The sequence below is a fragment of the Gymnoscopelus braueri genome (assembly GCF_963280865.1).
Source record: "Gymnoscopelus braueri genome assembly, chromosome: 2".
NCBI lineage: Eukaryota > Metazoa > Chordata > Actinopteri > Myctophiformes > Myctophidae > Gymnoscopelus > Gymnoscopelus braueri.
The window spans coordinates 17301447-17373535 of record NC_137604.1 but is presented as its reverse complement, the minus strand read 5'-3'; the positions used below and the strand labels follow the sequence as shown (position 1 = coordinate 17373535).

Genomic DNA, 72089 nt, shown 5'->3' with positions numbered 1-72089 from the left:
ACCCTTTCTTCCAACTGTGCTCAGTGAAAAATTACAATCAAAACATTGAAAGGAGAAACTTCTCAAATATCAACTTATACAATGTGGAATTAAATATAAAAATACCTGCAAGTATAGCTGCAACTCCCTCCTCAGCTCATACAACGGGTCTCTGGAGTTGTCTCTGCATCTGAGTACATAATTTGAGAAAAAAAAACATCTGAACCACTGTTTAACCTGTTTAGACCGGGAACCCCTACACGTAACTATACCTTTCAATCCGGCAAACCCTTTTAGGGTTGTTGTTGCTATGTACAGTATAGCAACATAAACATTTTGAATAAATATTTGAAGTTTTTAAAAAAACTTCAAATTTTAGAAGGTGTTTTTAGAATCGGCCTCAGGTCTAAATGGGTTAAAATAATTGAAAATATGGTTTAATATTTCTCAATAAAAATAAAAATAGAAAATTGTGAGGCGCTCGGGTGGGGGCAATGGTAAAAGTGCCTGCCCACCACCGCAGAGGTTGTGGATTTGAATCCACCATGGTGCATCTGGCTTTGTAGAGCGTCTATACAAACACAATTGGCCCATGTTTGGAGGAGGGAAGCCGGGCGGGGAGGAGGGTGATATCAGTGCACATACTATACGGGCTGGGGCAGCGCCTGTCAGCAGGGAGTGTTGGGCGGGAGGAGTAGGACGAAGGCAATGTCCCCCCGGTGGGGGCTCCTCACTGGCAAGTGAGTCAGTCAGTGAGAACAGTGATAACACAAATGTGTGTGGGGAGGAATCAATTGGCATGGGGAGGAAAAGAGTTTAAAAAAAATAAAAAAAATAAAATGATTGAACATTTAAATAATGAACAGAGACAAAGAGAGAGTATTTTTAACACTACACCTGTGAATCATGTATGCCATCGGAGCCCCAATGGCAACCAGAGCCACAATAATGGCAACGATGATGTTGATGATGGCAATCACATGATTTGGGATCATCGGAATGGCTGGAACGGCTGAGGACAAACAAGCGAAGTTGTACTGTAAAATCACTTGAAAGAACAATGTGTATGTAGTATTTGAAAAGAAGATAAGTGCCGTGTCGTACGTACGTGTCACAGTCACATCAGCGAATGCAGTCAGAGTCTTGGTGAGATGATGTGCTGTGCAGCTGTAGCGTCCAGAATGTTCAGGTGTCACCTTCAGGATGACCAGAGAGGCCGTCTGAGTTCCAGTCACCAGTGGGGAGTCTGATCCATCTTCATTCCATATGACAGTAGACGAAGGGGAGCTCTGGGCGTCACAGGTGATGTTCAGGGTACCACCTTGTGGCACTGTGGTCTTCCCGCTGATTTTGGGCTGTCTCAAACCTGGTGGCACAGCAAACAAATTCATACAACAATGTGATTGCTTTTTGATTTCTCTAAACCTCAAAGTGGGGGGATCTCCAGGGGTCCATGGTGGGGTTCCAGGGGTCCCCAGCAAAATGAGGAACAATCTAAACACTCAAGTCCTATATTGTTTTTCAGCTATTCGAAAATAGCCAGAAAAACAAGCTCAACACGTTGCAATGTGAAGAGTTATGAGCTTGTAGATCTCCTCATTTTGAAATATTTTGATAAATCTTCTCTTATAGGGATCCTTTGCACAAAATCTTTTCAAATGGGGGTCCATGGCCAGATACATAACATTTTGGGCAGTCCTACTTTACCAAATATGTATACATAAAGTCACTGCAGTATGTACTATTTTTAAGGTTAGAGAGTTAAAGGGACTATGCAGAGACCAAATGGACTGATTTGGTTACATTTGCACACTCTTCTGTGTTAAATTAAACTATACTAGCCCATACCCGGTCGACCACCCACCACCCAAGACAGACAGAGGTTACTCCAATTATATAGTAGGATAATTACTAATGCATCATACCTGTAACTTTCAAGGCCTTTTTACGTGGAGCGAGTATTCTGTAAGGCATTCCACCCATTTCACCCTCAACTATAGGATGATAGGATCCAGAATCGGACACGCCAAGGTCCCAGATCATGATGCTGCAGTTCTTCTTGCTTAGATCTCGCTCCAACAGGGAAATTCTGCCCCTGAACTGCTCCTGACCTGCATTGACGTCCTCGGAGTTGAATATGAAGTCCTCATCATCCTTACATTGAGGTTTGGAGTCACACCTCAACCATGCTACAGCTCTGGGTTTGAATTCAGGAGGATGGATGAATGTACAGCCTAGTACAGAAGTCATTCCCGGCTCAGCTGTGAACTCTCCATCGTTGTCATAGGTGACATCCCACTTAACACCTGTTTAAGCAAAGACATAGGCAAATATCTCAGTAAAATATGCCATCATTTTCTTTTCTTATTTTCGAGCGTTTGTATATCAGAACAACTACATGTTGCCTAATTATAGTGGATGAATGCAGTCTTTATGGCATGTGGCATGCTTGTACAATACATACACAAGAAGATATAGCAATAAGCCACGAAATGTGCCTTGTTCGGCCAGACACAGGATGAAAAGGAACGCTCCTTTTACCTTGACACAGGAAAAGTAAAATTGTGAACGGCAATAGAACGTTAAGATGTGTAATGGGCCTCTATCTCTCTCCTCTTTCTATCTCTTCTCTATCTCCTTATTTCTCCTATTAACCTTGGTGTCTAATTGGATCTAATTGTTCCACTGCTGATGCCTGTCTGCCTTTCCAGCAGTGTCCAGTTCGAGGCCTGTCAGGGTGATGGTTGCCATCTGAGGAGGGAGTGGCTTTCTGGTCACCTCCTTTAGTTAAGCAGCTGCAGAGAGTGACAAAGCCAATTTTTCCTTTTTCCCAAATTTAAGCTGTTAATTAGCATTGAGACTATGGGATCTGTAGTCATGGTTGCAGTCCCATAGCCCGGATGGACTGTGGGTGGAGATGGCAGGTATGGACTAGTAAGCATAATTTTCCATTTTTACGTATGGACTCTCTCCTTTGTTACAAGCCTTATTGAGCCAGACTTTTACAGGTGAATATTGTAAACAAGAAATTGGTGGAATGGTAGGCCTACTGATGCATATGGCCCTAGGTATATGGTTATAGAGTAACTATAGTTATTACAACAGGACACAGTCAATCAGAATTGAGCAATCCATTTTAGAAAAGATTACCTCTAGTGTCACTCATAGAGAAGATTAGTGACAGGAAGACAGCCAGGATCTTCATTCTTCAGTGCAGTCAGTCAGTCTCCACAGCACACCGTGTTCCTTTAAAAATCAGACAAATATATAAGTTTAGTTGTGCAATAAAATTAATGTACAGAAATGTATACTGGTCATTGTTTGTGATTACATTTTTATTTTCTCATGATACAAAGCATAACAAAACAATATAAACGTATACTTCATAGCTCAAATAGGCCCAACATGTTGTGAGCTTGTAGGTCATGACATGCCCAGGGTGCACGCTTTAGGTTAGGAACATTTTTGTTAAAGTCAGGAAATTTGGACACAGGTAGACTGACCACAGAGTGAGGGCTTGTGTGTGTGTGTGTGTGTGTGTGTGTGTGTGTGTGTGTGTGTGTGTGTGTGTGTGTGTGTGTGTGTGTGTGTGTGTGTGTGTGTGTGTGTGTGTGTGTGTGTGTGTGTGTGTGTGTGTGTGTGTGTGTGTGTGTGTGTGTGTGTGTGTGTGTGCGTGCGTGCGTGTCCTTGGCTGACGGGCCCACAGACATCAGCCCACTGGTTTGTCTCTCATGCAACAACAAAAGTAAACATTTGATTTATTGTTGCTTTAGTGAAATGAAGTCATTTATTAAAAGTGCACCACGTCACGTCTTGTGGTGTTTCACCACACCAAATACCCATCAGATTCTGTGACCTAGCCCAGTGGTTCTCAAACTGTGGGTCGGGCATAAGTGGTGGGGTGGGGGGGGGGTCCCCAGTTCAAATATGATTATTAGAAACGTTTGAGAACCACTGACCTAGTCTACCATCATGGTGTGAGTTTAGGTCATAGAATCTGATGTGTAACCAAAAGCGGTGCAACACCGCACGTCCACACAGCATCGTGGGTTTGGCTTTCGGCAACTTTTTGACTACTTGTATGATAGCCAAACTGTGACAGCTGTGTGAGAGAGCTTATATGTGCACAATTGGGCCTATTGTTAACCTTGTTTAATGCATGAATTGATGATGAATTGGCATGAAATGACCCTTGTAATGCCTGGTCACGGAATGAAAACATTAGGTGAGACACCCCACAACATCACAAGTGAACATGAACAACAGGTGGTGGGACATTTATTTCCAGCTCGCCATCAGATTTTCACTCCCCCAGGAAAAATAAGCTTTCCTTGTTGTTCTCAGTTCCGCCAGAAGATGGCGCCAGATAATCTGTTCTGAAAATATATTTGAACCTCAGAATGCCACCCATAAGACTACATTACTGAGAACCACTGTATAGTCATTGTACAATGTACAATTGGGGTTCCCTGCTAAATAATTGATAAATAATCTTCACCATTATTACATGTAAGTCAACTACGAAACGTGCAAGAATGGCTATTTTGATCAGAGTTTCACTGTTATCTCTAGAGAAGTGATTATCAAACATTTTCATGTCCTTTTCAACAACCTCCAATTTGATGGGCTATGTATTTGGCCACGGACCCCCCTGGAACCCCCTTAAGGACCCCTGGGGGTCCCTGGACTCCACTTTGAGTCTATACATTATAGAGTCTAGACAGTAAATTAATTCTGGACCAAATGACAGACCATTTCAGACCAAATCATTATATTTCACCCAGCAACACAGCCTCTACAAATGTCTTAAGATAGTTTCACTCTTAATAAGAATTGCTATTAACTCAATAACTCATATACAATACAATATAAGCTGGTTGAAGTCACTGTTGATTACTATTCCTTCTGTGATACAGAAGACATGACTTACTGTATATCCACTGAATGAAGATATTAGCTACTAAACAGAAAAACGATTGCAATTTCTGATTAAGATGCAAGAACCCCCAAATTGATATTTGGCCAAATGTACTATTTGAATCTCTCATGGATGATAAGCTCCTCAAACAACCAAATACCTCATTAACACCTCATGCGTATTACAACTTCATGAAAACAAACAAGTTGTTTGTTTCCCATTATATGTTTAGGATGTCTATCAATTATGAATGATGAATCCATCTAAGTGAGTCAAGGATGTCTTTGTATGACAGTCCAATATGAAATTGCATTAATAATTTCCATTTTTACTTGGGCAGTTTACAGTATGTGTCCAAATGAAGGACTTCAAGCTCTAAGCCTGAATTCTAGGCCTCTCATCGTCACAACACTCATTCTCACATGTTTGTGTGGGAGGTTGTGGGAACATTAGCAACATACAATATAAGAGTTCCCATTCATTTGACATAAATTACTTTAGTCTTTATACAATTAAAATGTAGATATTTAAAACTTACAATTTGTTCTTCCTGTCCTTCTTGTCGTGTTGCTCTTCAATGGTCGTCGAAGTTGTATGTGAGCATCTGTGTGTGTGTGTGTGTGTGTGTGTGTGTGTGTGTGTGTGTGTGTGTGTGTGTGTGTGTGTGTGTGTGTGTGTGTGTGTGTGTGTGTGTGTGTGTGTGTGTGTGTGTGTGTGTGTGTGTGTGTGTGTGTCCATTAAACATTACAAAGTGGCAGTCAAAATGGTGAGTAACAGAAAGGTTAGAGAGACAGACAATGGGTCTACTACATTACAAGCTAGAAGGAGATAAGGTGTGTGCGTGCGTGCGTGCGTGCATGGACTGCAAGACATTTGTTACTGTCTTTTAATTCTAGCCCCAAACATGACTATTTTGAGCATGTAGTTATAGGAAGCAACTGGAATTCTGGATTTTACCATCCCCTTCCAGTCACATCTTGGCAATCTGTCAGATAATTTCAAGACCTCTGCCCGCAACCTATAGGTGTGATGTTTGACTCCGACTTGTCCTTTAATGTGCAAGTAAATAAAGTTGTACAATCATGTTTCTTTCAACTACGAAACATTGCTAAAATTAAGTCATTTTTATTCTTCTTCTTTTTATTTGCACACTGTGAAAAAGTAATTCATGTTTTTATCTCATCACACCTAGACTATTACAACTCGTTATACTCTGGGCTCAGCAAAAAGGTTATGTCCCGTCTTCAACTGGTGCAAAATTCTGCAGCTAGATTACTGATAGTGTTTAGGAGACATGATCATATCACACCGATCCTAGCTGCCCTTCACTGGCTGCCGGTAAGTTTCAGAGTTGATTTTAAGATTTTACTGATGACTTTTAAAGCCCTGCAAGGCCTGGCTCCCAGCTATATTTCTGATGATCTCTGATATGCTGTTTTATCTGTGAGTTACTAATTGTCTCCGCCAGGCCGAAAGGCTTGGCGGAGACAATTAGTGTCCATCTAGTTTTAAATTTTTACCATTTACTCCTACAGATTTTATCCAAACGTCATGCAAATTGGTACACAGTATCTCTATAGTCATGTGATCAACACGGATCTGTCCGATTTTCCATATTCCATCCTCATTGACTAAGGTTGGCTTCCAAAGTTTGCAGGATTGGTCAGTTTTGAACAAAATGCCTCAAATCATGAACGCAGCTTGCGATTTCCGTCAAATTTCACACGCACATTCCCACTAGGCCGAGGAAGACATGGCACCCTTTTCACATTGACCTGTTATAGCGCCATCAGCAGGTCTAATTTAGCAAAACACATTTTTGGAACAAAATGCCTCAAATCATGAATGCAGTGTCCGATTGCTGTGAAAGGCCTAAGAAGAAATGACACCCTTTTCACATTGGCCTATTATAGCGCCACCAGGAGGCCACAATAACGTACCTGACCTGGCGGAGACCTGTGCTCCGAGGAGCACTTTTTCTAGTTTGCATTTGAGTTGACTGAGTATTCTTGAGTTATCAGTTCTGTGGGAAGCTACTGGAGAATGGAGATGATTGGCTAGCCAAAGAATGGGGAACCAGCTGCTCCATATCTGCAGCTCAGAGTGTAGAAGAGAGAGTAACGTCACGCTTTGATCTCGCCGCAAAGCGGGCTGCTATGGGCTATAGCTCCAAACATTGGAACTATCTCATTGAGATAGACAGAGCACTTCCGCATTCCATTCTTACAGTGGGAGTTAACGCTAGTGTCATAACTCCCTTATACGGATCTGCTGCAGCTGATGGGGACACTTGGACTGCATCACAGTCTCTCTGCACCATGGGGAGGGGCAAGGGTTATTTTAATGTTGTCTTATGCTTTTGCTTTTCTTTTTTTGCTTTATTGTTAAATTATTTGTACTTTTTCTGTAAAGCACTTTGAGCTGCATGTCATGTCATGAAAGGTGCTATACAAATAAAGTTTATTATCATTATTATTATTATTATTATTATTATTTGAGTGTGTTTAAGTTGTTGTCAGTGGTCTGACAGGCCCCTATATACTGTAGCCCACATTTTTGTTATTCGATAAAACATTTATTTGAAACAAAGAAAAAACAAAAAAGCAATTACATTATTTTAAACCAACACTAAGTCTCCCTGTGTCTCTCTACACCCTAGTACCCTTGTCAATGTGTGTGACTAAAATAATTGGGACTCCTTTCAGGCTCTACTTGCTTAAGTAAAATGTGCTTCTAACATTAATGTTTAAAGGCAAAATATGTAACTTTGCCCTGTGTTTACATAACAAAACAATGAATATATTTTCATCAGCCACTGGAGTAGTGTTTGGTTGGTGTTTGCCTGCAACACACTGCCATCTCACTGTATTCTGGTATTTTCACTGTGGTGAAACAAACAGTGACTTGTTTTGTTCCAACGGGGTATTTGTACAAATTAAACAAATAATGATGTCAATTTTGACACTCAATACAAAGTATTGTGGCCTGAACAAAGAATACAACTTAGATAACAGACTACAGAAGTTTCAGCTGTTAGGAAATATTTGCTGCTGTTGTCCTCAGAATGCTTATAGTATGTATACATTTATCAAAGCAATGTTGATTTAGGGATAAAGCCTGCTATACCTTCCAGATATATGTTTCACAAGGCGTAACAATCAGTCAGTGGTATTTAAATTAGCGAGTCAAAGTCATAATTATAATTTCATTTATTGCAGGCAATTTAGCATAGCAGGTGATTTTCCATTGAGTACATAGTGAGAGTCCATCAAAATGAGTGCATTATCAACCACTTAAGCCCTATTTCAAACATAGTGAGAATAGCAAATCTACAAGCTCACCAAGCATCTTAACTTTTTGGTCGGGGCACGAAACAACCGTTTAAATCGCTTATTTAGTCAGCCTGTGGCCATGTTTCCCATTCAACCCGGAAAACCCCCCTACGTCCGCTGCCAGTACTGCTTCAATGGGAAACAAAAAAGACTAAATAGACTAAATAAGTGATTTAAGCGGTTGTTTCGTGCCCTGACCAAAAAGTTAGGGTGCCGGACCATACCTCAAACATCAAACATCAAAAAAACGTTTTATTTTGACCCAAGAATATCACTTACCCTTAACTACTTGAATGAATCATAGAATACTGATCAAAATATAATGAAATACATAAAAAAGGTTAACATTACACCAAGTAGCATGTTCATGTGATGATCTATCATTAGCTGTTTTAACTCATCTTCAACTCATCTATGAATGAACATTACATCATCTTCAACAATTGTCACAGCCACACTCGTTCAACCTGCCGTCCTCCATTTCTACACTGCTTTCTCTGAAACTGTCCTGTATTCCCACAGAAATGTGTGGTTAATTCTTGGCACAACGACTACATTGGGAGAAAAAATTGTACTCTAAAGTATTATTACAAAAAAAGGTTGATTGTGTCCAAATGATGAGAGGAATCAATCAAAACTGCTTGAATGTCCATATTGGGGTTATTGTTTAGCAGTCTTGATCAAAGCAGTGTCAGTTAATCTGTTAATAAAACATCCAACACTGACGACAAAAGAGATTTGATGGTAGTCAACTGGGAAGCTGTAACATCCTCCTCAGACGTCAGTGTGTGGTCACGTGGTTCCATGAACCCTCTCGACTGTCCTCACTTCCTCCTTCCAGACTAGAGTCTATAGCTGGGTGGTCTCCTCGTGTCCATCTAGTCTGACTGCTCCTTGATGTTCAGTACTGAAAATCATGTTTTCGGTGTTCAAAACATAGTCAGCAGAATTCAGAAACTTCTCAAACATCAAATATACAAAGTGGAATTAGATATAAAAATACCTGCAGGTCTGGAAAAACCATCCTCCAACTGGTATGAACCGTCTGGTCTCCACGGTTCTCTCTGCATCTGAGCAGATATTTTGAGAAAGAAAAACATCTGAACCATTGTTTCAAAAGGATAAAAAATATGGTTACATTTCTCTCATTAAAAATAAATCATGAACAGAGACAAACGGAGACGATTTTAACACCACACCTGTGAATCATGTATGCCATCGGAGCCCCAATGGCAAGCAGAGCCACAATGGTGACAAGGATGATGGTGATGATGGCAGTCACATGATTTGGGATCATCGGAACGGCTGGAACGGCTGAGAGCAAACAAGCAACATTGCACTATAAAATCACATGAAGGAAGTGTATGTGATATTTGAAATGAAGATCAGTGCAGTCAGTGTACTTACGAATCACAGTCACATCAGCAAACGCAGTCAGAGTCTTGGTGAGATGATGTGCTGTGCAGCTGTAGCGTCCAGAATGTTCAGTTGTCACCTTCAGGATGACCAGAGAGGCCGTCTGAGTTCCAGTCACCAGTGGGGAGTCTGATCCATCTTCATTCCATATGACAGTAGACGGAGGGGAACTCTGGGCGTCACAGGTGATGTTCAGGGTACCACCTTCTGGCACTCTGGTCTTCCCACTGATTCTGGGCTGTCTCAAACCTGGTGGCACAGCAAACAAATTCATACAACAATGTGGTTGCTTTTTGATTTCTCTAAACCACTGGTTCTCAATGTGGGGTCTGGGGATTCACAGGGGTCCTTGATGGGGTTCCAGGGCTCCTGAGTGTTCATTTAACTCTGTGTGTATGAATGTAAACCAGTCAATTTTGTTACATTTGTGCACTCTTCAAACTGCTCTTCAGACCACTACTCTTAAACTAGACTACATACCTGTAACTTTGATGGGCTTTCTAAGTGGAGCGTCCATTATGTAGGTCAATCCATCCATTTGACCCTCAACTCTAGCTGCATAGGATCCAGAATCGGACACGCCAAGGTCCCAGATCATGACGCTGCAGTTCTTCTTGCCAAGGTCTGGCTCCAACAGGGACATTCGACCCCTCAGGTGACCCTTAGTTGCATTGACGTCCCCGGAGTGGAATATTACGTCCTCGTCCCCATCCTCACATCGCTTAGATTCGCTACATTTCAGCCATGCTACAGCCGTGGGATGGTATTCAGGAGGATGGATGAATGTACAGCCTAGTACAGCAGTCACTCGCGGCTCAGCTGTGAACTCTCCATTGTTGTCATAGGTGATACCCCACTCACCACCTGTTTAAGCAAAGACATAGGCAAATATCTCAGTAAAATATGCCATCATTTTCTTTTCTCATTTTCGAGCGTTTGTATATCAGAACAACTACATGTTGCCTAATTATAGTGGATGAATGCAGTCTTTATGGCATGTGGCATGCTTGTACAATACATACACAAGAAGATATAGCAATAAGCCACAAAATGTGCCTTGTTCGGCCAGACACAGGATGAAAAGGAACGCTCCTTTTACCTTGCCACAGGAAAAGTAAAATTGTGAACGGCAATAGAACGTTAAGATGTGTAATGGGCCTCTATCTCTCTCCTCTTTCTGTCTCTTCTCTATCTCCTTATTTCTCCTATTAACCTTGGTGTCTAATTGGATCTAATTGTTCCACTGCTGATGCCTGTCTGCCTTTCCAGCAGTGTCCAGTTCGAGGCCTGTCAGGGTGATGGTTGCCATCTGAGGAGGGAGTGGCTTTCTGGTCACCTCCTTTAGTTAAGCAGCTGCAGAGAGTGACGAAGCCAATTTTTCCTTTTTCCCAAATTTAAGCTGTTAATTAGCATTGAGACTATGGGATCTGTAGTCATGGTTGCAGTCCCATAGCCCGGATGGACTGTGGGTGGAGATGGCAGGTATGGACTAGTAAGCATAATTTTCCATTTTTACGTATGGACTCTCTCCTTTGTTACAAGCCTTATTGAGCTAGACTTTTACAGGTGAATATTGTAAACAAGAAATTGGTGGAATGGTAGGCCTACTGATGCATATGGCCCTAGGTATATGGTTATAGAGTAACTATAGTTATTACAACAGGACACAGTCAGAATTGAGCAATCCATTTTAGAAAAGATTACCTCTAGTGTCACTCATAGAGAAGATTAGTGACAGGAAGACAGCCAGGATCTTCATTCTTCAGTGCAGTCAGTCAGTCTCCACAGCACACCGTGTTCCTTTAAAAATCAGACAAATATATAAGTTTAGTTGTGCAATAAAATTAATGTACAGAAATGTATACTGGTCATTGTTTGTGATTACATTTTTATTTTCTCATGATACAAAGCATAACAAAACAATATAAACGTATACTTCATAGCTCAAATAGGCCCAACATGTTGTGAGCTTGTAGGTCATGACATGCCCAGGGTGCACGCTTTAGGTTAGGAACATTTTTGTTAAAGTCAGGAAATTTGGACACAGGTAGACTGACCACAGAGTGAGGGCTTGTGTGTGTGTGTGTGTGTGTGTGTGTGTGTGTGTGTGTGTGTGTGTGTGTGCGTGCGTGCGTGCGTGCGTGCGTGCGTGCGTGCGTGTCCTTGGCTGACGGGCCCACAGACATCAGCCCACTGGTTTGTCTCTCATGCAACAACAAAAGTAAACATTTGATTTATTGTTGCTTTAGTGAAATGAAGTCATTTATTAAAAGTGCACCACGTCACGTCTTGTGGTGTTTCACCACACCAAATACCCATCAGATTCTGTGACCTAGCCCAGTGGTTCTCAAACTGTGGGTCGGGCATAAGTGGTGGGGTGGGGGGGGAGGGTCCCCAGTTCAAATATGATTATTAGAAACGTTTGAGAACCACTGACCTAGTCTACCATCATGGTGTGAGTTTAGGTCATAGAATCTGATGTGTAACCAAAAGCGGTGCAACACCGCACGTCCACACAGCATCGTGGGTTTGGCTTTCGGCAACTTTTTGACTACTTGTATGATAGCCAAACTGTGACAGCTGTGTGAGAGAGCTTATATGTGCACAATTGGGCCTATTGTTAACCTTGTTTAATGCATGAATTGATGATGAATTGGCATTAAATGACCCTTGTAATGCCTGGTCACGGAATGAAAACATTAGGTGAGACACCCCACAACATCACAAGTGAACATGAACAACAGGTGGTGGGACATTTATTTCCAGCTCGCCATCAGATTTTCACTCCCCCAGGAAAAATAAGCTTTCCTTGTTGTTCTCAGTTCCGCCAGAAGATGGCGCCAGATAATCTGTTCTGAAAATATATTTGAACCTCAGAATGCCACCCATAAGACTACATTACTGAGAACCACTGTATAGTCATTGTACAATGTACAATTGGGGTTCCCTGCTAAATAATTGATAAATAATCTTCACCATTATTACATGTAAGTCAACTAGGAAACGTGCAAGAATGGCTATTTTGATCAGAGTTTCACTGTTATCTCTAGAGCAGTGATTATCAAACATTTTCATGTCCTTTTCAACAACCTCCAATTTGATGGGCTATGTATTTGGCCACGGACCCCCCTGGAACCCCCTTAAGGACCCCTGGGGGTCCCTGGACTCCACTTTGAGTCTATACAGTATAGAGTCTAGACAGTAAATTAATTCTGGACCAAATGACAGACCATTTCAGACCAAATCATTATATTTCACCCAGCAACACAGCCTCTACAAATGTCTTAAGATAGTTTCACTCTTAATAAGAATTGCTATTAACTCAATAACTCATATACAATACAATATAAGCTGGTTGAAGTCACTGTTGATTACTATTCCTTCTGTGATACAGAAGACATGACTTACTGTATATCCACTGAATGAAGATATTAGCTACTAAACAGAAAAACGATTGCAATTTCTGATTAAGATGCAAGAACCCCCAAATTGATATTTGGCCAAATGTACTATTTGAATCTCTCATGGATAATAAGCTCCTCAAACAACCAAATACCTCATTAACACCTCATGCGTATTACAACTTCATGAAAACAAACAAGTTGTTTGTTTCCCATTATATGTTTAGGATGTCTATCAATTATGAATGATGAATCCATCTAAGTGAGTCAAGGATGTCTTTGTATGACAGTCCAATATGAAATTGCATTAATAATTTCCATTTTTACTTGGGCAGTTTACAGTATGTGTCCAAATGAAGGACTTCAAGCTCTAAGCCTGAATTCATAGGCCTCTCATCGTCACAACACTCATTCTCACATGTTTGTGTGGGAGGTTGTGGGAACAACATACAATATAAGAGTTCCCATTCATTTGACATAAATTACTTTAGTCTTTATACAATTAAAATGTAGATATTTAAAACTTACAATTTGTTCTTCCTGTCCTTCTTGTCGTGTTGCTCTTCAATGGTCGTCGAAGTTGTATGTGAGCATCTGTGTGTGTGTGTGTGTGTGTGTGTGTGTGTGTGTGTGTGTGTGTGTGTGTGTGTGTGTGTGTGTGTGTGTGTGTGTGTGTGTGTGTGTGTGTGTGTGTGTGTGTGTGTGTGTGTGTGTGTGTGTGTGTGTGTGTGTGTGTGTGTGTGTGTGTGTCCATTAAACATTACAAAGTGGCAGTCAAAATGGTGAGTAACAGAGAGGTTAGAAAGACAGACAATGGGTCTAATACATTACAAGCTAGAAGGAGATAAGGTGTGTGCGTGCGTGCGTGCATGGACTGCAAGACATTTGTTACTGTCTTTTAATTCTAGCCCCAAACATGACTATTTTGAGCATGTAGTTATAGGAAGCAACTGGAATTCTGGATTTTACCATCCCCTTCCAGTCACATCTTGGCAATCTGTCAGATAATTTCAAGACCTCTGCCCGCAACCTATAGGTGTGATGTATGACTCCGACTTGTCCTTTAATGTGCAAGTAAATAAAGTTGTACAATCATGTTTCTTTCAACTACGAAACATTGCTAAAATTAAGTCATTTTTATTCTTCTTCTTTTTATTTGCAGACTGTGAAAAAGTAATTCATGTTTTTATCTCATCACACCTAGACTATTACAACTCGTTATACTCTGGGCTCAGCAAAAAGGTTATGTCCCGTGACTATATACAGTAGACTGTCTATCTTATTCCCTATTGGCTGTTTGATTGAAATTTTATAATGTCAACTAAGTATAGGGTTTCTGTGTGTTCCTCTCTGTGTGTGTGTGTGTGTGTGTGTGTGTGTGTGTGTGTGTGTGTGTGTGTGTGTGTGTGTGTGTGTGTGTGTGTGTGTGTGTGTGTGTGTGTGTGTGTGTGTGTGTGTGTGTGTGTGTGTGTGTGTGTGTGTGTGTGTGTGTGTCTTTCAGGAAGCAACAGGCGGAGGTGGATTTTTTCAGATGTGGTCTGCCTGTCTATTCAAGACTCTATGGTCTATGGCACACTTGTCAATGTGTTGGTCTAAATTATTAACACCTCCTTTCAGGCTCTACTTGTCTCAAATGCTTACTGTAAATTGCTCTGGACTAAGAGCGTCTGCTAAATGCCTAAACTGTAAGGCTTAGGAACAGGTAAGGACTCAAAATGCAGGAACACACAGGAAAGTATTGAAATTGAACCAAACTTTACTTATAAAAGAAACAAAAGTACACCTTCACAGGGTGATCAAAACTGTAACTATAGTACCCCACACTAACAAGAACAAACTCCTGGGAAACATCGACAAAGGAACAGACAACTCAAACAAACACGCTCAGACCCATTAAAAACCCAAAGTCTCAATTAACCCAAACAGTCACCGCTGGGAACCTCAGGTGTAACCAGTCTCTCAATGTCCACAAAGGAGAGAGGAGGGAGTGAGGAGGTCAAGGGAGAGGACACACTGGGCAAGGGCAGTCACAATAGGGCAAAACATGGGCTGGAAAGGGCACACAGGGCAGGGGCCAAGATCATGACACCCCCCCTCCAAGGGACAGCTTCCAGGGGCCCGTTTCACGAAACCTGGATAAGGGATAAACCGCGTTTAATCGGCTATCCTGGCTTAAATTATCCAGGAATCGGTTTCACGAAAGCTGAGTTAGCTCGGCAGATTAACTTAGCCAGTAAACCTGGATATGTTTATCCATGATCCGGTTTCACGAAAGAAAATTGAAGCAATCCTGCCTTAGTTACCATGGCAATTTAGCTGTGAAGTTAGCCTGGTCCGGACCAGGCTAACAGTCAAGCTTTATTAATCTAGTGCCTTGTTCTTCAAGTTTTGTGAAATAGCTGTTAGTCCAATAACTCCAATCGTAAACCAATGAGCTTTTCCACACTTATTCAATTCTTATGCGAAAATCGATCTACAAGATCTACAAGCCAGACCCCCGGACCCCCATGGAACCCCCGTTGACCCCCGGCCCCCCGTGTACCCCCGGACCCCCATGGACCCCCGTGGACCCCCGTGGACCCCCGGACCCCTGTTCGTTGACCCCCGGCCCCCGTGTACCCCCGTGTACCCCCGTGGACCGGGGACCCCCGGCCGCCAAAAGGCAAACTTTTCACTTGTAGATCTTTGATATTAGAAATGTATGTTTTTACAATTATAATTCCAACATTCACTTAAACTCCTCATGTTTAAGCCTAACTGAATTATATATTTATGGACGTATATCATTTTTTTGCATATTTTTGGACAACTTTTGCATTTAATTTGTCGGCAATACTTTGCCATGCTTTCTCCCTGGATCTATTTATTGCGGCCGTGTTTCCTCTCTTGCTTATTATACATTTTACTTCCTTGTATGATTCCATGAGCTGCTGCGGTGCTGCTGTTCAGCCACAGAGAAGAACGCCGCTCTGGTTTTGGGCTCCATGATTGGTCAAGTTCAAGGATTCTGCTATCGACTTTCATGGTCTTTTATAGGAATAGGTAAATGCACATTCAGCCTGGTTTAACGATCCTGGCTCGACAAAGCCGCTCCTTCTCAGCCCGGCTTGGCGTTCGTGGAACTGAATAAACCAGGCTGAACAGCGCAGGCTTGTCAAACCTGGATTTGCCTTTTAAACCAGGATAATTTAATTCCGCTTTTGTGAAATAGACCCCAGGTTGGCTGACTGTTGATGTCTCATCGTCTGGACACCTGGAGAATTCTGACACCGACTCTGAGACACGTGATGTGAACGTGATGACAGACGACACTGGCACACACAGGACCACAAAACGGTTGACAGGAACAACAACGTGATAAATTGGAACCTGGTGAATCATAACTTAAAGCAGCACCACACCAGAAACATAAAATATTCTTGGGGAATATTCACTGACACTCCAGAGGGTGTCAGTGAATTTAGGAATTCCATAGGCACAGAGTTCTTGTGGTTGTCTTGAGTCAGCTGAAAAGTACACTCTGTCTTCTCCAGGGAACTCAGCCATGCACCTGTTGTTGATTTCTTGGTGAGGTTTATCAACTGAATATTCCACTATGATCAAACCATTCTCTGATCCAAACTGGCCCTCTATGTTTGCTGATGCATATGAACACAACTCCACAAGCATGAGGAGCATCAGCCAAAGAGAAGGAAGGAGCCTGACCCCAGAGGTCAAATGCCCTTTTTACACACACCGCTGCACACTACGTGCACACACACACACATTGGCCAATTCACTGGATTCCAGGACACAGTGTGTGGGATTGAGAATGTTTCATGACATCCGGACAAAAATTTGGACCAGGTGCAAACTGAATATAATGCCATAATTTGCAGGCTGTGACAGTTAGCTGTCACAGGGAGAGCTCCTCTCCCCTTGTGACTGTTGTTAACAGTGAAGATTTGCTGGCACTTAAGGAGTGTCGAAGAAAGTTGTTCTACTCGGCAGGCGACGAAGACCAACAGCCCCAGAACTCTACTTGAGAGGTGACCCCTGTCAATAAACGGTCTGTTCCCATCATCTGATGTACAACGGCAATAGGATTGTAGGTGTAGTATTAGGCCTGTTTTCATCAACTTCTTGACAGGGCTCTTTAAACTACTGTCTCTATTTCTTTTCAGCCCTCACCTATCTTCCCCTCTCTCTATCTCTTTCTGTCTAGGCAATTAGTATACCATATTAAGCACATAAAGTTCTAATCAGGGACCACCGCAGAAATGACATCTTGTATGGCTGTATTGGAACATTAAGATTGCCCATGGCATATGCATTTTAGTTAATAAACTTCCTTGATTAGAAATAAAAGTCGTTTGTCTTTTGTATATTCCTGATGATCTATGACCCTGCCTCAGGCAATAATTTAAAATTAAAAAAAGTTTACGAGACTGATCTGTATTAACTGGTGATATATAGTATTTCAATAATTATTAATTTAATGAGTATATCCGTCATCAGTATATACCCATATATGGGCACATCCACACCCTGTGTCGGGTAGGTGCTGAGTGAAAACTAACAGAGAAAATGAAATGCTCGCACACTGATGGCTCCGTTTAAATATCACACCCAGTGTGAAATGAGCGGTGTTATCATCACAGTGATGGAAGCTCACTTCTGCGTGGTGCTATTTATAGGTTATGAATGTCGTCATGCGTCTCGCTAGCCAATCACAGTGCTGAATAGAGTCAGCCAATCACAGTACAGCTAGGGGTGTACTAATGTAGAGGGGTGTACTATTATGAGCCAATCACATTACAACGAAGGGTGTACTAATGAGGTGTCCCAACCCCACTTATAGGAGCGGCTACACCGCTCAAAAATAATTTGTTGTACCTGTCTGTCTGTCTGTCTATCTGTGTCCCTTTTATGCCCATATATGGAGATCTTTGTATCTGTCTGTCTGTCTGTCTGTCTGTCTGTCTGTCTGTCTGTCTGTCTTTTCATGCCCATATATGGAGATCTTTGTATCTGTCCGTCTGTATGTCTGCCTGTGTTCCTTTTATGGCAACATATGGAGATCCCTGATGTCATCAGTCCCCATATGCACATATGCCCATATGTATGGACATGTACAGTATGGGAGGGAGTACGGCGTAGGGGAGTAGGGTGCCATATATGGGCATACATATATGGGCATACTGGTTGGATCGGCGGTTCTGGACAACTGGATGTCATACTGTATGCCTATAAATGGGCAAATCAGTCAGATTGGTGATTCTGGACATCCGCCTCACCGACCAACTCGACGCTAGGCACCCTACTCCCTCCAGTCCTCGCCGATGTGTGCGCTGAAGTCGGTCGGTCCCATATTTGCGGGAACAATGCAAGTTGTGAATGCATGCCCCACTCGGTTTTGTAATAACCGGTATACGCATCTGTCTGTCTGTCTGTCTGTCTGTCTGTCTGTTTGTCTTTTCCTTTTATGCCCATATATGGAGAACCCTATACCTGTCAGTATATCATATACTGACAGGTGGTCAGGGTTCTCCCGACACAAGGTGTTGATCTGCACGTCTTTCTATTCTTTCCATATAAGGCATATACTCCATATATGGAAAGAATAGAAAGACGTGCAGATCAACACCTTGTGTCGGGCAGGTGCTGAGCGAAATAACAGAAAACTAAGAAAATGAAATGCTTGCACACTGATGGGCTCCGTTTAAAGGGAAAAAAAAATTGTACCTGCCTGCCTGCCGCCTGTCTGTCTGTCTGTCTGTCTGTCTGTCTGTCTGTCTGTCTGTCTGTCTGTCTGTCTGTCTGTCTGTCTGTCTGTCTGTCTGTCTGTCTGTCCAGTATATTCTCACCTAAGAAGTCAAACGGGTGACTTTTTGGGACGGACACACACACACACACACACACACACACACACACACACACACACACACACACACACACACACACACACACACACACACACACACACACACACACACACACACACACACACTGGTTTAACCCTATACTTAGTTGACATTATAAAATTTCAATCAAACAGCCAATAGGGAATACATAAGATAGACAGTCTACTGTATATAGTGGCTGTCAATAATGTACAGTCTACAATATGGGTGACTTTCTGAGGTTCAAATGTTTCATTGGCAGCCCTTTGAAAACTGATTATCTGGCCTATAGGTGGTGCATTTATTTTGTGTGACGCCCATACTACACCAGGCTTTTCGCGCATATGCCTGGAATTTACTGTGAGTCTTTTGCCTCTTGTCACTATCCAAATTTGGGCCTAATTGAGACACAATTAAGAACACCCAATACCTCAGTATGCAAGTTGACTGCAGATATCAGACATTTTTTACCTCCACTCCGTTATCACCTCAAGGTCATTGTTTGTAAGTTTTGTGTATTCCTTTCTTTGTACCTCACAAATTATAATTTATTGGTATTTTGCTGACTTAGGCTACAACTGTTTTGTGTATGGCTAAACAATGTATTCATCTTGGCTATTGACAGCTCTCTGTTCATGGGGGTTGTATTGTATCTGCTTTTCTGTTAATTATTTTCTGTATTGTTTTAAACTCATGTCACTTATAATTTGACAGCTCTGTTTGATGTGCACAGTATAGAAATACATTGCCAATCGGCAATCAATTTTTATTCTTTTCTTTTTTGTTTTACTGTGTGTCCTGTGTACACACTGTAATGAAGTGGAGAAGAACAAATCCATCACTCTGCGAGAAACAGTAAACAGGACTCTGCTGTCTGTCTAGTTGGAAAAGGGAGAACCTTTTGAGGGCAGAATATCCGGGTAAATTACAGAAATAATGTCAATTTTGACACTCAGTACAGAGTATAATTATTCACAGATAAAGACCTGCATGTCATATCTGCCCCTTAATTGTAGCCTAAACAAACAATACAAGTTTAGATTCACATCAGATTACAGAAGCTTCAGTTCTTAGGAAGCTTCAGTTCTTGTCCTCAGAATGCTTATAATACTTGTAACCCAGGTCCAGAAATGGGTTAAAATAGACAGAATCACCCTTTACAATAAATAGATAAATAGCAAAGTAAAACGGGTTAAATCATCCTTCAATATGAATAAATAAATAGCTGTTAAAAAGTCATCAAGTGACAATTCATTCAGTAATATTCCCTCACTACCATAAAAGATGTACTGAAAACCCCTCAGATCAGTTCATTATATCAGCTTGATTGACATTAAGCTGTGGTCCAAATAGATGAGACAACGCCCTGTCTGAACAAGGGCCTGTTGCCTGTGTGTGCAGGGAGAGCAGGTGGAACGAATTCCAGCTAATCAGAGTGAGATCAGAGAGGAGTCACTTCATCAAACATTTGCTTGGGAACAGTCTCCTTGTCTCTTGCACCAGAAAAGGATTAAGTTTAAGAAAATATAGAATAATCTCAGTTGTGTACACCAGAACACAACATTAATGACTTTAGCTTGTTGTGAGAAGCAACATTGAGTCATCTAGACAGCCCTGATGTGCTGGTGCTGATTTCATTTGCAAACCTTGGTGAGTGACAAACAGTGTTTGGATGCATTAGCTGCTAGGTGGCTAACATGTGTTAAGAGTGTGTAGTCACAATGTGTAGTCCCAGCACTGCTGGTGACTAGGCTGTTTGTTTAATGAACAGTCAATTTAAAGTTTATTTTGTGTTCAGCTAAAAAACGTTTTGCACCAAGTGTATTATAATTTCATTCAATCAAAAGAATGTGTTCTCAATGTCACTCATTTTTGATTTATAGTGTGTCACTCACATGGTATTTTGCTGGACCCTGCTGTTACTAATTTGAGTGTAAGGAATACACCACCATCGGTGAGAGGAAGATTTATTTTTGTTTTGTTTGACCTATTGTTGAATTGTAATTGTTATATGAATGTGAATTTGAAAGGTTTAATGTATTTATTTTCAATAAGTATTTTGAAGTGAAACCTTATGCAGTATTGTGTTTATGGTACATTAACACAGAGATGCCTCTGGCCTTGCTTTATGCAGGTCAGGTTTTTTGTTTGGATACATTTGTTCTGATTCAGCCCGACTCTGGTCCACCAAGGATGGCGAGCTAAATAATTAAAAATCCTTCAGAGTTTATGAGACTGATCTGTATTAACTGGTGATATATATCATTTCAATAATATTAATTTAATGATAATTAATCACCTATTTGCACTACATGCCCATATATGGAGAACCCGATGTCATCAGTATATGCCCATATATGGGCACATCCACACCCTGTGTTGGGCAGGTGCTGAGCGAAAAATAACAGAGAAAATTAAATGTTTGCACACTGATGGCTCCGTTTAAATAAAAAAAAATTGTTGTACCTGTCTGTCTTTCTGTGTCCCTTTTATGCCCATAATGGAGATATTTATATCTGTCTATCTGTATGTCTGCCTGTGTTCCTTTTATGGCCATATATGGAGATCCCTGATGTCATCAGTCCCCTTATGCACATATGCCCATATGTATGGACATGTCCATATATGGGCATACTGGTTGGATCGGCAGTTCTGGACAACTGGATGTCATATGCCTATATATGGGCATATCAGTCAGATTGGCGGTTCTGGACAGCCACCTAACCGAACGACGACGCTGGGCACCGCACTCCCTCGAGTCCTCGCCGATGTGCATGCCGAGTTTGAAGTCAGTCGGCCCCATATATGCGGGAACAATGCAAGTTGTGAATGCATGCCCCCACTCGGTTTTGTAGTAATCGTTATACGCATCTGTCTGTCTGTCTGTTTGTCTGTCTGTGTTCCTTTTATGCCCATATATGGAGAACCCTGACCACCTGTCAGTATATGCCCATATATAGGCATACCCATATGTGGAAAGAATAGAAAGACGTGCAGATCCACACCTTGTGTCGGGCAGGTGCTGAGCGAAAAATAACAGTAAACTGTAAAATGAAATGCTCACACACTGATGGGCTCCGTTTAAAGAAACCTAATTTGTTGTGTCTGTCTGTCTGTCTGTCTGTCTGTCTCACTGCACTGGACAGACAGTCTGTCTGTCTGTCTGTCTGTCTGTCTGTCTGTCTGTCTGTCTGTCCAGTGCATTCTCACCTAAGAAGTCAAACGGGTGACTTCCTGGGAGGGACATCCCAAGAAGTCAACATTTGACTGAAAGGGGGGGGCAAATACGGCACACGTTGACTTAGGGGGATATATGAGTTACGATTCTGTCCCTATCAGGACATTAACTCAAACAGCGCTGAGTTGGCTCAAGTGACTTCGCAACACTTGGCACGGCGACTTGCTTGGCGGTGCCTCTCGTGGCTCAAGTCCGCTTTAGACAGCGCGCCAACGTCGTTTTAAAAGTTTTTTGCCGGACCTGTCACCCTTTTATGTCTTGGGTTTGAGAACTATACATTCCTGAGTGCGGAAGTGCCCGTGAAGGCACTGTTTGAATGGAAGGGTACCGCCTTCCACAAACGTTTTGTCACATTTGTCCCAAGAAGTCACAATATACATTTTGGGGAATGAGTGTGTTGGTCTGTCTGTGTCCCTTTTATGCCCATATATGGAGATCTTTGTGTCTGTCTGTCTGTCTGTCCGTCCGTGTTCCCTTTATGCCCACATATGGAGATCTTTGTATCTGTCTGTCTGCCTGTGTTCCTTGGATGCCCATATGGATGCCCTGATGTCATCAGTATATGCCCATGTATATGCACATACAGTATATGATATGGTCATGACTGGTGGTTGGATTGGCGATTCTGAATAACCGGATCTCCATATATGCCTATATATGGGCGTAAGGGTCAGATCAGCAGTTCTGGACAACCGCCTATCTGACCGACTCGACGCCGTGCACTCAACTCCCTTGGGTCTTTGGCGATGCCCACGCCGAGTTTGAAGTCGGTCGGACGGACGGTTCTCAAGATACAGTACGTGAACAACAGACGGACGGACATACGTATGTACAGAGATTTCATGCATTTTTATTTTATTTATTTTTTGAACAAAGACGTTTATTTGCTTTCTGCAGAGAATATTCACAGCTTACAAATATTTTTAAGCAAATAATGCATTTTTATTTTAACTAGAGTTTGGGCCGCTATGTGGCCCGGCCCCTTACACCTACGCCGTACCACCGATCTGACTGATATGCCCATATATGGAGATCCCTGATGTCATCGGTATATGCCCATATATGGGCATACTGATATGCCCATATATGGAGATCTCTGTAGTCTGTATCTGTCTGTCATTGTCTCTTTTATGCCCATATATGGAGATATCTGTGTCAGTCCTTGTCCATTTTATGCCCATATATGGAGATTCCTGATGTCATCAGTATATGCCCATATATGGGCATGCCCCGTTTTGTGCCAATATATGGATCCGACTGAATTTTAATATAGGATAAGATATCCATGGACGAACTGTCAGGGTGACTGTGCAAATCGATAGCATAGGATAAGATATCCATGGACGAACTGTCAGGTGCCTGTGCAAATCGACATTGTTAGGTATCCATGGCAACGTTTTATGTTGTGAGTGACATCAAACAAGAGGTGAGTGACATCATCCCAGAGGTACGTGACATCAGCCAGAGGTTAGTATAAAACAAAGTGAGGATGTGTTTAGGCTGTCACTTTATCTGAGAGCATCACGCGGGACAGAAGAGAAGACGGATTCCAGTGAGAGAAAAGAGAAGAAAAACGAAGAAAATATTAAAGAAGCCAGTATAATTCAACAAGTGAACACAGATCACTGTCCACTGTATCTACTGCAGAAGTACATCCCCAGAGACCCAAACGCACCTTGACCGCATCATGACCCCCATGGGGCTCTTCCTGTACTTGGTCGTACTGAGCAGCTTTGGCCTTGCAGTCAATGGTCAGGCTCAAAACTGTTCCCGACCTACTGCTGGACTGAACATGATTTTGAGTGACGACATCAGAGACAACACGACATTCCCACACGGAACTACAGTTACCTTTGTCTGTGAGACTGGCTATGAGATGAAGGGAGGCAATGCTTCCAGCACCTGCACTGATGGAACCTGGAGCTTTGTGACAATGACCTGCGAGAGAAGAGATTGTGGGTCTCTTGGAGATCTGCTGAATGGAGCAATTGATTATCCTACTGGGACTCAGTTTGGTGACAAGGCTCTGGCATCCTGCAACATTGGTTACAATCTGGTTGGTGAAAAGGAAATCACTTGTGGAGCTGATGGGTGGATGAATGAGCGGCCAGTATGTGAAGTGATTAAATGTGATCCACCAGCAGATGTTGCAAATGCCACCCACAGCCCAGTGAAAGAATTCTACGACCATGGAGATCTTGTGACATACACGTGTGAAACTAATTTCACACTCAACGGATCAAGTTCATCAACATGTGAAACTGATGGAAAGTTCCATCCGGCTCCTCCAGCATGTGTACTGGTGTGTCCAAATCCTGATTTTCATCGTCTCAATCTGAAAAAGACAGTTTATGGTGGCCCCCCACCATATATATGTAAGGATTTGCTGAAAGTCATGTGTAACCCTGCTGGATTTGTCATGGTCGGCTCTGACACTGTGACATGTGAAATGAATGGTGAGTGGTCACCTCCACTTCCAGAATGCAAAGACCCTACTAACTTGACCTGTGATCCACCAGCAGATGTTGCAAACGCCACTCAGCCCAGTCCAGTGAAAGAAGTGTACGACTATGGAGATGTTGTGACATACACATGTCAAACTAATCTCACACTCAGTGGATCAAGTTCATTAACATGTCAAGCTGATGGAAACTTCCATCCGGATCCGCCAACATGTGGTATACCAGATGTACTTCCTGACCTCCTCCTAGCAACTGCATGGTGGCAGACATGGTGGTTTATTTCATTGCTGGCCTCATTCTCCTTGTTTGCTGCAGCCCTCATTGTTGGGTTTGCCTATACGTACAAGTACAAAACAGGCTTGTTTGAAATTACCTCTGTGGAAGTCGTGAAAGATACATACAGTAACGTCTAGCACTCTGGCTCAAAGCAGTAATTTCTGACGGACCATTATAACATTTCTAAACCAAGGTTCTGTGGATGTTGGGGATGGCGTCATATAATTAAAAAAAAATAAAAAAAAAAAAGTTCTGTGGCCTACAAGAAGCATCAAAGTTTGGTGCTGATTGGTCTGGCAATTTTCAGGATTAGCTCTGGACACACACACACACACACACACACACACACACACCTTGTCATAGATGGCAAGCCTCTGATGCATACTGTAAAAAACTAACAGAAACTAAGAAAAAATACAAAACTATAACAACCTTGCTCCCTGCACATGTAATGAAGTTCCGAATCATGATGGAAGGATATCGCTGGAGCAGCCCTTGAATGTATGCACTTCCCTGAGTCCCTGCACATGCTTGTGGAAGATCCTGCTGTGGACAGGGCTGGGTGAACACACAGGCTCACAGAGCTGGATTAACACACAGGCTCACAGGGCTCCGGGGGGAACACACACCCTCACAGCGGCACCAGTCAACTACGCTTTCTTCCTGAGTGTGAGTGCAGAGCGGAGCGTTGCACAAACCAAGGTGAGCAACGGAGCGACTTCGCGGAACATGAATCCTCATGAGCACGGAGTACTGATTTAAAAAATAATACGTTTTGCAATGTTGAAAAGTTTCTACCAAGAAATGTCTAAAAGTTTTCAAGAGAATTAAAAACTAAAACTAAAATCTAAAAGAAATTTAATTAAAAAAAAGGGGGGGAAAAAAGGTCTCAACCTCTTGACCTGCTGGCTATTTTCATTAGCTTGGGTCCCGGTGGTCGGGTCCCTGTATTCTATTTTGATACATGTCATCGTTGAGCCACTAAGGTGTATTTATTTTGTGCCTCTTGTCACTGTAGCCAAAATTGAGCCCTAATTGAGACAAAACTAGACAAAATGCTCCTCGGAGCACAGGTCTCCGCCAGGTCAGGTAGGTTATTGTGGCCTCCTGGTGGCGCTATAATAGGCCAATGTTTAAAGGGTGCCATTTGTTCTTAGGCCTTGCACAGCAATCGGACACTGCATTCATGGTTTGAGGCATTTTTTGCAAAAAAAATGTTTTGCTAAATTAGACCTGCTGATTGATTGATTGAAATTTTTTATTAGGCAAAAGAATGTAAAACAACACAGTTACATTTATAATGCTTTTGTCTAAAAGGTCCGGCCAAAAAAGTCCTTGCGGACTTGTTTCCGTTGGGGTCCTTGAATTAATTTCATAGACATACATAGTAGCAACCAAACAGTTCAAAAATCAACATGAAAATACAGATAATACAGAAAAAATACCACTATGTACAAAAAAAAAGCATGAAAAAATTAAAAATAATATGTACAAAAAAAGGGGGGGGGGGGGAGCATGGAAAAATAAAAACTATATACAAAAAAGCATGAGGAAATACAAAATATGTACAAAAAAGATATAGCTGGTGGCGCTATAACAGGCCAATGTTAAAAGGGTGGCATTTGTTCCTCAACATAGTGTGAATGTGCGTGCAAAGTTTGACCGCAATCGGACGGTGCGTTCATGATTTGTGGAATTTTGTTCAAAACAAGCCACTACTGCAAACTTTAGATGTCAATCTTAGCCAATGTGGATGGAATATGAAAAATCAAACACATCCGTCTTGATCACATGACTATGGAGATCATGTGTAATGATTTGCGTGAAATTTCGATAACATCGGAAGGAGTAATATAATTTTTTTTTTTTTACATAAGTGGGCCTCCTGGTGGCGCTATAAAAGGCAAATGTAAAAAATGCAGGGCAAAGGTTTTTCCTTGACCTCTAGGGAGTGCACATACAAAGTTTTACACAGATCGGTGCAGTGATAGGTAAAAATATGAATCGGCCTGTTATAGCGCCACCATGAGGCTGATTTGAACATTTTCAAGTGGCGTTTCTTCCTCGGCATAGTGGAAATATGTGTGCAAAATTTCACGGAAATTGCATGCTGTGTTCATGATTTGAGGCATTTTGTTTAAAACAAAGCACTCCTGCAAACTTTGGAAGCAATTTTTAGCCAATCAGGATGGAATATGAAAAATCTGAAAGACCTGTTTCGTTTAATGACTATAGAGATACTGTGTACCGATTTACAAGATTTTTGAACAAAATTTGTACTGTCAAAAAATATGTTTTGCACAAATCGGCCTCCTGGTGGCGCTATAAAAGGCCCATGTAAAAAATTTGGGGCATAGGTTCGGAATTGGCATCCAGGGAGTGCGTGTGCACAGTTTCGCTGCGATCAAGCCAACGGTGCCAGAGATTAGCTGGTCACGGACGGACGGACGGACGGACGGACGGACGGACAGACAAATGGACAGAGGGTAAAACATACTCTCTCGCCATGCCTTTCGGCCTGGCGGAGACAATTAAGAACACCTGAATACCTCAGTATGCTCAGAACACCTCACTATGCAAGTTGTGACTGCAGATATCAGCCATTTTGACCTCCACTCTGTTATCACCTCAAGGTCATTGTTTGTAAGTTTTGTGTATTCCTTTGTAGGCCTACCTCAGAAATGATCATTTGTTGGCGTTTGCCGACTTTAATTGTAGCTTAGCCTATTTTCACCTGTTTGCCTATGGTTAACGATGTAGTTATCTTGGCTATTGACAGCTTGTATCTGCTTGTCTGTTCATTATTTTCTGTATTGTTGTTTTAAACTCATGTCACAATTTGACAGCTGTTTGATGTGCACAGTACAGAAATACATTGCCAATCATTGTTTATTCTTTTTTTTTTTACTGTGTCCTGTGTGCACACTGTAATGAAGTGGAGACTGGAGAGGAATTAAAGTTGGAAAAGGGGGAACTTTTTGATTAGGGCAGAATATCCGGGGAGACAAAATTGTAATTACAGAAATAATGTCAATTTTGACACTCAGTACAGAGTATAATTATTTACACATCAGAACCTGCATGTCATCTGCCCCTTAATTGTAGCCTAAACAAACAATACAATTTAGATTCACATCAGATTACAGAAGCTTCAGTTCTCAGGAAATATTTGCTGCTGTTGTGACCAGAATGCTTATATAGTATCCAAACATTTATCAAAGGAATGTTGATTTACAGATAAAGCCACCTTCCAGAAACTTAAAGACCTGGTGAAATGAAAAATGTCCATTACCGTAAATTTCGGACTATAAGCCGCGACTTTTTTCCCATTTTTCGACCCTGCGGCTTATATAACGGTGCGGCTTATCTATGGATTTTTACAGCTAACGGCCACTAGGGGACCTCCTAAATCTATGGATTTTACACCTGGGGCTTATAGTCCAGTGCGGCTTATATATGTACAAATCATTCAATTTAGCTGCTGCGGCTTATACTCAGGTGCGGCTTATAGTGCGAAAATTACGGTATATCCCTTTTATGTGTATTTTTATTTCAAAAGTCCCTAAAAAGTTAATAAGTTATTGGATGCATGTTTTATAATAATTATTGTTATTGTTATATTTGTGTCACATCACAAGAAAAGGACAATACATGTAAAATACAATAAATAAATAATATAGTATATAATATAATATAATATACTGTATACAGAAGCCTATATAATTTCCCTGAATTGGTGATTATGTCTATTAAGTGTATCCTTGTGTAGAGGGAAATCATTGGGGAATGTATCATAGGCATTGGGAAAGTGATCCCATTTCCAGCCAGGCCAGTCTATCTCATAGACAATTTTTATTGCTTCCTGTAAATGCAAACATACTACTGTAGGCTACGTGATGATAGACTCTGACGAATATAAAGTAATCTTGATTTCATTCACCTGTTTGATTCCCATAGCTCACGTTCCTCCAAACACACCTGAGTGATTTAATTAGTTAATTAATTACAGAGCTACTCCGTTTTGAATCTCATTCAAGATGACATTCAGACAGTGCATTACTCATTTTAAACTTAATCAACACACTAAAATATGTATCTGAAAACATTATAGGTTAGAAATAAGCAAGGTAGTAGTAACAAAAATGCTTCACATGCTGGCCGGCTCTCTCTCCCTTGGACAGTGTGAGCTGGCAGGCTACAAACGCTGTCCCTCTGCGAAGCCACAGCTGCAGTTAGTGAGATTCCACCGTGACCGTTACATAGCCTGAAGGGATGGGACTTTGATTGCTTGCGAGCTGTTTCAGACTGAAACTTCAAAATAACATGACCGAAAAACCCATTTAACTAGGACTTAAAGCATGCACAACCTAGTATTATTTGGTTCACAAGGTGTCAGTGGCATTGAAATTAGCAGTCAAAATCAGAATTATAATTGTATTGATTCTTTTATTTCAGGCAATTTAGCATAGCAGGTGATTTTCCGCTGAATACATGAGAGTCAAAATTAGTCAGTGGTGGACAGTAACAAAGTATATTTAAGTAGCCTACTGTACTTTTTGACTGTACTACATTTCTAGGACGGTTAAAAAGTGCATTATGAATTGCCTAACCAACTAAGCCCTATTTCAAAATACAGTGAAAATAGCAGATCTACAAGCTCACAACATGCCTCATGGCGTTTTGAGCTAACAGATGTGCTATTTTCACTATTGATATTTTGAACATTTCTGGAAAATCTTTTTCGATAGTTTCAATATAGCAACGCATTAGTATTAAAACGAAAATGTACTTTTGAATACTTGAATATTTTTAAAAGCAAGTACATTTGACAGAGCAACTTTTACTTGTAGTAGTTTAGTTTAGTAATTAAAAATGGTACACAACACAAGTCTTTAGTGTCTCTATAGTGGTGGTTCTCAAGGAGGGGTCTGGGGACCCCAGGGGTCCTTGAGGGTGTTCCTGGAGGTCCACAGCAAAATGTATTGATATAGCATTAAAAAAGGTTTAACCACTGTAATATATATACATCTGCTATTTGAAAATAGCTTTTCAAAAGAATCTTGATTTTTTTTAAGAAAATAGGAATATATTTGAATCATTTTAAGAACACAAATCTTGTATGGGGGTCCCTGGCACAAAATATTCTCTGATGGGGGTCTGGCGGTCCGCGGCAAAATACATTTACTTTTTTAATTTGGGGTCCTTGACATGAAAAAGTTTCAGAACTACTGCTATGGAAGTTCTATAATAGAAGACACCACCTATAAGAGATAAGGGTCCAGATTGTCTGTAGCTATAACTTTGAGTCACCAGACTTTCCACATGGTGGAAAGCCTAGTTTTTGTTCCGAACTGACTAGTGTGATCCGGTCTAAGCCGGATACAGATATTAGTTATTGTTATCCCACATGAACGCCAAATCATAGGAGTCAGAAGAGGAAAACACTAGGAGTCTAGTGTCGCCAGTAACTATCAGAATAAAACATGGACATACCAAACAGTATCCGAGGGGCAGGCTATAGTATAGGCTAACCGTATCTGCTGATTCTCACTAGACTGTATCATAAAACTAAACAAATCCCAGTCTGTAGCTATAACATGTACATCTTATGAGTTCTTGTTTTACTAGCTGTAAACAATGCATCCAGTTGTCATTTATACATGGTTAAGTCAGGCATTAATTCCTTGTTAACTATTAGGTTAACAGGGACTAATATAATAAAATACATGAAAAGGTTAATGTGGTATATCTGAACCACTGACTTCACTATAAATATACAACATTAACATTACACCAAGTAGCAAGTTCACGTGTTTATTTATCATTAGCTGTTTTAACTCCAGTATTCTATTCATTATGCTCAAATGGCATGCAAGGTCAAATTCATCCCCTTTGAACACACATTCATAATCAGAGGTGTGCATTTTCGTTACTTCATCTTTGTCAAGGCCGCACTTGTTTCGCCTCCCAACCTCTGTTTCTACTCTGCTTTCTCTAAAACTGTCTTAATGGGGTCTGTATCTTGGCCGTGTTTGGTGGAGGGAAGCTGGAGGGTGATCTTAACTCCCACAGGCTGAGGTGGTTCCTGACAGTGGGGGGTGCTGAAAGTGATGAGGACAGAGGCGCTACATCCTCCTAGTAGGGGCTCATCACTGGAAAATGAGCCAGAAGGATACAATAACGGTGTTAACCCCTCAATGAGCCAGAGGCACATCTGACAAACATGTCAACCAGTGTCTGTAGCAGTTGTTGTGATTGATGTAAAGATTAATCTATATCTATGTAAAGAGAGGAATCTATCAAAACAGCTTGAATGTACATTTTGGGTTATTATTGAGTGATACTTTGTGATTGATTAAAGCAATGTCAGTTAATCTGTTAATTAAACATCCAACACTGATTTGATGGTAGTCAACTGGGAAGCTGTAACATCCTCCTCAGACGGCAGTGTGTGGTCCTCCTGTGATTCTAGGAACCCTCTCGAATGTCCTCACTTCCTCCTTCCAGAGCCTGTTAGCTGGCTGGTCTCCTCCAACTGCTCCTTGATGTTCAGTACTGAAAATCAATGTGTTTTCAGTTTTGAAAGCGTAGTCAGGAGAATTCAGAAACTTCTCAAACATAAAAGTTATACAAAGTGGAATTAGATATAAAAATACCTGCAAGTCTGGATACACCGTCATCCCCAAGAAAGTAACCTCATCTCCGCGGTTCTCTCTGTACCTGAGTAGACATTTTGAGAAGGAAAAACATCTGAACCATTGCTTAAAATTATTAAATATATGGTTTAATATTTCTTAATAAAAAGAAATTGAAACATGGGCAAAATCTACAATTCTTAAATCATGAACAGAGACAAACGATTTTAACACCACACCTGTGAATCATGTATGCCATTGGAGCCCCAATGGCAACCAGAGCCACAATGATGACGAGGATGATGGTGATGATGGCATGATGATGATTTTGGATCATTGGAACGGCTGGAACGACTGGAACGGCTGAGGGGCAAACAATCAAAGTTATCCTATATTAAAATTGGCTTAAGGGAGCAGCGGGCGGACCTCTGGCGTCACGTTCATGTCACCATGATACAGCCATAACTATATAAGAAATGCCGCTACGCCATATGGTCATAAAAGGGACAAGGACTGACAGATACAGAGATCTCCATATACTGTGAGCAATTTGGGCATATCAGTCGGATTGGTGGTGCGCCGTATGCGGCCCGAACCTCTATTATAAAATCACGTGAAAGAAAAATGTGTATGATGTATTTAAAAAGATCAGTGCAGTGTACTTACGTATCACAGTCACATCAGCGAATGCAGTCAGAGTCTTGTTGAGATGATGTGCTGTGCAGCTGTAGCGTCCAGAATGTTCAGGTGTCACCTTCAGGATGACCAGAGAGGCCGTCTGAGTTCCAGTCACCAGTGGGGAGTCTGATCCAACTTTATTCCATATGACAGTAGACGAAGGGGAGCTCTGGGCGTCACAGGTGAGGTTCAGGGCACCACCTTCTGGCACTCTGGTCTTCCCGCTGATTCTGGGCTGTCTCAAACCTGGTGACACAGCAAACAAATTCATACAAAAATGTGATTTCTGTTTTGATTTCTCTAAACCACTGGCTCTAAATGTGGGGTCTGGGGACCCACAGGGGTCCTTGATAGGGTTCCAGGGCTCCCCAGCAAAATGAGGAACAGTTTAAATGCCCTATTTAGTTTTCAGCTATTCGAAAATAGCCGAAGTATGAGCTTGTTGAACAATCTTCCCTTATGGGGGTCCCTGGGACAACATTTTTCCAAATGGGGGTCCACGGCCAAACGGCCAAATACATGAAAATATTTGAGAACCAGTTGATTTTGACCAGTGGCCTAGAACACCAACGGTCATGTCCTGGTTGGTTCTGGAAAGAATATGTGTTATGACTCCACTTTAAGATTGCCATTAAATGGGGGGTCTGAAAGACCAACACACTATGTGCATAATGATTACAACCAAATATGTACATAATAGTCAAGATAGATGGTACACACAGTAAAGTCCTGAGTGTTCATTTAACTCTGAGTGTATGAATGTAAACCGGTCAATTTGGTTACATTTGTGCCCTCTTCAGACTTAAATTAGACTACATACCTGTAACTTTGATGGGCTTTCTAAGTTCAGCGTCCATTGTGTAAGTCCTTCCATTCATTTGACCCTCAACTCTAGCTGCATAGGATCCAGAATCGGACACACCAAGGTCCCAGATCATGACGCTGCAGTTCTTCTTGCCGAGGTCTGGCTCCAACAGGGACATTCGACCCCTCAGGTGACCCTCAGTTGCATTGACGTCCCCGGAGTGGAATATTACGTCCCCAGACTCCCCATCCTCACATCCCTTAGATCCACATTCCAGCCATGCTACAGCCGTGGGTTTGAATTCAGGAGGATGGATGAATGTACAGCCTAGCACAGCAGTCACTCCCGGCTCAGCTGTGAACTCTCCATTGTTGTCATAGGTGATACCCCACTCAGAACCTGTTTAAAGCAAAGACATAGGCAAATATCTCAGTAAAATGAAATTGATGATGTGCGATCGAGACAGTCCTAGTTTCTAATCAAACCAAGACTTTCTAAAAGTTTGTATATCAGAACATCTAAATCCAATTGTAGTGGATGGGTGTAGTCTTTATGCGTGCTTGTACAATACATACACAATTCAATTCAAATGTATTAAAGTTGTCACAAGAAGATATAGCAATAAGCCACAAAATGCGCCTTGTTTGGCAGACACAGCATGAAAAGGAGCGCTCCTTTTACCTTGCCACAGGAAAAGCAAAATTGCAAACGGAAATAGAACGTTATGGTGTGTGATGGGCCTCTATCTCTCTCCTCTCTCTGTCTCTTCTCTATCTCTTTATTTCTCCTATTCACCAATTGTCTAACTTCTGTTGCCTGTCTGCTTTTCCAGCAGTGTTTGAGGCCCATCATTGTGATCGTTGCCATAATCTGAGGAGGGAGTGGCTTTCTGGCAGCTGCTCAGAGATAGTTCTCTCTCTCTTCCACCAGCCGCTATTTTTCCCCAGGGGGTTCTGTATGAATTTGTTTTGTTTGTCTCGTTTCATTTTTGCATCCAACACTTAACACATACATATATTATACACACTGCACTACACTACAGATTACTGACACTGAAATCTTATATTTCTGTAATTTTTTGATTATTTAGTTAAACTTAATAAAGTGAGTGGTAGGGGCCTATATGCGGCCCTAGGTATATGTTTATTGAGTAACTACTGTATATTACAATGGGAAATAGTCAATCAGAGTTGAGCAATCCATTTTAGAAAAGATTACCTCTAGTGTCACTCATACAGACGAGCAGTGACAGGAAGACAGCCAGGAACTTCATTCTTCAGTGCAGTCAGTCAGTCTCCACAGCACACCGTGTTCCTTTAAAATAAGACAAATATTCTGTTTAGTTGTGCAATAAATGTACAGAAATGTTTACTGCATGGTTACCTGGTCAACTTAATTTTACAACTTATATGTCTTTTTTTTAATGTTTTGTTTATTTTCTCATGAAACATAAAGAAGAACAAAACAAAACAGAAATTCTCCTTTTTTTCAACCATACAGTATAACCCTATAGGCTACTGTACTTCAGTGTGTGTGTGCGTGCATGCGTGCATGCGTACAAACACACACATGTGTGCGTGCGTGCGTGCATGTGTGTATGTCCTTGGCTGACGGGCCCACAGAGATCAGCCCACTGGTTTGTCTCTCATATGCAACAACAAAAGTAAACATTTGATTTAATGTTACTTTAGTGAAATGAAGTCATTTATTAAAAGTGCACCACTTGTTACCCATCATATTCTGTGACCTAGCCCAGTGGTTCTCAAACTGTGGGTCGGGACCCCAAATGATTTTGGGGGCTGGTGTGCTCCCCAGATCATATGCAACATTCTCACTCAGCAGTAAACAAACCAGAATAATAAAACCATTACTGCATCAAAGTAATCATTCAACAAACTATACTAACAGTGACCAAATTGTCAAATGTAATGTCTCAACTCTTACAATTCCAAGTGCATCACTATTTCAAAAGATCTTGTGCCATTGACCCCCATAAGACAAGATGTTTGTTGTTGAGCTCCTCAAACAACCAAATACCACAATAACACCTCATGCAAACACTGTAATGTCAGCTCTCTCTCTCTCTCTCTCACACACACACACACACACACACACACACACACACACACACACACACACACACACACACACACACACACACACACACACACACACACACACACACACACGTACAAGTATTACAACTTCATAAAAACAAACAAGTTGTTTGTTTTTCATAATATTTTTTTCCATAATATGTCTGGATGTAAGATATCTAAGAACTAATCTTTGTATGACAGTCCAACATGAAATTGCATCAATCATTTGAGGCAGCTTACAGTACATACTTACAGATCTCATTCTCACATTATCAAGTTGTGGGAACAACATACACGATGCTCCCACAAGTTCCCATTCATTTGACATTAGCCTAAATTACATTATTCTTTACAAAATTCAGACTTAGATATGTAAATGTTAAACTTACAATTTGTTCTTCCCGTCTTTCCCGTCGTGTCGCTCTTCAATGGACCTCAAAGTTGTGTCTGTCTGTGTGGGTGTGTGTGTGTGAGGGGGTTTGATATCAGCAGTGTGTGTTTGTGTGTTTGTGTCTGTGTCCTCATTGGATATTAAAAAGTGGCGGTCATGATGGGAGTAACAGGGAGGTTAGAGGGACAGAACAATGGGTCTAATACATTACAAGCTCTATGAGGAGTAGAAGGAGATAAGGTGTGTGTGCGTGTGTGTGTGTGTGTGTGCGTGCGTGTGCATGTGCGTGCGTGCACTGATAGTCTCGCATGGGGCCCTATTCTATACTGCTTTGATGGGGGACAGGTGTAGTATAGAAATGTTGATTGGTCCAACTGTAGTCTTGAATGATTGATTGAATTTATTTGGTGAGAACAGGAAAGAGCACATCAGCACTTCCACACATACAGCAGACACAATATCACAGAGGTTAAGTACACAATAAAGCCCTAAGGCTTATTTCCATTGTGGTCCATTATGGTGAAGCTGCAATGTCACTGGCATTGCTGAGGGCCAAAAACATAAATGACACTCGATCTCTGTCCCTTTGACAGTGCATTTATTAGCTGATCATTTACATCAATGGATATAGAACACATACACACCACAGGCTACAGTGTAGGACACATGGCTTTGGGCTTCATGGGATTTACAGACCAAGAAATGCAGTCAAGGTCGCCATCCACAGTAGTGCTGCTTCAGTGTCGAGCCTCACTCATCACATACTGGGAGAGTTTAATTTGCCACCCCGGCGAAGTAGTTTTTACTGTACATCAGAATTTTAAATTTGCAGTTGTTAGGAAGGCAAACGGGCTGTTCCCTCATACGCATGGGGGAAAAAAATGTGCCAAAGGATACTGACCACCTTCATTCCCCTCAACCATCCACAACTGCTGTTCTCCGTAAGCGAAGTCTTCGGCCTCGCGTACCGGAAACAGCCGAGCTCATGGATCGGACATTTAAAAATAAATCCGGCAATAGGTTGTACCATGATTCAACAACAGAACATAAGATCCATCACTTATTTCAGATATGCCCACAGTGGTTTTGTTTTGAAAACATTTGTCTTTCAGTGGCAGACCTGACGTGAGAGACAACACCACTGCCAGTCATCAAAATGGTAAATAAGTAGAATTTAAACATCCTAAAATGCCAGAAGACACTCTTAAAACGATGGTTGGTTATCTGAAAAAGTGGCGTGTGGTCTACACACAACTTCATCAGAATGGTGCAGAATGTGGCTGGTGGCCAGTATTTGCACCCTGCACATGGCCAAGTTGAAAAGACAGAAGCAGTTTGAGAATAATAGCACTGATAATGTAAAGTTACACAGCTACCTCATACGTCGTAGTGACTACAATTATACAGTACGCTTGTTAAGTTCAATGTCCAAATGGACCGGGACTAACCCCTTTGACAAGTGTGCACTGTGCAGTGAATTGAAGCGTTCAGAATTATGGCCACATTAGCTGTAATGTCAATGTTACACACATCACCTGAAAGTCCACAACCTGTACGTATATAATAATGTCTTTGACTCCCAACACATAAAAGAAAACCTTCAAATGTATTTCACATTGTGTGGTCCCTCATCAAACAGATTCAATTGGTCTCAAGATCAAACTTATTCCACCACACAAACAAGATGACTCAGACCCTTTAAAAAAAAACTTTTACAGTACACTGAAACATAAAACACTTCATGGCTTTAAAAAATAAAACATTGCACACCAAAAATAAAACCGTAGCCTTTGTTGTAAACATGGATATACTTATTCACATTTTGTTCAAGTTTGTTCCTCTAAATAGATGATCAATACATTAAGTCTGGTGGTGATTCCATTTCTTGATCGGTCTAAAAGGCAGCAATTCACATTCCTATGCAACTTCTGTGACTTGGGTCCTTATTGGCAACCTTTTAAAGCCCAAACATTTTCTAATTTGTCTTTGGCTACAAGGTTGGAGCAACAATATCGCTGCCAACTGTTAAAGTAGAATGATTCTGTTTCTGACAATAGAAAAGCAATGAATACAAATAATTGCATTGTAAAAAAAAAAGGAAATCTAGGTCTTAGCCATCAAAAATGTAATTACCTTTTTGTTTTAGAGCTTTGACTTAGGATGTGTCCAGAAGTAGTTGCAAGGGAAGAGATGATTTAAAACTTGACTGCCAGCAAAAGGTTATCTTGATCTAACACTAGCAAAGGGCTGGAACCTAATAGCGCTAGTCAAACACCATCATTAAACTCTCAGCATCACATCATTTCTATTAAAAACAATTTACACTCTCGGTTGTGTGTTAATTTCAGGGGCCGATCACACCGGACAATGTTTCAGCCTCTGCTCCGTGGGCATCATTTTGCAGTCGTTATCAACGTGAATAAAGCGTTTTGTCTAGAGACAATTTCTGTATGATCACGGCGATTGCATTCATGAACATAGAGTGCATAAATCCAGTACTGTTGCTACAACAGCTGCGTGTCTCAGAAAAGGATTTTGCGGACATGATTTTGACACTGGACTGTAGTATCGAGGAACGACTGACTAGTGCTTTAAACTAATATGCATCTAAAAATGAAGTAAAAAACAAAAAAAACAGGCCTGTGTTGATGGCGCACATACCTGATATGGCGTACGTGTCTGAGCTTTGAGAGCCTGCTTATCATATGTAATAAAATTAAACCTAGTGTCCACATTCTGGGGCAAACAATCGGAGAACATAGCGGCCCTTGTGTCACTGCCCACTACATTTGAATGCTTAAATAGAAAACTATCATCCTTTAACCATCCCTAGAGTCCCTTTTCTGGGCATGTCATAATAGGCAAACATTTGGCAAAAATAGCCGATCTAGAAGCTCACATTGCCATCACATCACTGTGATCTTGTAGATCGGCGATTTTCAGCATAGAGATTTAGTGTAGAGGGAAAAAAGGAGGGAGTATAGAGCCCTGGGGACTCCGGTCAACGAAGTATATACAGTTGGGTTTAAGTGGTTAAGATGCAGTCCAATGGGTGCTGTACACATGGTTTAAAGCAAAAATAAATGCTCATAACTGAAAACCTTTGTTAGGCCAAGTACCAATCTGTGATTTCCTAAACAAATAGCATAATATGTAGAATTATTATGCTTTGTTCTAAGTTCTACATTCCAGTTGAAGAAATCGCAGATTGAGGCTTTTAACCTTTGCTTTTATAAAATATCCGAGACCATTAGAGTTTTTGGAAGACGCATTCTATAGCTAGTTTACCAATTCAAACACTCTTTTCAATCTACAGTACAAGCAATCTCCAATCTACAAGCTCATAGCATGGCACCAAGTGCCGCACGACGAGCTTGTAGATCTGCTATTTTTGAAAAATCTTGAACATTTGTGCAAATCTTTGAATACATATATTTTTTGAAACAAACATTTTTACTCAAATCTTTGATTCTGGGGGTCCCTGGAACAGCATATTTTGATGGGGATCGGTGGCAAAACATATGACTTTGGCTGGTCCTTGATATGAAAAAGTTTGAGCACCAGTGATATGGCAACAATAGTTTTTCAGAAAAATGAAGACATCGTGTTGAGACATTTGACAGTTACAAATGTTCGCCTTAAAATATATATATATTCAAAGATTTGCACAGATTTTCAAGATTTTTCAAAAATAGCAGATCTACAAGCTCATATGAGCTTGTAGATCTGCTATTTTTGAATAGCCCAAAGCCCTGAAATGACACAGGTGCGTTCCCGGTCTTAATGGGTTAATCCATGTATACATAAAACCCCTAAAAGTACATTTGCTCTTGTACGCTAAACTCCTTTCTCTCTCCAACCATCACTCTTCAGCAAGACAATACAGTACATTACAGTCACTGTCGAGCAGAAACCTTGTCATATGTCAAATTGTTATGTTTTTTTCCCCAGTAAATTAATGGCCTACTTCATCACACTACAGTGCCACACAAAAGTAGCAAAAATAGCCCACGCTCACAATGCGTCACTGACTCACTATGCGACACGTTGTGAGCTTGTAGACTATGGCTATTGTATGGCTATTTCTTTGCTACTTTTGGGTGCTTGCATCTGCTATAAAAATTTAAAGAAATCAGCATTTTAAGTGAAGGTGGTTAAATGTGCCTTGTGGGTTTTATACATTTTGAACCAAAGAAAAGTATTAACAAGAGCGTGTGACTAAATCATAACTACACTGGATCCATTGGAACACAGGTTCTTTTTTTCCCATTTCATGAAAAGCTTCCACCCGACGGCATCGATAGCCAAGTTCCTTGCTCATATACAATAACGTTAGTGTGAACAGGCCAGGACTGAGCAATGAAGTTAGAATGATACTAAAACCGACTACCATTCCATTCTTATCAACAGTCATTCCTTTTAAACAGTAAACTCAGCAGCCAGGATTAGTCCCTTAAGAGTCGGCCATACCAGCCTTGACAAAAAAGGATAGTAATTTTGTGTTTAAAAACAAAAAAAGCCAGATACCCTCATTTTGATACTTCCAAGTTAAAGTAGCACTTCACCCATTTTCAACCGTATCTTCATATAATTGATTTGGTCCTCACTAATGTTCATCATAAGATGACACGATTTCCATCTACTCACTCTGCGTCTCATTGCGGCGCTGTGGATGATGTCACTGGCTAACAGTGACATCATCGATGGGCATTCCAAGCCAACAGAAACTACAGCCTTTCGCTTCCTGGAAAGTTAGCATGCTGAAATAAAAGCCATTGTTCTTGGATTAATAAAAAATATAAAACAAGTGTGTTTGACCAAACCTGCGTACCAATGATGTCACTGGTAGGCAGGTTCTGTACTGTCCACAGCCCCCCTCTGAGACGCTGAGTGAATAGACAGAAATGCTGTCACCTTATAATGAGCATTAGTGAGGACCAATTATATGAAGATAAGGTTGAAAATGGGTGAAGTGCTCCTTTACATACATTTGAACACTTTTTGAATAGGAGTAGGTGAGTTGCGTCCTCCACCCTCTCCCTGGGTTTCCAACCAGACATAATGTGTTTGATTTCCATTCAGGCAACAGTGAGGGCAGCCTCGTCCGAGTCCGGGTCCTTGCCATAGTCCCCACCGCTAGACGAACGGCTGCAGAGGTCGGCCACGCCCGACTCGTGGTCACTGCAGGTCGAGAGGTCATCGGGGTCGCGACCCTTGATTGGGGCAGACGACCCCAAAGGCAGGGTCAGAACCGGGTCCTTGGTCAGAGTCTTCCGATTGGTTGATCCAGAAGTGAAGGTGTTGCAATAGTTCTGTGCCGGGCTGGTGATTGGATATATATAGGAAGTGGGCGGGTCCGGCCCGCAGTATCTTAGATGCAATTGGCTAGTCTTCCTCCTCGGAACCTCGACCTTCTGCCACGTGATTGGTTTCCTGGTCAGGGCTGCTATCCTCTGCAGTTAAGGAAGAAAGGAAGGAAGGAAGGAAGGATGGATGTTAGAACAAAATTACTTCCTAGGAAACAAATATTTAACTGTGTTGTTTATCAGTAATGTGAAAAGTGTGCATTATATATATATATATATATATATATATATATATATATGTTGCTGTAGGGGTGAACCTTGTATCTCTCAGTTAGCCTTTTAGCACATAAACGAACGCAAAGAAAGCTTAACCCATTAAATCCGGGAAAGCATCTATGTCCTTTTAGATTTTAGCTATATTTTAACCACTTTAACCATTATTATATACTTTGGCTATTCAAAAATAGCAGCTCATAGCGCACCACGAGCTTGTAGATCTGCTATTTTAGAAAAATCTTGAAAATGTGTGCAAATCTTTGAATATATATATTACATTTGTAACTCAAATCTTTGCTTCTGGGGGTCCCTGGAACAAAATGTTTTGGGATGGGGTCCGCTTAATTTTGGGGGTCCTTCACATAGTTTGAGCACCACTGATATAGCAACATACGTTTTTCACAAAACTGTTTTAGATTTAGACGACATTTTTTGAATCGGCATCAGGTCTTAATGGGTTGATCTGCCAACAGATAACACCACAAAACCCAAAACGGTGAGTGTTTTCAAGACAAATATCAACTTCATGTTGATTTTACTATTTGAAGATCTGGATTGGGATCCTTCTTTCTTCCACAGAAAATGTCTAAATCAACATGAGGTTGATATTTGTGTTTAAAACACCTCGTACTGGATTTTGTGATGTTGCATATTGGCAGAATCAGCTGTGTGACTTTGAGAGAGATTTTTCAATACAATGGAAGTCGATGGGGCGATTCTTTTTTTGGAATCTTACCGGTAATTTATAATCAACTGTGCAACGTAGCGATACATTCATGTAACTACAGGTATAACATAAACCTCTACCAAAGTGTCCTATTGCTTTAACTGTTGCACCCTTACATCCTATTCATATTTATATTCATTATTCATATCTGAGGATGACATCAGGGATCCTATTGAAGCATGTCATGTTGATGTGGGTGTGTGGGGTTCAGAGTGTAGATGGGGCGTTGAGGGGTGAGTGGGGAGTCATGTCTTTGTGTGTTGTATGCCTTGTCTGGAGGCCGGGGGGTGGTGGTGGGCGGTTCCTCCTGGCGGTACCTCCTGGTGATTGGTCAGCTCCTCCTCCAGCTGCTGCGACTCCTCCCTCACGGCGGACAGGCAGTCGGCGGGCGACTGCGACTGGCGAGGCGGAGGGGGGCGAGGAGGGGGTTTCTGTTTCTCCATGTGGTTATAAAGACCCTTCCACATCCTGAGAGGAGAGGAGAGGAGAGGAGAGGAGAGGAGAGGAGAGGAGAGGAGAGGAGAGGAGAGGAGAGGAGAGGAGAGAGAAGGGGAATAGGAAGGGAACAAGTACATTTCTCACATACTGTTTTGGCATACTAAATAATAGTAAGCCAAATAGTAAAGTGTGGCATTTCTGACGCAGTGTTAAGAGTTGTGTCAGTGTAAACATGGTATCAGTGTGTTCCCCAATGTATTCAATGCATTGACTCACTTAAAGCAGAAGGGAGAGGTGTTGGGTCTCAGCACGCCCTGTGTCTGGCTCTGCTCAGCCTTGTACAGGGGGTTGGTGTACTGTCCCCTGTCCTTCCACAGCTGACTCCACACCGAGTGACTCCGCTCATGAAGCCTGAGCACCACAGACGCACGCACACACACACACACACACACACACACACACACACACACACACACACACACACACACACACACACACACACACACACACACACACACACACACACACACACACACACACACACACACTTCTGGTTAACCACTTTTAACTCTATATCCTTAGTTGACCGGGGTCCACCAGGGGTCTATATACTAGGTACACTAGTATTTCCCTCTACACCAAATCTCTTCACCCAAAATAGCCAATATACAAGTTCACAACCACACAAATCTAGACAGGCAGACAGACTATTTTGAGCATGTCATTATAGGTGAAGACTTCTACAAACACACAACATGGTCCATTGTGAGCTGTTTTCATTACTTTAGCGTGACACTGTCATACGACAAAGTATAAAATATTCTGGGGGGTCCCTGGCACAAACTCTTTTCATATGGGGGTCCCCGGCCAAATACCTCCAATTTGGAGGGCCTTGGCATGAAAATGTTGGAGAACCACTGAAATAGGGTCTTCAATTATGCAAAAACAAAAAAACATTAAAAAAATGTAATATGGAGAAGATATAAGGTTCCTGCCAAACATCGACAATGTAGAAAATGAAGGTACATACTGTACATGTCTTCCCTTACCTCATGTCGAGCCGCTCCTTCTGACTGTTGCCCAGGAAGGTGCCATACTGGCAGGAGTAGACATGTGTGTGTATGGCGATGAGGAAGCGCTCGTTAAACTCAAAGGCACAGGGGAACTGCTCCGACAGCTGCCACACACACTCCAGGAACTGGTCCATGACCGGAGACACCTCCTTGGGATCGCCGTCCAGGTGGGCATACCTACAAGGAGAAGGGAAACACGTTGGCATACGGCTCACCGGGTTTGCTCACTAAATGATTATCTGTGGCATATCGTTGTTGTGTTTCTTCGTAAATTAATGCCCTGCTTGATCATACTACAGCATCACACAAACACGATAGCATCAAAAGTAGCAGATCCGCAAGCTCGAAACGCGGCGCGAAACGATGCGTTTTGAGCTTGTAGATCTGCTACTTTTGAATTTGAATCCTCAAAAGTAACAGTTTTGGACATGGACAGGACAGGTTTCCGCCCGACAGAGACGATATGTTACAGTATATGCACAGCACGCATGTGCGTTGTAAATGGCATTATCATACTAGACATACATATGAATATATGTACAAGTTAAAATAGAGTGCACATATAAATAAATAAAATATATTATTAGCATACTGGTTTTAGTATGCTCTCTAGACAGACAGACAGGCAATATGATTCTGTGAAGGTTGGGGCGCAATTGTGAAACCATTGCAACAAGGCTGTCTGTCTGTCTGCATAAATAATTATGTCACAACTATGTGAGAACTCCAGGTTGCCTTGTTCTTCTTTATGAAATGTGCTCTACAAATAAAGATTGATTGAGTGACTGATTGATGGATTGATGCTGTTTGACATTGACATTGTAACAAGTGGAGATCTTGTGGTTACATCCAGTACATGGCAGATGGTGTGCTAGAGATGCACTCGAGATCTTTCTCAATAGCACCCTCATTAACACTGGAAACTATGTCATTTGATTCACTCCAAGGCAATAGCAATCCACAACACCCACGAACGTTACTACAGCCCACGAGTAATGCACAGTTTCAGGTCTTTAAATACTGAAACCTACAGCTCTACCTGTCAAACCAAACCAGCCATCTTGATTCATTCACTGATGCAGTGCTTGCTTCAAACGTCATGATTCACGTGATTATTCAATATACAATTATCTAGTGTGTTTGGTGCATGCCTCAAAGATACATCATTGAACATAACTAGTGACTAGTCATGCAGTATTGTGGTTTCATAAAAACGTCTGCAATGTTTTAAATATTGATCTCTGCTGAGTCTGACCAAATGCCACTGTATAATTTGATGTAAGTAACTCAAATTAAATTAAATTAAATTAAATTAAATCAAATCAAATCACAAGAGCTGTTTGGTAGACATTTATTTAAATAAAAAAATATTCTTCCAGGTATACATTTCTTTACGGATCTATATGTTCATTAGACCATTACAATTGTTACAGCCCAGTAATAACACAACACGCTCTGCAATAAGACTGTCAATCACACATTCAGTCATGTTATCATGAAAATCCATCACCTCACAATGAAAACAACTATGACTTACTGACTTCAAATCTTTTTCTAAAGTCAGACATCATTTGGAATGCAATCCCATTACACATCAGAAACAGTATCCCAGTCTCCCAGCTCATTTCAGCGACTATATAAAAAATAACAATGTTTTGGAGTTATTTCATTGTATGTATAATAGATGAAAAAAAAATGAGGAAAAAAAAAGAGAAAAAGAAAAAAAATAGTTTGTGAAGTACCCTGAGTCCTTAACATTATTGTATTGTGATAATTACATTTATACTAACCGAAACTAAACATAATTAATTATTATTATTATAATCATGACATTATTTTTTGCATTACTATTATTGATCATAGACAATTGATAATAGAATAGAAAAAACAATAGATAAGATTCACAATGACAAGACATATCTGGTCGCCAAACAAGGAATGGAGACGACCTGGACGCTCTAGCATGCCGAACTGAGAGATACAAGAAATCACCAATACCATACATATGCAGACTGGATTTTCGATTTGTGTTTTAGGTTATTAGAGTTTTAGATAGGCAATTGCATTTTTTTAGATTTTAAGTTTTATATTGTAATCAGCAAAATAATTCAGTGTTTTTAATGGCACCTGTCTTTTTAAACATCTGTGATCATGCTGAAAGCTGAATAAAATAAATAAATAAAAAATAAAATAAATATGAATCATCATCACCATATGGATATGTTGATGACATCACAGATCAAAGTGTGGCTTTAGGTCTTATTCCTGTTGATCGTCCTAAACGTATGTCAATTTGGGGGTTCATGATATGGAGAAGTTTGAGAACCACTGTCCTAGACCAGCAATTCTCAACATGTGGGTTGGGATCCCCAACGGGGTCACCCCATGATTTTTGGGGGGTCCTCAGAGGACAGTGAAGTGACAATTTAAGGACTTTTTTAATACAAAAGATTACTGCATCAAAAGTAATCAACAAACTATACTATAACAAAATTACAAATATTGGCTAAAATGTCAAATTATATAAGAAAGAAGCAAAAACATAGCTTGTCGATCTGCTATTTTCACAATATTTATCTGTGGAACCGAGTCAAACAAACTTGAATGCCTCAACTCCTACAACTTTAAGTGCTAGTCAGGGTGGGGGGTGCCCAGTTCAAATGATGATTATTTCAGGGGGTCACAGCCTGAAAAGGTTGAGAACCACTATCCTAGACCACAATGCAATCATATAGATTCTAAAATTCAATGTCTTATCATCATCATCACGTCTAACTATGTTGTTCCAGAGTTACACTGACCTTCCTTGGTAAAATCATCAGAGGAATAGGGTCACTATAAATGAATGGAAACAGTGTGTCAGTGAAAGTGTGCGTGAAGGTGTGTATGCATTGGTCAGTATCAGGGTCAGAGAATGACAGCTTTCCTCCGTTCCAGTCCAGCTGAACTCGTACCCTCCTGGGTTTCTGCTGCACTGAGAGATCAGTCGCTGGCTCTGATGAGGATTTTGCTGTGTATTTACCTTTATCTAACCTTATTCTCCAGAACGGACCCATTCTGGTTCCCTTCCTCTCAAAAGGACTCTGCCCACACACCCAGTGTCCAGTTCGTATCGTCTCCGACCTCAACATCCCAGCTGTGAGTCCCTGAGCTCAAGCCACTCAGATCCCAGGACACAGCCATAGTGCACAAACCTCTCTGCGTTGTCAGGAAGCTGTTGTCTTCCTCCACCTCTCACACTGGTCAGATCATCAGACAGGAGGAGCTCTGGATGGGGCGGTGTTGGGGTCCAGAATGACAGGAGTGTGGGAGACAACGTGCTTCATCTTGTCCCAGACTCTGAAGGTCAGGTTGTCCAGGCGTTTGGCCACGTCTATCAGTGCTCCTCTCCTGAGACCTGAGGCTGTGGGTCCTGCAGTGTGAGCTGGACTCTTTCCACTGTGGCCTTGACGTTGCGCAATGACACGACGTGTCCAGCTCTCGGCTCCGCCTCTATGGCTCTGACCGTGTTTGAAAGAGTTGATATGTCTCTGTTCAGACCCGTACTCTTCTCCTTCATCGTCTGGTCTCTTCTGCTGGTCTTCCTCCATCAGTGCAGCAATCTCGGCCTTCTCTTCCTTTTTTAGGAGCTTCTTAAACTGTTTCTTAATCTGCTTCTATGTGTTCTGGGTCTGAACCTTAATGTGCTCTGCTGTTTGGTCACAGTTTGTTTTAACTTTATTAAAGAAAATCAGTTTCTCCCGTAAGATCTTCAGTGGTTTCTGGTCTTCCTCCTTGTTGTGATCCAGTGCAGCGTGTTCTCTCCGATGTCTCTCCTGTATGACGGCCTCGCACAGGTTCTTCAGAACCAGGTTACAGGGTGGATCACCCACTGAATGTATTTTCTTACAAACTGGACACTCCTTTATTTTCTTCTCTCTCCACCATCTCTGCAGACAGGCTTTACAGAAGCTGTGGCTACATGCCAGGAGAATAGGATCTTTAAAGATGTCACAGCACACAGAAAGAGACAACTTGGAAGCCATTTTGTCTCTGAATGAAGCTACAGACGCTCAAGACAGGATATCAGCCGTGGTAACACTCCTCCGAAAGGTTTTCTGAATGACTTTCACTTCCTGGTTCTTGTTAAGGCCCCATTAAGCTGACACAGTCAGCAGCAGGTTCAAGTCGTCTGGGTCAGTATTTCCTCCTGTAGCCGTGGAAAGACAGTCCCTTCTCCCTCCCTGTGTGTATGGTCTGAAGGGGTGTGTGTGTGTGTGTGTGTGTGTGTGTGTGTGTGTGTGTGTGTGTGTGTGTGTGTGTGTGTGTGTGTGTGTGTGTGTGTGTGTGTGTGTGTGTGTGTGTGTGTGTGTGTGTGTGTGTGTGTGTGTGTGTGTGTGTGTGTGTGTGTGTGTGTGTGCTCTTGAGTGACTGACCTGTGGGAGAACTTGTGTCCAAAGGAGACCCAGTCTCTCTCTATCAACACCTAGAGAACAGGGGAGGGTGACAAGGAGGAAGAACCAGACAAGAAAAGGAGAGGAAGAGGAAGGCAGAAAGAGTCATGGTTAAGTAAGCAGCGCAGGTGGTGAGGGATAAAATCAGAGATCCGATGAAGTGCACCGGTTGTTAACTCGTCACTATGAGAGTTATAGTGCTAGAATTTCAAATCTGTGAAGGTCAACCTTCATCGAGAGATCAGACTGCGTGTGTTAGCAAACTACAGGAAGGAGTCTGTTGATGAAAGACTGGGATGAAAGAAACTCACATCACCAAAGATATTGAGATGGTAACCAAGGGACTTAGGCAAAAAAATAAAATATTGGAATCAATGTACACTAAAGCAGTATCTAGAACTTTTCCAAAATGATGCACATGAACATGATTGGTAACTCACAAAAAAACATGGTCTGATTTATGCAAATGAGGCTAGTTGCAAAACCGGATATGTGTTTATCTTTTGCTAGCTTTCTTTGGCCCAATGTTTTTATCGTTGTCCATCACGACACGCATGCACAAAAACAGGCACAACTCATAACTTTAGGTGGTGTTTATGCATTACAATAACACCAATAGCCCAAACAGCCCTATTTGTGAAAGAGACATACAGTAGGAAACCTTTAGATACAGATATATTAGGCTGAATGTGAGACCCTACCACTGACAACCCAGCAAAACTCAAATAGTTTAACATTATAACAGACATATTGTCTAATGTGACTTGTCAGGTAGGACTGCATGTAATAACAGCAACATGTACTTTTTTAATTGTTGCAGATTCATCAGTTAGCCTAACTTGGTCCAGATCTCTATTACTTTAGGTAGGGTTCTAATAAATGCAGTTGTCCTAGCAGCACTGTAGTATGAAACACAGGACTATACTGCATATAGGGGTAAAGAGATCTTGATCTAAGCTTCAAGAATAAAAAATATAATAAATAAGAGGGAGTAGATAGGAAGTAACGTAGAGGCATGAGTGTGTTGTGTGCGTGCACCAGTGCTTTCCCTATATCTACCTCTATCCCTACACAACATTCACAATCATTGTTTAATGTGTGCCAGTTCGTTTTCCCTACAACACAATATGCTTAGGCAAATTATTACATGACCTGGCTCCATGCATGTGTGTATGTTTGTCTGTACAGTAAGTGTATGTGCAACTGTGTGTGTGTGTGTGTGTGTGTGTGTGTGTGTGTGTGTGTGTGTGTGTGTGTGTGTGTGTGTGTGTGTGTGTGTGTGTGTGTGTGTGTGTGTGTGTGTGTGTGTGTGTGTGTGTGTGTGTGTGTGTGTGTGTGTGTGTGTGTGTGTAGAACTTACCATGAGTCCTTTCATGGTTCTGTAGTAAGGGTCCAGCAGCACACTGGCTAGAGAGCAGGCTTGGGCTGTTCGGTCCCAACCATCTGAACAGTGAACCAACACACTGATGCCCTCGTCAGCCACCGCCTGGACACACACGCACACACACACGCACACACACAGAATCAACTTTATTGTCACATCACAGGTTTACCGGTGTAAAATTAGTTTTTGTGCAAGCTCCATCGTTTTTTGTTGTTTTCAGGAAAAGAAAAGAAGAGGGGGGGGGGGGACAGGAAGAGCAAGGAGAAAAATAAATTAAAACATAAAGACACCCACTTTAATGAGGGAGAGGTGTGTGTGTGTGTGTGTATCTGGACTTCAGCCCTTGCGGAGAAAAGAGAGTTTTTGCTGTCTGGTCCTCACTTTTTAGAGGACTGTTTTAGAGCCAGGGCTTAGCTTTGGGATTAGACTAAACTTTAGGAGCTTGAGAATTACTGTAGTCATTAGCCAGTGGAAATCAATTGACGGTCCTCTCAAGTATAGTAAGACAAGTGTGTGTGTGTGTGTGTGTGTGTGTTTTGTGTTTGTTCCTAAAAAAGGGCACATTTGGGGACAAATGTTGGACATGAATCCAGTTGTTTGGGGTTAGATTTGACTGCAGTTAGGGTTTGGGTTGGAATTAGGAGATCTTATGGAATGAAAGTCAACGCAATGCTCCCAAAAGGTTGCAAAACCAACGTGCGTGCGTGCGTGTGTGGGGTACAGACCCTGGCTATAAAAACCCCAGCATCCACAATGGCTTTGATGTGTTTAAGCCATCCAGAGTTCTCCAGACCCCACAGGAAGTCAGTCATCGACGGAGTCCGCAGCTCGCCCACTGCATGGAGAGAGAGAGAGAGCGAGAGAGAGAGAGAGAGAGAGAGCGAGAGCAAGAGAGAGAGCAAGAGAGTGAGAGAGAGTAGGGTAATACCAACCAGTTGATATGATGTGTGCGTGCACACACACGCACGCACGCACACACACAGTCTTCTTACCATCAATGATTTTCTGTTGACTACTCCTCATTACATGGATATTCTCAATGCCGATGAAGTGCAGTTTGATGTTGGTGTAGTGGTCTTCACTCTCATAGCCTTTACCTGCTGCCCGGTTAGCCATGGCATTCAGCTATGCACACACACACACACACACACACACACACACACACAGCAGAATGTTTGGTCAATAACAGCAGCAGTCGCTGGGTAGAAATGTGTGTGTATGTGCATCTGCATCTGTGTCAGTGTGCAATATGCTTCTTTTTTTTTGCACATTTATGCTTTTGTGTGTATGTACAGTATACTTATTGTATGTTAAGTGTTTGCATATGTGTTTGTGTTGTGCAAGTTTGTGCAGCATATACTGTATGTATGTACACAGTAAAATACTATGTAAAAATAGGTTAATTTAACTGAGAATGTACAAATGTATCCAAACGGACAAATACATTTGGATACATTTGAACACTCTCAGAGTTAAATTCAAGCTGCAATCCATAACTTTGAACGCAGATCTCTCCCATGAAAGACCACATGTGTCCCACTGAGCTATAAGTTTATGCATTTATGAACTTCAGGCAGTACCACTTAGTCAACCAGTAGGTGTCCTTTCTGACACCAGGGTCTAAATGTCTCAATGGACGAGTACTGAGATCGCCTCCAACCACTGCAGATGTGCAGTACAGAATTGTATTAACATACTCTAAGATTCAGATTGTTAAAATGGCGTGTGTGTGTGTGTGTGTGTGTGTGTGTGTGTGTGTGTGTGTGTGTGTGTGTGTGTGTGTGTGTGTGTGTGTGTGTGTGTGTGTGTGTGTGTGTGTGTGTGCGTGCGTGTGTTACCTTAGGTCTTGTGTCCACGACATAGATATAGTCACTACCAGGGTTGGACTTCATCACTGCCTGTAGCATCTGTTCATCCTCTTGACATCGACCACTGAACCCTGACAGAGGCTGGCTGCACCGACACACTGCAGCCTGTCATACACACATACAAGATAAGAAGATACATATCGTTGCTGTCGGGAAACCTCTTATCTTCATATCCTTTTTGTGTTTTTTCGTAAATCAAAGCCCTACTTGATCATATTACATCGTCACACAAAAGCATCAAAAGTAGCAGATCCGCAACCACGAAAACGGCGGGTATTGAGCTTGTCAATCTGCTACTCTTGCCGTTTTGGAATTTGAATCCTGAAAATTAACAGTTGTGGACATATGAGGTTTCCACCCCGACAGAGACAATATCAATTTCATCATCATCATCATATTCATAACCCTTTACACAGGCTGGCTGCACCTGCACACTGCAGCCTGTCATACACACATAAAAAAAAAACTGCCACATAATACATAAATCTGGATGGAAATCAGTTTGTATATGGAGACTGGCCACAAATGATGTGTTTTGTTTACAGCCTGATACACACTGAGGAAGGCTTGATGCCGAAACGTGTCCGTCTATGCCCGTGCGTTAATTAAAAGCTGTGCACCCGTCAAATTGTATTTGAATGGACTGAGTGTGCTCGTGTTTCTACTTTTTTGCTCACACAGCCTTATCAGAATGTTGGGAGCCTAAAAGAAGGCACAAATATTATTTAGCCTATTTTTTTTTTATATATTTTTTACTCATATGTATATATTTTTCAAATACTGTTTAAAATGTGTTTATTTTCTGTTAGTGGTGTGGTGATTTCATTCATTCAAGGAAAGTTGCATACTCTCGTCCACACCAAGGTAGATAAACAACGGCTGTGAATGGAGCACCTGCTGGTTAATAGTGTGTGTGGTTATATAGTGTGTGTGTGTGTGTGTGTGTGTGTGTGTGTGTGTGTGTGTGTGTGTGTGTGTGTGTGTGTGTGTGTGTGTGTGCGTGTGCGTGTGTGTGTGTGTGTGTGACTGACCAGGGTGTCCTGGTGAAAGTAGGACAGAGCAGGGAAGCGTCCGCGGCTCCTGAACTTGGAGCTTCCTACGATGATGGCAGGTGTGGCTGACTTAGGAACAAACAACTCTGCTGCATACGTATCACACACCTAGTACACAGAGAGAAGGGGGGTAGAGAGAGAGAGAAAAGAGAGGGGGAGAGATAGTGGAGGGAGAGAAAAAGAGAGAGCAGAATTGGAGAGAAAGATGGAAAGAGAAAGGGGGGAGAGAGGAGAGAAACAAGGCAGAGAGACAGAGAGATATAGACAGGGAGAACACGAGAGGAGAGAGACGGCAAATAAGTGTCTTCCTACAGTATAATACCATTAATAAAGCAAATACTGGAATACAGTGTACAGTAACACTAATGTAATGTCATTTAACAATGAGATATTCAATATTGTCCTCTATGTTCTGAGCTTTCGTGATTGATTGAATGAATCCATGGCACAATGGCAGGTTACAAGCAGCATCGTGACACATTGTGAGCTTAGAGATATTTTGTTGTGCAACACAGGCGTACGACGTGTATAAATGTAACTTAACCTTTTCCACCCAGTCTCTCTGGAACTCACTCCCCAACCCATATCAAAACAGCCCCATTCTTCTCTCCTTTTAAAACGGCCCTCAAAACCCACCTCTCTAGAATAGCCTTCCCCACCTAATTCAGTGTTTTTTTACCTGTCTATAGTTTACAGTTTTAGTCTTCTTCTCTAGCCCCCAATTCGTTTTGCTTTTTTTTTGTTTTGTTGCTTTGATAAAGTTGTTTAGATTTTTCTTCTAATGTGTCTTTGAGTACCTAGAAAAGCACAAAAAAAAGAGAATTTTCACCTAAAAGCCCAAAATAGGGACGCTAGGGTTAATGTGGTTAAATGAACACTCAGCATTTTGCTGTGTACAGACACTAGTAGCTGATAAGTGAGACCTGGCAGGAGCCAGAGAGACATGGTTTCTTATCTTATCTGTGACCTTGTAAATCTTGCAGCAGCACAAGGCAAACAGCACCAGCTACAGTATACAGGAACAACTTTCTTTCTCACGAAAGACAGCAATGCACCAAGTTAAATTAAATATGAACAAATAAACAGATTTTCACGGTGTGGCTCTGTAGGAGGCGAGCCGTCTAGACATGGGTCTGTCTGTGTGTGTATTGAATGTGTTTATCTGGAGATAACCTCGCAAACCGCTGGACCAATCAGTGTCACATTTCTTGTGCACACTGCCAGTAGGCCAAATAATTACAACATTATACTTCTTAGGTGGCTGACATCATAGACTGCCCACATGAAGTTTGAGATCCATGCCATTATTAACCCCAAATCATGTTTTCTTTCTTACATACATTTTTTTTGGTTTGTTATTTATTTCTTTAACTAACGCAAATGCAACACACAAACATTCTGTGGACACAGGACTGTAATGTTCGGATATAAAAGCGTGGCGCAAAAGCACGAAGCTAAAAAGAAAAAATTGGGCATGTCCAAGGTTATGAGTGGTTACTGTCTGTCACTCAAGTCTAAAGATCTAAGATGAAAACGATGTACAGTAAGTAAACAATGACATCAGACTGACCCTGTACTCGCTGTTGGCTGCCGTGGCGACCCACAGGTTGTTGGGTACTCCCATCCTCCTGTAGTCAGCTGACAGGTCCAAGAAGCTCCATGACTCCCCTCTCTCGTCCTTGTTGACGTTGGGGTTGAAGGACAGACAGTGCAGCTCACTGTACTTCTCTGTGGATGGATGGGCAGAATGAAAGAACATGAGGTGAGGAGGAGAGGAGAGGAGAGGAGAGGATTTTTTTCAATTCCCAGCTTATGGTGCTTAACTCATTCACTGCCACTGACGTAATAAACGTAATTATTCCCGTTTACCAATACTGCCACTGAAGTAAAAAACGTTTTTTTCAATTTGACCCAAAGACCAAGGAGATATGATTTTTCGAAGATCTAGACTCCTATCCACTTCCTTGTTAACTTATAACTTCTGTATCTCGGCTCCTGAGTCCTTTTTTTTTTCAATGAAAAATCTCTGGCAGTGGGCAAACGAGGCCAGCAATAATTCAGGCAGTGAATGAGTTAACCATTAAGACAATTAATATCCTTTAAAATGTGTGAGCGCACGCACACACACACACACACACACACACACACACACACACACACACACACACACACACACACACACACACACACACACACACACACACACACACACACACACACACACACACACACACACACACACACACACACACACACACACACACACACACACACGCTGGTGAATAATGTACAGTACATTCATACCATAGTCACATGTATGCACACACACATCTTGTCATGCCAGTCTGGTGAGGGAGCAGTCTCTTTCTCCTCTCTCTCTCTCTCCCTCCCACACACACACACCTGGTCGTGACAGCCTGGTAAGGGAGGAGTGCACGTCCATGCAGTCTCTCTCCTGTGGAATGAGGAGCTGGATGACCCGGAAGTTCTTACAACGCAGGACCAGCTGACTTCCTGTGGGCGTGGTCGGTGGCCGCTCCGCACTGCTCACCATGCTGTGTAACACCTGATGACACACACACACACACACACACACACACACACACACACACACACACACACACACACACACACACACACACACACACACACACACACACACACACACACACACACACACACACACACACACACACACACACACACACACACACACACACACACACACACACACACACACACACACTGTTGTTACTGGGCCTTTAAGAAAGTGCTATTACATTAGCAAACAATGGCAGTCTTAAAGGAGCATACCAGCCTTTTTGACACACAGGTCCTTTTAGGATTTCATTCCTCAAAACAGTTTTTCCCCTTATTGAGATATATATATATATATATCGACTTATTCATGCCCATATACTGTATGGAGCTCTCTGCATCTGTCAGTCCTTGTCCCTTTTATGCCCATATTTGGATATCGCTGATGATCAGTATATGCCCATATAAGGGCATGCCCACTTTTGTGCCCACATATGGAGCCGACTGATTTGTTTGCGCGTGATGCCATGACGAGTGACACATTGAGGTTAGACAACACACTCCATATTTGGGCGTAGCTGGCCATGGTTTGTTTAGTTATTAGTTATTAGTATTAGTTATTATTAGATTATTGGTTTATGTCGGTAGCGCTGTCACCTCACAGCTAGAAGGTCCTGGGTTCGATTCCCGCTGGGGACGCTGTGGGCGCTGTGGGCGTGTTCTCTCCTGTGGGGGCGCCTGATGGAGGGGAAAGGAACTGGTTGGAATAACGTGTTCCTTCCACGCGCTAAGTCTAACCAGGGAACCTCCCCCCTGTCAGGTGATAAGAAGCGGCTTGCTAGCTCTCATACAATGAAGGAGGCATGAGCTCGGCTCTAGGCTCTCCCATGGCTGGCAGAGGGAGTGTAGCGCCCAGGATTACCTAGACAATTGGCACTGGGTGAAAGAATGGGTTACAGAATTGTGGGATAAAAAATTAAAAAAAAAAAAGATTATTGGTTTACATATGTATTACTTAATTATATTAAAATGTTTTATGCATTTGATGTATTATGTGTATTATGATGTATTATCTTGTGTCCTTGCTTACTATAAATCGCTCTGGATTAAGAGCGTCTGCTAAATGCCTAAACTGTAAACTGTTTATGGTTATGTTGTCATAGTGACGAGGCCGTGGCCCTGCCCTCCCATTAGCCAATTTTAATATAGGATGAAAGGGAAGTGAGTAGAACCAGGCAATAAGGAAGTGATAGACTCACGCTGGTGTGTTGCCTGACAGTTTGACTAGTTAGCCTGTCAGTTTTATGTCAGATTGTGTTTTCCATGAGAATGTTATGCGTTGCCTATCATGGATTTCTCTTCTGTGCTCTCATTCTGAAGAGCTGAACGTCGCTCGTCACGTCGGATTGCCGTGGTGCTTCTGTGATATTTGGACTTCATGCACAGGCACACACACATACAAACAAACTCTTTTTTTCATTGTTTGTCTCCGGAATCGAAAGCCACTAACGTCAATAACTTTTTTGCATAATACAAGCCTATCTTGTGATATGAATGCAGATCCATTGAAGATGACTGCATTGTGTAAGTTGTGTATGTGAGAGAGTGTGTGTAATAGGTCTTGTGATCTACAATATCAGTTTACCGTTGCTATAGAAATGTCAAAAAACGCTTGATGGGGAAACTGTGTAACTTTTGAAAATGCTGACTACTTTATGGGTTATTTGACAGGACGTGTAAGTGCACTTTACTTAAATACACCTATCATACAGCCCATTTCATCAGAGAGGTCACAGGCAAAGGTTATCAGGACAGAGCCAGGATCCAGTGCCTTGCTCAAGGGCATTGATTAGTGGACAGACGTAATACCAGGCCCCTTCCAGCAAATGCACCCTTGTGTTTGTGCCAGGGACTGTGCACAAACCCTTGAACCCCAAAAGCAGACTTAAAAATCAATGAGCAAGCATGAACCACTTTCAACCTGGTGTCTATTTTGGCATGTCATTAAAGGTGAAAATGTTCAAAATCTTCTCCCATTTAAAAAAAAACGATCACATCCTTGCAAAAAATAGCCGATCTACAAGCTGAATGCATTGTCACGATGCAACGTCTTGTGAACTTGTAGATCAGTTATGTTCACACCACGACACCATCATACGGCAAAGTATAAAATAGGGCTTAAAGGAGTTCACCCAAAAAATGACTTATTTTCTATCAATTACACACCCCATGAAGCCTTGATTTCATGGATTTATTTTAGTTTTTGTGGCATTCCTAAGACAATAATTTGATGACCGTGTGTATTTCCGGTAGGAGACACAGATAATCTACTTTGTGTCTCCTACCGGATACATTCAAATTATTAGCTAAGGAATGCGACAAAAACTAAAAAGAATCCATGGATTCAAGGCTTCATAGGGTGTGCAATTGATAGAAAATAAGTAATTTTTTTGGGTGAACTCCTCCTTTAAATGGTTCATTGTGATATATGCACCCAAAATGGTTCCCACTAGAAACAAGCTACTTGTCACTTGTCAGTAACTGTTTTTTATGAATTAATTAATTAACGATATGTTGAGGCTATTATATCAGAACAGACTGTAAACCGAATCCTGTGTTGCAACTCTACTTCCCCAGACCAATTACACATCAATTACACACCCCATGAAGCCTTGATTTCATGGATTTATTTTAGTTTTTGTGGCATTCCTAAGACAATAATTTGATGACCGTGTGTATTTCCGGTAGGAGACACAGATAATCTACTTTGTGTCTCCTACCGGATACATTCAAATTATTAGCTAAGGAATGCGACAAAAACTAAAAAGAATCCATGGATTCAAGGCTTCATAGGGTGTGCAATTGATAGAAAATAAGTAATTTTTTTGGGTGAACTCCCCCTTTAAGTGGTTCATTGTGATATATGCACCCAAAATGGTTCCCACTAGAAACAAGCTACTTGTCACTTGTCAGTAACTGTTTTTTATGAATTAATTAATTAACGATATGTTGAGGCTATTATATCAGAACAGACTGTAAACCGAATCCTGTGTTGCAACTCTACTTCCCCAGACCTAATCTAGTAAAAAAGACACGTTTAGTGAAATTTGACTCCTCTAAATGCCTTTTGTATCTGCAGAGGAGATGCTACACTCATCCACTGCGATGGTGGATGTAGTCGTTGTCCTACCCTCTGACTGATAAAGTTTAGTTCTACACACACACACACATTTACATCAGCCACTGTTATTATCCAGATCTGACTGTACAATAAGCAATCAAATAGGGGTTTAATAGTGCCTTGCAGTGGGAAATGCAACTGTTACCGCTGTAACAGTTGCATTTAACACAGGCTAAAAAGAGATGAATTTGTTGAATTATTTTGTAAATTTAAAAATAGGTTTAACTAAATCATTTTAATATCTCAGTCAAAACATATATATTTTTTCACACAGTACATGTCATTAAATATATATATATATATATATATATATATATATATATATATATATATATATATATATACACAAACGAAAATATGAGAGATTGGAAACTTTTTGCTTGCACCAGGTGAAATGTGTATCAGTGCTACAAAGGGGCTCAATAGCAGCACATAGAGCAGGTGACAAACATATACAGTAGATGGCTATAACATGCAGATAAGCAACACGCTTCTAGCTTAGCAGTCTTCCTAAGGCAGCTGACAGCTGGGACATCTGTCTCTCCCTTCTCACTGCTCTGACACGTCCCTAGCCTCTTCTCCCTCCTGGCTCCCAAGCTGTGGAATGACCTCCCCAGCTCAGTCACGACTACACTCACTCACTCCCCATTTTCCACCAGTCTGAAAACTCCTCTTCAGACTGTACCTCACGCCCCAGCCCTCCTATTTCCTTGTAACACTTCTTGTTTGCAAAATAATTGCGATTATCTCAAATAATTGAGATTAGGTGATTATGTAATAATTGTGACCGGCCTAGTATATGGTTTTCTTGACCACAGATGCTAAGAATGTTATTTAGGTAGCATGTTAGTTGAGATAGATACAGTACTAGATTCTAGATTCTTTGCACTCTACTTACAAGCCCATTTACCCTGTTTGATAACTAGGGTTCATGATATTTAATCCTATCTTGCACTTTCTAAGTTGCTCAGAGTCTGGACAAGAGTGTCTGTTTAATGCCTAAAATGTCAAAATGTCATGTTTTGTTGCACTAATAAAAGTGCTTTATGTTTTGGTTTTTTTCATTTTGTTTTGTTGTTGTTTGTCAAGCAAAGAGCTTCCGATCACTTGCATTTTGCATTAACATTTTTACATCTATCATATTGGACAAATCAATATTTTGCCCAGACAACTATAGGGTTCATGCAACTACTTACTGAATGCACTATCCATGCTTATTGTAAAGCATTGTGCTACTACCCATTTTAGTACAATGAAAAATACAACATTCCACATGACAATTTCAAAACACTGAAAATTAAATGTTGATATATTTAGCGGGAATTGCTGATTGTGTAACACCAACCATGTTGCACAGATAATTGATCAAGGATGCCTGTACACTACACTATACCATCGATCATCACTATCAAAGCCCTCAAAACTTTGCAAATGAATGGGGTTTTCAGTGTAGACTATTGATAGAGAAAGCGTATCCGTTCTCACATTGAGAAGATTCTGCTTTTGGCAGCCGGCAGGCATTACAGTGGACTAATCAGACAGGTTTGTTTAGGTTATTCTCTATGCTGTCCTGAAACAGGACATCAGTACAGTAGTTGGGTCAGCCAGAATATAAACTGGATTTATACTTATAGTGCCGGTGTCGCACACCACTTGTACTGTAGTCTCGAGAGCCATCCTCTTTGGAGATGGTATGGTCTAGATCAGTGTTTCCCAAACACTGAGTCGGCACCCCATTGGGTCGCGAGTAAAAAATATATATTTTTCAGTTTTCTACAATTTTTTAATAATATTTTTAGTAGTGAAAATAGCCAATCTACATCTGTAGATCTGCTATTGTCAATAGTTTGGGGCCCGGGAGACATCACATTTCTCTTTTCGGTCTCAAGCTAAAAAGTTTGGGAACCACTGGTCTAGACAGAGAATAGACTCCTCAAACACCACTGTAGCTGGAGTCAGTGCATTCACAAACTTAGTCTTGTGTTCACCGTCAATGAGTCAGCTCTATGATTGGTCTCTGGATTTCATACTTTTTGAATATACTTCATTTACCCTTGAAGGGAAGTCCAGTATGCTCATATAACCCTCTGAGATACTCACATCCAGTACACGTTTCCCCAGTGGGGGTCAGGCATGCATGATAGGTTGGCAACCATGTACTAGTTCCTCCAGAACACAGGCATGTGTCCTGCTCAAGGGCATTTTTCACACATAGGATGTTGCAGTGCAGGTTTTGCTGGTGTGGGAGAATCCTGCCACTGTGCCACCATTACACATAATCATTAAGAGCCTCAGTTCACTGGTGTAAAGCTTTGGGACACATTACCACCCTGAGATTGAGATTTGATGCAGCATAAAAGGGGTGTGTGGCATCGATGAATAAAATAAATCCAATCGATCAAATGAGCAGAAATAACATAACTTACCCCATGGTTAAAATGGTCACCCACTGATCACAACAATAATAATAATAATAATAATAATAATAATAATAATAATAGTAGTAGATTGAGTTTGCATAGCTTTTCTCATCTGCCAAAACAAATCTCAAAGCTTCTTCACAAATAAGAGATGACGGTAAAAGAACATCTACTGTATAATAAAGTTAAAAATAAATAAAAAATACAGAACCTATTTCATGCCTTGTCGTACGATGGTGTCGCATGGCGAAAATAGCTGATCTACAAGCTCACAAAGTGTTGCATCACGATACGTTGTGACTTATGACTACAATAAAAAAAATATATATTTTTTTTTTTACAATTATGAGGGTTTGTGGGTGGTGATGAGGTCACTGAGGTAGCCCATTTAAGGTTTTATAGGTCAGGAGGAGGACTTTGAAATGGATCCGGTAGTGGACTGGGACGTGTTGGACGTGTATGGGGGTTATATGGGTTGACCTATTTGAACTGGTGAGGACTCTGGCGGTGCTGTTCTGGATGAGTTTTAGACAGTTGATAGATTTGACTGGGAGACAGGAGAGGAGTGCACTGACATCAATCAATTTGGGAGAAGATTAGTGCACCGCACGGACCACTTTTTATCTGTTGTCACACCAATGTAGAGCACAGTGTGCTGCTGTTTAACGTGGTTTTTAACACTTGAAGCCACTGCTGCTTACCCAGGTCTCCTTGCGTGTCTCTGGGTTGTTCTCTACAAAGATGGTGTGTGTGGCAGAGAGGTACAGAGTCCCCACACTGGGCTTCCTCTGACCTGAGGAACGGTCCAGCAAACGCACATTTTCCACCTGGAAGAGAGAGAGAGAGAGAGAGAGAGAGACAGACAGACAGACAGACAGACAGACAGACAGACAGACAGACAGACAGACAGACACAGATATGTTAAAACATTTCAAGGCCAGTAGGCAGATGGGGTCATGTGGGTCAACATAAAGGGGACAAAGCGGATAAAATCAACATTACGATGTATCTTAGGCTTGACCTACTTGACCTTTTTGACTGGTACATGCACTGATTCACTCTCATCATGTGCGTAAGCATACAGATATGCTTGTGACATCGACACGGTCACTCTCTGGATAAGAGCCTCTGCTAAAGGCCTAAATTGTATTGTGTACTCATATCATACTCTGTTTCTTTCTTTTTCTTCTTTTTTTTTTGAAAAAAAATTTTTTTATCCCCCTTTTCTCCCCAATTTAGTCGTTGCGGCAATTAATTCCTTGCCACACACATTTCTGTGTTGTCACTGCTGTTGTATCCTACAGACTCACCTGCCAGTGAGGAGCCACCACCGGGAGGATGTAGGGCCTACTTCTCCAGCCGAAGTAACACTCCCTGCTGACAGGTGCCGCCCCGGCCCGTGGGAATACATGCATGCAGTGACAAATGTCACCCTCCTCGCCCGGCTTCCCTCCCCTAAACACGGGCCTATTGTATTCACATAGACGCCCGACAAAGCCGGATGCACCACGGTGGATTTGAACCCACAACCTCCGTGGTGGTGGGCAGGGACTTTACCACTGCGCCACCCGAGCGCTACTCTGTTCCTTTCTGAACTATACTATCATATACTATACTAATTATTCTATGTGTGTAATTAATAAACTTCAGAGCTTTGTCGTGAGACTGAGATACTGCCAGGTGTCACCTTGTTCTCAGAGCTCGCCACTCAACTCAATCACCAGTCACCGAATGCAATAGGAGGAAAACTCTCCGGAGTCAGGACCGCGTCAGAGGCCTGCTTAATTCACAACACTCAACATGCTAAGAGTCGTGACTCAACAGAGACAAAGTGGTCCAATCACTTCTATAAACATCTGGCTGGAAATCACAGTCATTCAGCAGTATGCTCCTGTACACAGCCTGAAGCATGGATGGTCTGTGTGTATTATGTCTGCTAACAGCATGTAGGTAAACATGGATGCAGATTATATCATGTTACATAATGCATGAAGCTCACACTCTGCATGGAGGCTTGTGCATGCATTCTATAAGAGATGATGATGATGATCATGTTTACGTCCTGTATGCCTTTGCCAGGGTGGGTGGCAGACAAGAGGAAAATGGAGGGTAACCTCCAGCACAATGCAACGTCATGGTTGAAGCAGATGGTGACACACATAATTGCAGGGCAAAGTGGTGTCATTTTCATAGAGGTTATACACAATAATAGTTAATCATCAGCACCTATATGGCAGTAAAGCATTTAACACAATTGTGTAAAAATATTGCACTATGGTCATATGTACTTGCATCACACAGTCCATGCATGGCACTGAGCATCATCATCATCATCATCATGAGAGAGAAAGAGAGAGAGAGAGAGAGAGAGATGCTCCTAAAATCGTTCACAAGGTTGAATGCGGGTCAGAGAACTTAATGCACCATAAACATTATGAGAGATTATGAAGAAAAGAGGTGGATTATGAGGAGGAAGGGCATCAATTGGAAGTGCCTACCTTGGGCGTTCGGATGTGCTCCATCACTGACAAATTAACCCGAGCCTCCAGTCAAAATGGTGCTTGGAGGAGGAGAGGAATGATAATCCGATCCTATGCGTTTCTGCTGTTTTATTATTATTACCCGGTGTTACAATAATGATGATCGCAAACCCATCAGCGACACGATGTCGACAAACGAGCTGTACTTTGAAGTGCAGTGTAGAATCCGTTCCATCATCATGTCGGTGTCTGTGTGTGTGTACTGGATGTATGTGTGTGTATAATGTGTGTGTGTATGTGTGTGTGTGTGTGTGTGTGTGTGTGTGTGGCACAGCCACTGTGACGCTCACAACAACACACGGCTCCTTCGTTGAGGAGGATTTACCCTGGAACAGCGCATGCGCACACTGCATGTTCCGTAGGGCGACGAAAAGAAGCGACACGGTCGTACCACAACCTATACATGAGGCTTGAGAAACTCAGCTCAGCTTTATAATAGTCTATCTAATGTATTATTACATTCCATGGACCATGTTCATGTATTATGTTTCCCTTCATTATGAGACTGTTAACCCTCCTTTTTTTTCTACTTCTGTGTTTTATATTTGTGAGGATATTAAATTTTGGTGTTATTTTTCATGTTGATGAATTGAACACATGGACCCCAATGGAAACAAGACCGCAAGGACTTTTTGGTGTTATCCTTTTAGACCAAGTGTTTGACTGTACTCATGCTGTTTTGCATTTTTGTCTAATAAAATATTTAATCAATCAATCAAGAGCGAAGCCCTATTGAAATTGCAAAGATTATTTTAATCGATTATCTAACCATGTCTATAACCAGGAGCAATTTATACCAGGTTTAGCTCATTTTACTCCCATATGAGCAGTGTGGTACAAACTGCAAGTGGCAAATGCGGCAAACAAATGGGTGTTGGGGTACTGTTACCCCAAATACAGGCATCAGACGTTAAAATATCCTCTCAAAAAGTGTTTTATTGGAAAGATTGACCCACACAACTCAAGAATAGACACCAAATATGTTGGATAACTCCGCATAAACCCTCCAATATTTAACACCTTTTGACCAAGACCGTACCGCTTTAAAACCTCAAAACGTTGCATTTGGCCTTGAAAAAAGTGTTCCCACTAAATCCATGAAGCACACCTTTAATATATGATAGGGTATTAGGACCAATAAAAACGATATCACATTACTATTGCAATTTCTTTGGGGTTGGGCCTTTTTTTGTGGCTTTTTGGCCTATAAAGTACTTCTGCTTTGTCATGAGATGAGTCAGTGCAGGACTGCTGGCTGCCCTACAGCATGGAAGTCACAGTGCGGACACACACACTGGACAGTGTGTTGGTGCTGCTCATGATGATGATGAAACTGTGTCATGCATGCTGTCACCCAACCAATAACCATGTGGCTGAAGAAAAAGGAGAAGGTTAGGATTTCATCTGTCTCTTTTCACCCAGTGGTTAGATTCACCAAATCAGCGGTGGTGTAAAGTAACTAAGTACATTTACTCAAGTACTGTACACTTTTACTTTACTGGAGTATTTCCAATTGTCTATACTTTTACTTCTACTCCACTACATGTCAGAGGCAAATATTGTACTTTTACTCCACTACAATTATTTGAAAACTTTAGTTACTTTGCAGGTATTAATTATTACATTATATAACACACATCAACCACTTTAGCCCTATTTTATATCTAGGCTATTTGAAAATAGCCGATCTACAAGCTCACAACGCTGTGAGCTTGTAGATCTGCTATTTTCAAACATTTTAGTACTTTTACTTTTGGTCCTTTAAGTACATTTGGATACGAATACTTTTGTACTTTTACTCAAGTCAATTTTGAACTCTGGACTTTTACTTGTAACAGAGTACTTCTACATTGCAGTGTTGATACTTTTACTTAAGTAAAACATTTGAGTAATTTTTTGTCCACTGCAAATCAGTCTATATTTTAGTGATTGTTGAAATCTCCGAACAGTATCCATCCAAATAAATCCAGGAAGTAGGCCTATTGCATGTGTACAATGCCCTTCAGACATTGACCTCGTTCAATTAATAGTTCCTTTGAAAAGGATGACAGTGTGTTGGTGCTGCTCATAATGATGATGAAACTGTGTCATTCTGTCACCCAATCAACAACCATGTGGCTGAAGAAATAGAAGAAGGAGAATGGTTTCATTTGGCTAATATCAGAATAAATGGCATGAACCCTACTGGTCCAGAGGTTCTCAAGCTTTTCCATGACAATTGGACCAGGAGAGTAACTAAGTAGGCAACATTCAATGAAGTTGTAGGCCTACTGTACTTAAGTACAATTCTTATTTATTTGTGATACTGTAAACTTCAAGGACCCCCAAATAGCCATAGCCCCTGTGCCTCTGGCACATATTGTGAAGTGGCTTTAAAAGAAAGAAAGAAAGAAAGAAAGAAAGAAAGAAAGGGACATTATGTCCATTGAAAGTGGTTAAACTGGCACAATAGTCTTATTAAATTTGAATTAAAAAAAAATAAGAAAATAATATTAATATATATATTTTTTAATGCATCTCAAATGTCCTCTCCCTTCTAATCCCCCCTACCCTGCCGGATCCACTTGCGCAACAGTGTGAATAGTCACTCACGTCACATGAGTAGTAGTAGCCTACAACCAAGGAAGGTAACTTGGATACCAGGCAAACATCAACACCCAACTACACAACATGCTATCTAACATTCTTAGCAATTTTGTGGATATTCTGGACAAGCAAACAGCATAATCTGGATAACATCTGCATTACGTGTAACGAGTCGACTAATGAGAATGGTCTGTAAAATAAGATCACATTGTACACGGATATCAGACTTGTAGACTTGTGTGTAACACAAGCTGTGTTGTTCAAACACGCATCAATGAATTATTTTTAAGATTCTGCAAAGCAATACTTATTGCCATAACAACCAGAAATAGCTGGGGAATCGAGTCAAAATACAGATATAAATGTAACTATGACCTTGAAATTGATTACCAACTGGAATAGTGCAGTTTATTCATTTATTTGACCACTAGATGGCAGCGTTGGCACTAAAAATGCCACAGGTGCAACCTTCCCGCTCGCCCCAAAACACAGTCGCCCCGGGGAAAATCCAGCGACCTCGGACCTTACCTTATCCTCTCAGTAAAACAAAGAATACAAGAACCGCTGGGGGCGAGCGGTCTGCGAAACAAATGGGGGCGCGCGTGTTTTGGGGCGAGTTTACCGGTGATACACCACAGAGTGCTTGTAGCCTACCAGTATCTACACACAACCGCTAGGATTAAAGGAAAAAAGGAAAGGCCACTCACCTGTATACGAAACGTTGACATTTTAGTTTCTCTCTTTTTACTTTTAAGTGGAATAGATTCACCAAATCAGGTTGTATTTTAAGGCTATTTGAAATCTCCGAATGCTAACAGTATCCATCCAAATAACTGCAGGAGGATGTGTACAATGCATAGGTAATGCCCTATTTTTAACTCTATGGTAATGCCCTTCAGACATTGACCTCATTAAATTAATTCCTTTGAAACAGCTTACAGTTTAAACGCACTGTTTCCGTATCCGCTATACTCTCATGGTTTTAAAAAATCGCTTTAACTAAAAGTAAAGACAGAGGGACAGGACAGGTGAAAAAGCAGTCTTGCACATAAGAAAAACATAAATAGGCTATAATAAGTACATTTACCCAAGTAGCCTACTGTAGGCTATTTAAGTAAATTGTTTAGGTATTTTTACTTCCATTTTCAGTACTTTTACTTCTACTCCACTACTCAAAGAGGCACATTTTGTACTTTTACTCCACTAAAATTATTTGAAAACTTTAGTTACTAGTTACTTTGTAGATTTGGATTATTACAAAACATACAGTAACCACTTCAGCCTACATATATTTCGGCCATTTGAAAATAGCAGATCTACAAGCTCAATGCATCAAGCTGTAGATCGGCTATTTTCCAAAGCTTTCGTTGTACATTTTGAACTTGTGAAACCTCCCGGGACATATTCTGCACAATGAGTACTTTTACTTTTGGTACTTTTAAGTACATTTTGAATACAGGACTTCTACTTAATTGTATTTCTACACTGCAGTATTGATACTTTTACTTAAGTAAAACATTTCATTACTTTTTTCCACCACCGTTGACGTCACTGTGCTGCAATGCCATGCCTGCCACTGATTGGACCTGCAGGTGTAACTTCTGACAATAAGTCGATGACAAGCAAAGTTCAACAAACCGCAAGTATTATTTTGTGTTTTGTAATGTAAATGTTTAATAATATTGTAGCTATAATATACAGATACCTGCCAATCTGATAGTGTTTCTGTTGACATGTTTGAAACGAACTTGTTTATGTTTTGATGCCAGAGCAGCGCCATGACAGGTAATTAAATGGACCGTTTGGGAGTTTTATGGACATAAAGTTGCCAGTATTTGTCCCTTGTCATATTTTATTAGACGTTAGGGTGTTTAGGATGGTACAGGATTTAACCTTTTACTCTAGGTTTTAATGGGAAGTAGGAGGGTAGGCCTACCGTTTGTGTATATTAGCTATATTATCCCAAACCCCAGCAACCATAAATGGCAGATCATCAAGCTCACAATTTAATAGGTCTACATATTGCATTGCTACATTTTTGGCCAAGAGATTTAGTGTAGACAGGGAAGTTCAGATACAACTGGAGTCCTTCTAGAGTGGTTAACAACCTGTATTATGTTTATGAGCAGTTTGAACTTGTAAGATGTGTCATTGACTGATTCCCTCCCCAAAATAAGTGTGTCCTGTTCAATAAGGCACACATCTTTTAGTTTCCAAATAAGGGACAATTCTGTATTTCAAGGGACAGTTGGCCCTACTGTACCTACACATGATGTGACCATGTGCGTGTGAATGCCACCAAAGTTGCAGACAGGCCTGTGGCCCAGGCCTGCCCTAGAGCTTATCATTATGTCTGCATTTATCCCAACATTACATTCTGTTCTTGCCAATGTGCCACAGTATTTGACAGGTACTGTTTAACCCTAGGAAATGAAAAGGCTCAGACTGAGGTGTGTGCGTGTGTGTGTGTGGTGTGTGCACATGCGGCGCTCGTGTGGGTTCTTCGCCAAAAGCGTAGACTGTACTGTACTGTATCTCATAGGCTCCGCATTGCTCTGACTTGACAGTTTGACTTTAGGCATGCATGTGCAGCCTTGTGTGTGTGTGTGTGTGTGTGTGTGTGTGTGTGTGTGTGTGTGTGTGTGTGAGAGAGAGAGAGTGTGAGGCGTGTGAGTCCAGTGTGAATAAGTGTCCTTGGAATGGTTGGGTGCAGTCTTGGTGTTATATAAGACAATCTGCATCACTCTGCCTGGGATTAAATAAGGACTTGGTTCTTCTCCTTGCTGTGTGTGCATGGCTTGTTAAATCAGCAGGGGAAATCAAGTTGGTAACGGCCAGGACAGAGGAAGGCTAAAGCGGGCTATTGGATTGTATTGCAAAGTCCTGTCTGAACATGTACTGTAGGCCATTTGGCCTCATTAGGCAGTACATTGCAGACAAACACGGTTCAGACAGACAGACAAACAAACAGGGTTCGAACAAGGGTTCTGGGTTCTTAGAGGTCCAGATTCATACCCTTGATGTCAGAAAATTTGTCTCTTTTTATTGGACCATGTGTCTTTTCACAAGACAAGGTCCTGATCTAAATGTTAATATGCAGCCTGTTTTTGTGGCTTTATCTATAAAAGTTCCACTTTGGCTGACAGTTGAGCTGTACTACATTGTTCAAGTTTGTTTCCACTCTCCGTGTGTGTGTGTGTGTGTGTGTGTGTGTGTGTGTTGTTCCAATCCTCTGTCCAGGCTTGTACTGTTAAGTATGCAGCCATTATCCATAGGTGGGGTTTAACAGAACAACTTGACTACTTACCCACCCAACTGTAAATCTCATCACAACAATAATTAACTTAACAGTCAGATTCAGTTGAATCATGACAGTTCAAACCAGTTCAGCTCATCATTAACTGGCATTAAGGATGTGAACACAAAGAGTAGGCCTAGATGGGAGTGGACATTCATTCCTAATCTGTAAGTCTCATTCGAAACAGGCAATACTATCTTTCTATATGCCAGCCTAACAATACATTTATTTGTTGGCTAAACCTTTTTACTGTTCAGTTTTTTATTTGTCTTTTGCTTAGGAATAATTTAACCTGTCTAATAAAAAAAACACTGAAATGGGCAGGGATGCATTTGACCCTTTGGCTGAAAAACATCATATTTGTGAATAGTTGAGACTTTGTTTGGAGCAAAGTTGTACATTGGTGGAAGCAAAATTAAGTTATTCTGTTGAATTTATTTACAGGTAAACAAAAAAATATATATATTGATATTTTAGGGAGTGTTGAAACCTTATAATTGTGATATTCCAGACTCTTCTCCAGCATCAGGCAGTCCTCCGATATACAGTAGTATAACACAGTCCCATAAAAAGACGTTGTTGCACATACCGTACAAAATGTACACCATTTTATTACCCTTGCTTGTAAATCACTGTCCAGAGTTGAAGGGACGTGTTTTAAATCTCTTTAAGCAGTGCTGGTTAGTTGTCATTTTCCTTGTGGCTGATTGTCTCCCTCTACTGTGGTTTAGGGGATTGGATACTTTTGTCTTAGAACGTTACCTCCATCACGGTCAGTTACTGCCTGACTTCAGAAGGAGCAGATCCCTTTGGTTCTCACTTTCAACTATACAGCTCTAAGAGTAGACTAAAAAGTGTGCCTTTGTCTACAAAGTAATTTGTATCATAAATAAACTACGATAATATCAGCAGAATACATTTGAGACCTAGTTTTAGTTTCCAGACAGAATGTTTCATACTTAAAGATACTGGAGGTCCTATATCCCTCAAGTCTCCTGCCCTCGTGAAGTGGCTATTGTAATATCTTTTGGGCTAGTAATAATTGCTGTAAATGCTGGATGCTGTATACTAGATGCTGCGAGGAGACTCACACAAACGTGTCCTTCCCCAAGATTAAATAAAGCTTATTCAGGGATGGGGTTACTCAGGAGAGGAAAACGGTTCAGGTCAAATTGTTTTAGGAGAAAAGGTTTGTAAGTCATTATCAACTGATAATGATTGAAGACTGCTTTAAGCTTATACCACCAGTGTTTGTGTGGTAGGCTAGATTACTTGTGGTCGATTGTTCCTGCAAATGAAATGTGACTGTTTATTAACCACTTAGACCCTCTATACTTAGTCAAATAGACCTGAGTTGGTACTGTATTTGTGTGCTCTTTTTCCCCTTTAGCTCTCTACACCAAATCTCTTTGCCAAAAATAGCCGATCTACAAGCTCACAACGCATAGCAACGAATGTTCCCCCCCAGCATAGGGATGCTAGTGCTCAAGTGGTTAAAGTCTTGTTCAGCTGGCTTTTATTAGGGATTACAGAAAGCCTAGATCCTTTCTCACATGTGATTTTTGTTTGAAGATTTTCAAGTGATGGAAAGGGGGCCCATGGAGACTGCATTTGCACACAGGGCCCATACATTTAGCTACACACCCTGTCCCTACCTCCTACAATGTTTTGAATGAATCTGTGTGTGTACTATAACATAGCTATTTGGATATCTGGCTGAACACATTTAAGACGCTCCACTCGAAATCTCAAGTGGAATGCATTCATGAATAGGGTGACGCCCCCTTCTCCTCTCCCACTGCGTGTACACATGCACGCACACGCACACACACACACACGCACACACATACACACACACACACTACCTCAAATCACCGCCTATTTGCAATGTGTCCAACTCTAGTGGGAATATAGATGCTATTAGCCTTACATTAACCACGATCCACGATGCAACTAATGGTTGGGCTCAATCTTTACTCACGGGGGATCGGAAATTACTATTGTAGGTGGTCTCACGTGTGTGTGTGTCATGCTGTTTGCACGAGTCTTTGTATGTTACTAGAAAGTCATTTATATTACTGCCCACCCAGACAGTCAGGAATGTACAGTAGGCCTGTTCCTTGTTGCTTTACTTTTTATCTTTCTTTTGAAAACAATGTTGAACCATAAGGTTAACACTTGATATCGAGGAACTATGAAATATGTAGCCCATATCATCCACACGTCCAGCCTTTCTGTCTTATGTCCTGTGTGTTGACTACATCACTGGCTCCATCGCTCTCTCCTTGGTTATTGTATCAAAACTTTAAATTGAGTTCAGCTGTCTTCTTCAGTATTTCTCTTTGTCTTTCTTAGTCGTTTAATTCCTGCAGTACTAAATATCCCTTAGTTCATAGTGTAATCTTGTGTAGTGGCTTCCAACCTGAAGCTGAAGGTCACGAAACACAAAGATTTTAGGAGGCGAGTCACATATAATCGTTATCTATAATATGTACAGTATGTATACGTACGTAGGCTACGTACGTATGTACAGTATATACACATACAAATAAAAATAATTTACTTGCCGCCTCTAGGCTTCCACCAATTGACCAATTCAAATAACTTGCAATAAGTGCAATCCGGAACCTATTTTATTGGCTAAAACATTATTTTAACCAATCTGTAGTAGAATTTGTTAATACAATACTACTTGTACTGCACAAATGCAGTGGTTGGAGTTGGTCTCCTTACTCTACCATAGACCAATTATTTGTTTACCAACATTGAGACTGGATGCACAAGTGATTGTTTCATGCAATCAATTCTCAACCTGTTGTTTCGGGGTGCGCTGGTTTCAGCACACCCCAACCCCCTCTTGTGTGTTGGCTAGTGAGGCGCGTCCTAGCGAGACCTGACAGAATGGGTTTCATTGCGCACATACTGGTTGCACGCCTACTGGTTCTTATCAGTGTGATGTCGTCTGTTAAAGGGCAAGACCACTTTGGTAGAGGTTTGGGTTGTGTAGAGTTACCTTGCCATGATGTAACTCCAAAGGTGGGCAAGAAATCTAAAATAATTGCTCCATTGATTAGAAATTGATAATTCAAAATATGCTCCTCATTGACTTACATTGTATGGGTAAAACAGCTCTCAAAGTCACTATTTTAGCACATAAACAAACACAAACAAAGTTGATTCAGACAATATAGAACATCACCGAACCCAGTACTGTTTGTTTTTTTAATAAAAATGTTAACTTCCTGTTGATTTTGCTATTTTTATTAAGAAGAAAACGCGGACTGGATCTGTGGATCCGGATCCGGATCTTCAAATAGTAAAATCAACGGGAAGTTGACATTTTTATTAAATAAATAAACAGTACTGGGTTTGGTGATGCTCTATATTGTCTGAATTAGCTTTGATTGTGTTCGTTTACGTGCTAAAATAGTGACTTTGAGAGCTGTTTCAGTGTACA

The 72089-nt window shown here is 41.3% G+C and overlaps 1 protein-coding gene and 1 long non-coding RNA gene across 3 annotated transcripts; both read right to left on the bottom strand.

The window, feature by feature from the left end:
* Nucleotides 1-36093: 36093 nt before the first annotated feature.
* LOC308073563 lies at nt 36094-39219 on the bottom strand. Its single transcript, XR_013932008.1, has 2 exons — nt 38962-39219; nt 36094-38931 (listed from the first exon to the last, which is right to left on the bottom strand). It is a non-coding gene; the product is annotated as an uncharacterized lncRNA (long non-coding RNA).
* A 10-nt stretch (nt 39220-39229) lies between these two features.
* On the bottom strand, nt 39230-62908 carry mtmr7b (myotubularin related protein 7b). Of its 2 annotated transcripts, none has more exons than XM_080412419.1 (14): nt 62707-62908; nt 60910-61035; nt 54473-54635; nt 53640-53797; nt 52049-52177; nt 50988-51122; nt 50142-50274; nt 49875-49984; nt 49126-49251; nt 47748-47797; nt 43309-43509; nt 42536-42670; nt 42139-42289; nt 39230-40965 (listed from the first exon to the last, which is right to left on the bottom strand). In XM_080412419.1, exons 1-14 carry the CDS (start codon nt 62728-62730, stop codon nt 40591-40593), a joined length of 2016 nt encoding a protein of 671 aa, XP_080268545.1. In that variant the 5' UTR covers nt 62731-62908; the 3' UTR covers nt 39230-40590. The 2 variants fall into 2 exon arrangements, with proteins under 2 accessions (XP_080268545.1, XP_080268546.1); XM_080412420.1 differs by having other exon boundaries at nt 40770-40965; nt 42090-42289.
* Nucleotides 62909-72089: the final 9181 nt, after the last annotated feature.

Bases quoted from the DNA above. Each gene is read 5' to 3' on its own strand.
- mtmr7b (XM_080412419.1), bottom strand. From the start codon at position 62,730: ATGGAGCACATCCGAACGCCCAAG. The intron at 49,985-50,141 runs GTAAGAAGACTG...CTCTCCATGCAG, and splicing joins TCAACAGAAAATCATTGATG to TGGGCGAGCTGCGGACTCCG. The intron at 40,966-42,138 runs GTACCGCCAGGA...CCTTAACTGCAG, and splicing joins AGCTGACCAATCACCAGGAG to AGGATAGCAGCCCTGACCAG.